The sequence below is a fragment of the Tenrec ecaudatus genome, chromosome 10, assembly GCF_050624435.1.
Source record: "Tenrec ecaudatus isolate mTenEca1 chromosome 10, mTenEca1.hap1, whole genome shotgun sequence".
In the NCBI taxonomy this organism is placed as follows: domain Eukaryota; kingdom Metazoa; phylum Chordata; class Mammalia; order Afrosoricida; family Tenrecidae; genus Tenrec; species Tenrec ecaudatus.
The window spans coordinates 126,917,076-126,978,023 of NC_134539.1; the positions used below are offsets into that span (position 1 = coordinate 126,917,076).

Consider the following 60,948-nt stretch of genomic DNA (forward strand, 5'->3'; position numbering starts at 1 on the left):
CCACTGGTCTAGTTGTGATGATTTTGGTTTACTTTGCATTGAGTTGTAATCTACACTGAAGGCTGCAAGCCTTGATCTTTGTCAGCAAGTGCTTCAAGTCCTCCGCACTTTCAGCATGCTCGCCCAATTTCATATTTCACCAAACAGTAGAAAATACCCAATACATTACTACCTACCAACCAAGAATAGTCTGATTGGTAGGTGGCAATCTAATATACCATTTAGCCAGCCTCAGAAATCACGGCAAGTTTACTGAGAGGAATTAAGTAAGCATCTCTGAGTGCCTAGAGGAGACATAGATGCTAATCTTCCAACAGGGTCTGTCTGTGACTTCCATTTCCCAGCAGCCCCGTGGTTATCCTGTTTTTCAGCCTCAGCCCTGCGACAAATGGTGAGGACAGACCTACCTGGGAAGAAAGATCGGCTGAGCTACCTCCACGGAGTCCACCAGGGCAAACCCTGGGCAATTCGGTTGAACTTTGACACTCATGGGTTCACTGAGTCAGAGCAGCCTCAGTGACAGCTGGTTGGGTTTGATTGTTGACTCGTCCAACATGAGTTGGTGTCTTCATAAAAAAGAAGAGACACAGAAGAGCAGCTGATGGCCTCCCCTTGGAGACCCCGTTCATTGGCAGGCCTGAGGGGGGATGAGCAAGGTCTCTTTGCTCCAGTTGGACAGGAAGAGCCAAAGGCTGACTCCTTCTGCCCAGGACCGCCTCCCCCGGCATTTCAAAACCAGGGCCAAAGGCAACAAGAGAGCCTGTAAGAGAGGCCTGGGGAGGAAGGCGTGCTTTAAAGGGCTAATATCTCCTTACCTTTCCTGGGAAGGACTCTTACTGCAGGAGGAAAGGAACATTTGACACACCCAGTAGACAGAAGTCTATTCTCAAGTCTGAAAGGACACCAAAAGAGAAACAAGAGAACTCCGGGGTCTACGGCTGCTCTGCTCACAACCAAAGCTGCCAAGGGATGGAAGGTGGGCTTTTGTGGAACACATGTTGTGCTTGTGGCTGACCCTTGGGCATCGGGGGACTCCACTGCTGTCATTCAGGGGTTCCAGCTCCATCCAAAGAGCAGGCTACAAGGTACCCATCCATAAAAGTGACCTGAACCTCTAAAAACATCCTGCTAAACCCAAACAATAGGGCCCTGCTGGCGTTATGAGTTACAGGGTGAGCAGCCAGCCTCAAATTCAGCAGTTCCAACCCACCACCCACTCCTCAGAAGCAAAAGGAGGTGGTCTGCTCCTATGGAGATTTACCACCTTGGAAACACACAGGCACAGTTCTACTGTCCTCTAGGGTCACTCTGAGTCAGAATCAGCGTGATGACTGTGAGTAAAGTCCAAGCAAAATTGCATTCGTAACTCGATTTTCCTTTATCTGGGTCCTATAAATACCCACAGTCATTCCGGTTTCCCTGCACTGAAAGGGAGCATGCTGGGACAAACGAAGGGGGGACAGGAGACAGCAGCCCTAAGCTGTTATCATGAAAATCACACTCATATTGCAAATGTTAGAAAACATGCAACTGTATGCTAGTACACCTTCTAGAGCCTTCTAGGGCCCAGGCAAATGAAAGGCGCTAAAGCTCATTTCATTGGCTTTATTGGGAACCTCCCTCCCCCCGAACACAGCTTGTAAAAAGAGAACACTATTGCCCTGGAAACTCAAAGCCACTGCCATTGAGTTGTTTCTGATTGACAGTAGCCCGAAAGGACCGAGTTGAACTGTTCATGGTTTCCCAAGACTAATCTTCTCTCTCCCTCACAGTGGCTGATGGGTTTCAAACTGCTGACCTTTGTAGTTAGCTGCCCAGCGAATAAACCACTAGACCACCAGGGCTCCTATTAGTCCCTTCAACTCTCTGCTATCGAGTCAAGTCTGACTTGTAGTGACCTTAGTGGACAACTTAGAACTGCCCCTTTGGGTTTCCAAGACTTCAAATATGAGCAGGAGCAGACAACCTCATCTTTGTCCTGTGGAGGGCCTGATGGGTTCGAATCACTGACGTTGTAGTTCGCAGCTCAGTGCTCGGCTCATGGCAACATAGAGGGAAAAGTTCTTCAGAGCCTGCCCTCACCTTAAAGAAAGGAATTCTTGAAATGTTTCAAAGCTTTGCGTTGCAACTTGGCTGAGAGTCTGCGGAGCAAGTTGCTTTACATCCAATGATTCATAGGCATTTTGTTTCCTGCCACTGACTGATCCTCATAACATCACTCATCCCACTTCCTCCTGAGTTTCCTGTTTCTATGCCTCCTTCCTTCCTGGCCCTTCCTGCCTTCTGACTTTGAGCAAATATTTAAGCCTTGAATATGAAATCTATAGCTGAACTAGAAATAATCCCTTAGGGAGACTCTCTGCCTATGATTTTACAAAAATAAAACCATAGAAAGAGCGAGATGATTTTGGCTGAGGGAGTGTTTTTCCTGATGAGCAGCTGTCCCTCAGTGCGTGCTCTCTTCTGCGCACCGGACTTGGGGTCAGAAGGTCTGGACTGACAGCACAGCAACATCATCCCCCCTCCCCCCACCTTCCTGCGTCAGCGAGGATGTGCGGGCTAAATCGAGTTTCCCCCACACCTCCTGCTTGCCTCCCTCAGGTCTTAGGTCTCCGTTGGAGGTTTGTCTTGGACCAGATTGTCTTGGATTTTAGAAACTCTAAGAATCTCAGTGAATTCTAAGTTCCAGATGGTGTTAGAGCCAGAGTCACTTCCTCTTTCTGAGGAACGGAAAAAGCAGAAAGTGTGCATGGGATCCAGAGGTGGCCATTTAGAAGTTGAGGTCCCTGTGAAGAAAGGGGAGGGTTGGGAGAGCAGAGGGGCAGCAGGCCCCCTTTTCTTGTCTGTAGAATGGAGGTGGTGTTTTCAGTTGCCAATCCAGTCAGGTCAGACTCGTGTCAACCCCATAGGTGCACAGGGGAACTACCCCACAGGGTGTCCAAGGCTGTGACCTTCCCTAGCAGATCCGTAGGGGTGTCTACTGAGGTGCCTCCAAGTAGGTACACACCACAAACCTTTTGGTTATTCGTCAAATGCTCAATCGTTTCCACTATATTGTTGTTATTCTTTCATGCCACTGAGTCCATTACGACTCGTGGCACTTGTTAGGTTGACCCATAGCAACCCGATGCACTACAGAATGGAACACTGCATGATCTGAAACCATCACAATTGTTCCTGTGCTTGAGCTCAATGGTGCAGCCGCCATGTCAGTCCATCTTATTGAGGGCCTTCCCCGTCTTCACTGCCCCTCCACTTGATCAAACACGATGTCCTTCTCCAGGGACTGGTGTCTCCTGACAACAGGTCCAAAGTATGTAAAATGAAATCTCACCATCCTTGCCTCTAAGGAGCACTCTGGCTGCACTTCTTCCAAAACAGATAAGTGTGTCCTTTTAGCAGTCCATGGTCCTTTGAATATTCTTCTCCAGCACCACAATTCACATTTATTGTTTCTTCTATGATCTCTCTGATCCAACGTCCAACTTTCACATGGATGTGATAGAACGGAGAATACCATGGCTTAGGTCAGGTGCACCTTAGTCCTCAAAGTAACAACCTTGCTCTTCACTACGATAACGAGGTCTTATGTAACAGATTTACCTAATGCAATATGCCTTCTGATCTCTTGACTGCTGCTTCCATGATCGCTGATTGTGGGTCCACGAAAGCCAAAATCCTTGACAACCTCAACCTATTCCCCATTTCCCACTCACAGTGACCCCATTTAAAAGAAGAGAAATGTCCTATAAGGGTTCCCAGTGATCCAGTCTTTAGGAGAAGGAGCTCGGGTGGTCTAGTGGTTATGCGTTGGGTTGCTAACTTCTAGGTCAGCAAGAAAACACCAGAAACTCAGTCGGAGAAACACGGTGCTTTCTACTCCCATGATGAGTTACCGTCTCGGAAACCCACAGGCACATGTAGCCTTGCCTGATAGTCTTGATGAGTCAGCATCAACTCCATAGCAGTGAGTGAGTGAGAGAATGAGTGAGTGAACGAGTGAGAGACTGAGTGAATGAGTGAGTGGATGATTGAGTGAGTGAGAGAGTGAGTGAGTGGATGATTGAGAGTGAGTGAGTGAAAGAGTGAGAGAGTGAATGAGTTAGATGATTGAGTGAGTGTGTGAGTGAGAGAGAGTGAGAGAGAGAGAGAGAGAGAGGATGACTGACTGAGAGAGTGAGCGAGTGAGAGTCTTTATGGGAGCAGATTGCCAGGGCCTATCTCCCTTAGAGTGGCTGGTGGGTTCAAAGTGGCGATATTTTGGTTAGCAGCCGAGTGATTAACCATTGTGCCACCAGGGTGCCTAGGATGGCATCACCAGAAACAAACCCATTGCCACCGAGTCCATTTCAACGTCTAGTGACTCGGTGGAAAACACAGAACGCTCTGGGGTTTCCAAGCTGCGATCTTCACGGAGGCAGCCTGCCATCCCTTCCCCTGAACCGCTGGTGGCTTCAAACGCCTTTCAGTTCAGAGCAGAGTGCTTAACCACTGCACCACCAGGGCTCCAAGGATGGAGACAGGGGCTCCCAAGTCACAGGATTATTGTGAGGACTTAAAAAAAATAAACAGTAAATGTTTATTTTTAACATTAACTTAAAATTAACATGAATTTTAACCTTAACAGACCTCCAAGTTACAAGTGTCCTAGTGGCAGCCTCTGTTCTTCCCACTGTCCCTCCAGCGCCTGAGGCAAAGCACCACTAAGGCAGAAGAAAGCCTCTCTCCCTCCTCATTTTGCCTGAACCCAAGAAGAACCTCCTCATGGGGATGTGCTGGGCTCAGTGGAGAAGACCCTGTATGGCACACCTGTGTGATGACATCCTGAAAAGCAAAAGAAGATGCTCCCAAAGCCGCACCCGCCGTCACGGAGTCGGTTCTGCCTAGCGGCCACTCTACCTCTTCTGCTCCCGCTGCCAAGACAGAAGTCAGCTCACACAGGAACCAGTGGAAATGAGATGCACTTGTGCTGGAGCAAGGGGTTTGCCAACTCATCTGCGAAGGCTGAAAGCCTGGTGTGAAATGCCAGAAGGAAGGAAAGCGCAAGGGGTCAAGGTACACCCCCAAATGGGACCCACGTACTTTCTACAAAACCACTCATTCCATCATAGCAAAGCTGGGAATAAAGGCTCACGGGCACTCCCTCGGACACTCTCCTTGTCTGTTGGCATGGTAGGGCCTTTGAAAAGCCCACGGTGAAGAAGCCTGTTGAAGTTTCATGTAGATGTTCTCCAAGGTGTTTGATGGGGGTACCATCTTTTCTTGTTCTCCTTGATGAACGAGCTGCTAACATCTGTCCTGAGCGACACAAGGGTACTGCTCTTACAAGGAACACTGTGAGTGCGGTGCCAGGAAACCAAATTGGCCTCTGATTACCATCTACTCACTCACTTGCTGTGGGGCCCTGGGGAATGTACTTAACCACTCTGGTCCTCCACATTCTCATCCTGAACATGACCCCGATAGCCCTGCCTGCATAGAGGCTCTATGAGGACCCAAGAAGCCAGCACAGTGCTCGGCCTCTGGTGGAACGGACATGTGGCGTCATTATCATGGCAAGGACTTGCCATTCGCACAAACAACACCTCGTGCAGTCGAGGTCACGAGGCACATTCCAGGTCTCTAAAAATAAAGGAGGGATTTGTCTCTCCCCACCCCCACCCCGCCATTTCGGGGCAGGATCACAAGCTGCCGCACAGGATGAGGCCCGAGCCCCTCACCGCATTTGGAGACCAGACTGAGGAGATCTCTCAGCCTCAGAGCCTTCCCGTGGGCGTGACTCATACCTCTTATGAGACCCTTATAACTTGTCGTCTTCTTACCCCAATCCTCTTTCCCTTCGCTCCCCTCCCGCCCCCTCCCCCGCTGTAGTAGCTGAGTTCACTCTCTAATAAAATACCTGCAATAAATGTCCAGCTCAGAGCCAGCTTTCCTGGGGGAACCAAGCTGCCATCACGTTCATTGTGATAGCACATCCCGATGAAGATGCCGCTGTGCCATTCCGCGGTGCTTGCCGCTCTGGCCGAGGTCCTGGGCCTTTGGTGAGGGAGAAGGAAACACGCATCTCTAAGGGCACCGCAAAGGCTGCCCTCAGACATCTACATCCGTATGGGCACCTTCAGAAATGCATTTCATGCCAGGAAAATATCACTCCAATCCAAGGATGATGGCCCATTCCCTCAGAAGGACGAGGCGGGGCATTGCCTTGTTTCTGGAACTTCGGCCATCAACATCACCTGAGAATGCTTTTAAACCTCTGAGCTGGCCAGGCTCACTCCCTGATTGCTTTATGGAGAAAATCTGGGATGATTGCAGAAGGCGAAATTTGTGATCAACTCTCTAACCTAGTGGTTCTCCATGACCCTTTCATGCCGTGACCCTTTCATACAGTTCCTCGTGTGCTGGTGAGCCCCCAACCATTGAATTATTTTGTTGCTACTTCATCACTGTCATTTTGCTACTGTGATGAATCAGGTGACCCCGTGAAAGGGTCGTTCAACCCCCGAAGGGCTTGCAACCCACAGGTTGAGAACCGCTGTTCTAAATGGTGCAGCTGCAGGCTGTCCTTGGACCAACCTCCGGGGCATCTGTGCCTCAACCTTTCTCAGCAAAGCACAGTTGGGGAGTTAGGAGATATTTTAGACAGTCTCTGTCGGAACGACTTGACTCAGCCACTGCAGTGCAAAAGCAGCCACGGAGAACATGTTTAAAGCAAAAAAGGGATGTGACCATGTTTCCATAAAACTTTATTTACAAAACCAGGTGGTGGGCCGAATTTGGCTGTGCAACATTATTCGCCAACCCTGTCCTTGATCCTTGGCAACTCAGGGCCTGACCCTGGATCGTCCACATCGCCTAGGAGTCTATTAGAAATGCAGAGTCCCAGGCCCTGCCCCAGACCTACTGATCAAGAGCTGCAATTGAATGAGCTCCTCGGTAGACTTGTATGAGCACATGGCTGTGAGAAACGCTGCATCGGAATCTTCACGAGTTGGTTAGCCTGTCTACGTGCCTCCCTCCCTTCACAGGTGAAAACCTCCTCCACATACCCTCTCCCTGGATAAACCAGGCTATGTTCGGACCTGCTAGCCAGGGGCCAGGTCATATGAAAGACACAGCATTTGAAAAGCAATCTAATCGGATGGATACATAAACGACTTTAGGAAGAAGGAGGAGCAGGAGAGAAAGAAGGCTAATCTTTGAAGGTAGCAGGGCGGAAGAGATCCCCTTAGCTCCCGGTCCCAGTCGCTCCCCTCTCTGAACTCACACCATCCTGTTTTTCTCGCCATGGCTTCGCAATAGGGCATGAGCCAAAGGATTCAGTGACGTCTCTAAGTGACAGAAGGCGTGTGCGTTTGTGTCGGAGCATGAGTCTGTGGGCGGACTTGTGCCAGCCCATCTGCTCCTCTGGAGAAGACACCCAGAATTAATTCTATCAGAAGCTCAAAAACAACGGGCTCGCTTCGGCAGGATGGCTCTGCAATGTGGGCAAAGACGGCCTGTGTGCCAGGGATGCCATCTCCACCAGGGCAGGCACGTCTTCGCCTTCTTCCCACCCGCATCCTGAAAAAAAGCTTCCCTGGCTGGATCGAGGCATTCCATCCTCCAGAGCCATGCTCTGTACTTTTCCTGTAAAGAGCCCATTAGCAACTGGGGCCGACTTTGTCAGCTGTAAGGTCTCTGTTGCCATCATGCTGCTTTGCCAGGATACGGGAAACCCGCCACAGGCATTACGTAACTGAACGGGTGTAGGCGTGTGCCTGTAAAACTTTATTTCAAAAATAAGCAGGTGGTGAGCTGTGTTTGTTCTCTGGGTTTTGGTGTGCTGATGCTTGCTCTGCTCTAGAGTCTGGCCTATACCCCTGCGTCTCAACCATCAATGGGCCGGGGGTTCTCCAGGGGCTCCAGGTAAAAAGTAGGTGCAGATTCAGGGGTGGGTGCCTGCTGCTCTATGTTTTTATCAAGCTCCCACATTCTGCTGCTGCTGAACACACCTTGAGAAGCAAGGGCTTTGAGTCTAGAACAGTTCTCTCTGTCAGGAGCAGGCTCTCTGCTGAATGGGGAAAGGGTAAGGGTCTGCTTCCTTCTATCAAGTTCAAGGATCTGGAGACACAGCCAGGGGAGCCCCCAAGCCCACACTTTCCTACCCAGACTAAGGCTTCTTCCACTGTTGTGAGTTCTAAATGTGGAATCTAGAGAGCTTTGAAAATGCCAGTGCCTGGGCCCACCCTTCACAGAATCTGGTGGGTTCATCTTGGCTGTGGCCTGAGCATGATGACATCCCCAAGCTCCCAGGTGGCTCTGCTGTGTCGCTGGAGTGGAGAACACTGGACAGTCGCTGCATGAGAGAGCCAGGAGGCTGAGAAGGATTGTGTTCACTGCTCAAATTTCTACCATGGAACATTTGCGCAGGGTGAATTTACTCTCTGAGGATCAGAGAACATCTTTCTACCCAAGAGAAATGGCACTATTTCGTATGTGTAAAGTAACCAGGTCTCTGAATTAGCCAAAGAGGATTCGATTTAAAGGAACAGCGAAGGAATAAGCCTCGGAGAAGACATGAACCCCTTCCTCTGAGATCAGGGCAATGACATCCTATTACGGAAGCGTCTGGAAGCTGGGGCATTCGGGTCAGTTGTTCTGTAGGGAAAGCATCAACTAGCATATACTTCTGAAGCGCTAGGCGTGTGCCAAAGGTCTGCTGAGGGAGGGAAGAGGGCGTGACACGAAAGGCTTGAAGACTACTGCAAAAATGTAGACTATGTGTGAAGTGAGGGCATTCCGGGATGGAGTGTTGACTGGAGATAGACGGGACGAAAGCGACCGTTATCTAGATCTGAAGACTGGGTCCCGGAAAGTTCTCTGGAGCACCCTTGTGTCCGATGAGTGCAGTGTGTGGGGCGGTGGTGCTTGTTAAGGAGCACGTGGAGAGGAAGCTGAATGGGGCATGGGGATTTTCCAGAGCTGTTGTAGGCTAGCTGTCACTAGAGACAATTCTTAAAGGAAGAATTTGCCTACCATTAAAAAAATAAATATATAGACTAGAAAGTCCCCAGTGTGACGGGTGCATGGTGGACTCAGCTGTTTGGAGTCAGGGTCAAATGGAGATGGGTTCAACCCCCAGGTGAGGTCAGTGCTTTCCATCTGCATTCCTAGAGATCAAGGGCAGCATGTGCGGCAGGACCTGTAATCGGGGCTCGTGAGAATGAAACTACCGAAAGGTGGGTTACGGACATGTTGACCACAAATTTTAGAATGTAATATACAAAGAGTAAAAGTACAATTGTTCAAAAAGCGCCAAGCCACCAACTTCTGAAAATGAATGGCTTCTTATTTAGTCTTTGTTTTGGTTTTTAAAAGTTAGGATCTGACTGGCCACTGAGATACTTTCTGGACCGCTTGCTGGGCGTGGGTCCCAGAGGCTGCTTGGAGGGACCATTTCCCTTGGGAGGCAGTTTGAGGTGAAAGTCGGGTTCTCGGGCCCCAAGCAAAGGAAAAGGGTTTCTCTGTGTTGGGAACTCCCTTCCCCAGCAGGTGGACCTCATCCTCAGGCTGAAGGAAGTTCAGGAAAAGGCTCTAGGAGTGGTTCTACTGGTGATTTCGTGCTTGTTTGGGAGATTTCAACTCCTGACCACCGTGTGTGCAGCAGACACGACACTGCCCAGGCCTGCGCCGTCCTGACAGTGATTCTGATGTTTGAGCCCCTGATCGCAGCCACCATGTCCTTCCATCTCAACAAGGGCCCTCTCGCTGCCCTTCCATTTTACCAAGCTGAATGCCTTTCTTCCAGGACTGGTCTCTCCTAATAACACTTCAAAAAATATGAGACAAAGTATCAATATCCTCGCTTCTAAGGTGCATTCCGGCTGTATTTCTTCCAGGACAGATTTGTTTGTTCTTTTGGCTGTCCATGATACTTTCAATATTCTTTGCCAACATCATAGCTCGAATGCATTTATTTATCTTTAGTCTTCCTCACCCCGTGCCTGACTTGCACATGCAGATGCAGTGACTGAAAATGCCCTGGCTTGGATTTAGCACAGTGGATGAGCTGAAACAAAGCGAGGGCTCATTGTTGAGTAACAAACTGTGATCTGTTCAGTAAAGCTTCACCTAGTTCCTAATGGAAAGTTTTAAAGAACAGTTCACGGAAAGAGGTCCCTGTCTTCTCATTCCATTTTCCCACAAACCTTTCGAAGCCCTCCTTTCTGGCATGGGAGCCCTGGGGGCTCAGTGGGTCACGCTTGGACTGCTCACAGAAAGGCGAGCAGTGTGAAACCACCCCCCAGCTCTGCAGGAGGAAACGAGGCATTCTGCGCCCGGAAAGTTGTGCAGCCTCAGAAACCCCACAAGGGGCGGTGCTATTCTGCCCTACAGGTTGCACTGAGTTGGAATCGAGTGGATGGTAGCGAAGGTTCCTTTTTCTTTCTTGCCTTCTGACAGAGAAGGAGCCCTGGTGGCGCAGTGGGGTGTGCATTTAACTGCTAACCACAAAGTCAGAGGTTCAAACCCACCAGTTTGTCCTCCGGGAAAAGATGAGGCTCTCGGCAACTTTCAAGATTTACAGCCTGCCTCCAAAACCTTCCACCAGGTGACTGTGAGTCAGCATCAGCTCAGTGGCATGGGGTGGGCTCTGACACGGGCTTGGGTTTGTCCTTTCGAGGGCTGCGTAGTCAAGGGCCAGGAGGCTAGCACACTTCTGGCTTCACTCCGAGCTTCGGTCTCCTTATCTGCGTAGAGTGATGTTCATACCCAGCTCTGGGGCTGCGTTGAGGATCCCAGGAAGTCAGGCAATTCGAAGTCCTCCATTTTTGCAAGGCAACAATGACAAGCTTTCATTTGACTAAGTAGAGGCTTCTCATAGGTGTGAATTCATAAGAATTGAGGTGTGGCTCACATAGGTATGTTCCTCCAGCTTTTTGCGTCTCTCTTATGGCCAAGTACTGGAAATCCCAAGCACGGCATCTTCTGCTTGAATAAGGATGCGTGACTCTAGGGGATTCATCCGCTCCCTTCCTTCACCCACATCCCAGTTGTTCGTCCCCCTGGGGGGCAGAGGGCATCATTCTCCATAAAGCAGAGTCAGTAAAAAAGAGGAAGACCCTCCGTGAGCTGGATTGGCACAGTGGCTGTAACAGCGAGTACAAGGTCCACAGCAGTCCCAGGGACAGTCATGATTGGCTTCTTAAATAGACTTTCACTAGTGCCTCAAGGTGGCACAAGCCATTAAGTGCTGGCCTCATAGCCCAAAAGTTGGTGGTTCACACCTGCCCAGGGCTCCTTGGATGCCGGAGCACACACACGGGCTCACGCACACCACCCCCACCACTTGCTAAAGACATACTGGAGAACCTAGCCAAGCTTCTCCGTACAAACATCCCTCTTGATGACTCCGTCACTGACTCACTGCAGGGGGAGGGAAAAGGAGGGATGCACAGTGTGTGTGTGTGTGTGTGTGTGTGTGTGTGTGTGTGTGTGTGTGTCAGGAATTGAACACCCCCTGCAAGCTATCTTATCTCATCAGCACAGGTCATGCATGTGAACACAGGGGAGGGTGAGTACCACTGCAATAGGTGCAGTGTGGGAGGAGGGAACCCAGATCCGATTGCTGGAGGCAGAGAGAGGAGGTGGAACTGAACCACGCGGAAACAATTCCAGCCCTGACACGATCCTAAGGGAACACCCATGCTTGTAGACACACTTAGGTCTGAAAGGAAAAAGCTTCGTGAAAGAGTCAGTTGTGTACATTGTTCAGGGCTCCGGGTCCTTGGTGGAGGCCAATGAGGTCTGACTTTCTTATTCTGAGTCTGGGGCAAGGCAGTACTTTTGCTCTTCACATCCGGGTGGCACCCCCACCCCTGGCCAGGCTGCATAATTGTCAGTACTCAAAGCACCGTTGCTTGCAGGTGGGATCTTTGAGTTACATTAGGTGATGTTGCAAAAGAATTTCATAGCTAGCATCAGATTTAATCCTCAGAGTTCGCAGTATGAAACCACCAGCAGCTATGAGAGTGAGAGACTGGGCTTTCTACTCCCATAAACAGCTACAGTCCCAGAAACCCACGGGGGATGGCTGTGCATCACCATGGGCTCGATGGCAGTGAGTGAGATGAGTGGGCTGGCAGGGAGCCCTGGTGGCTCATTGGTATGAGCAGGGCTGTTAACTGCCAGGCCAGCAGTCCAAAACGATGACCAGCGGCTCCGCGCAAGAAAGACAGGGCTTGCCAGTTTTGTAAAGAGCTACAGTCTCAGAAACCCACAAGGACAATTCTCCCCTGTCCCATAGGGTCGCTATGACTCGGCATGGACCTGATGACTGTGCATTTGTCTATTTTTGTTTGGCCAGCAGTATGCCTGGATACAAGGTACCAGCTTTTCTACTGGGTACGTGGTGACTTTACACAGGTGGCTTTGCAAGCAGGGCCAGCCTCATCAAGGGGAAAATGAGGATACTGGTGTCTGCTTCATAAAGTCTCTGAGTCAAGGTCAAATGGTCGGTAATAGGGCTAGTTTTGTTTTGGTACTATAGAAGGTTATCGTGAGGAGGTAATACATGCCAGGTAGTTGGGACAGCACCTGGCAGGTACAAAGGTGAGGCCTCTGTTCACGTTAATGATTGCGTAATCGCTGCCTCCTAAGAGTTTGGAGAAGACAGCCTCAGCTGCGCATACCTTTACCACCCAGGCAGCCAGACAGACAGGAACATGGAATAAGACAAAATGAGACCGTGGGCATTCTATTCTCATTTTTAATAGGGTGTACTCGCACATAAAATTAAGTACCAAACTCTTTGCACAGCTTGGCATCAAAGTCCAATACGATCGGATGCCGACGTTTCTGTGTTCATAGCACCTTTCCCCACATCAGGTAAGTAACCCACGCTCAAGCCAAACCAAGCTTAAACAAACAAAACGATGACCCAAAAGGGCTCTGTGCCTTCCCATGTTGAGAGCTTGTCATATGTACTCACACCGTATCACATGCATTTTGCAAGTCAAATGCCCTCTCCTGAACGCCTTTCATTAGAACCCGGCAGTCCTATTTCCCTCAATTTCCTTATCCCCTCTCTGAGCCCCCAAAGCCTTGTTCCATGCCTCCATCGCCATGCGTATCTGGTCCCTGGGTTTACAATGATCTTGTGAAACTTTCTCCAGATTCTAAGTGGCTGGCAAGAGAGAAGGTATCATGGCTCACATTTTTCATTTTGGGATTTGGATTTGCTGACCCCACTCCAGGGTCAGCATTCCCCCAATATTTACATGGCCTGCCATAGTGCCTGATGTAGGAAGTAAGCTTAAAAATATTGTTACCAGGGCATGCGCTCATACGTGCACAGATTTTTTTCCAAACGAAGCATGTCTCGAGGTGAGTGGATGGCTGCGGACCAGTTCTCTCAGGGATACACCTGTCTTAGTTAGAGTACCTTCCCCAAAAGGGAGATTGATACCAAGGGCTCAAGTAGAAAGCAAATGTTTTGAGAATAATGATGGCAACAAATGTACAAATGTGCTTGACACAGTGGATGGATGTATGGATTGTGATAAGAATTGTACGAGCCCCAATAAAATGATTTTTTTTAAAGGGAGATGGACTAGACCAGATACATTCCAAGCAGAGAGGTCAGCTTGGAAGGTTATGGCAACATGTTGTTTTTAATTCCAGAGGGGTAATCCTGATAGATTTACAGAATTTTCTCGAAGGACACAGAATAATTATGGGCGGGTGGGGGGGGAGATGCTTACTAGGAAGAAATTATTGAAAAGAGAGTTGTGCCAACTTTTTTTTTCTATCACAAGCATATACTTACTCATTCTTTAAGAGGAACTAAAGGCTGTCTTATGAGAATTAAAATAAAAATCTTATCCCATCCCCCCCACATCCCTGTTCTTGCCCCCTTCAAATTTATTCTTACCACCACCCCCCACACACACACACACAAATAGAAAGCACATTGGAAAATAGAACACCATTTGAAATCGCTGGATGCCAACGTTACAGTTTGCGTGAGCACACATCAACGAGCCCAGCATCCTTTGCAGACCAAGCTAGAGAGATGGACACATGGCCTTTGGGAGTATATAAACCTAGATCGGTGGCTCTCAACCTGTGGGTCATGACCCTTTGGGGGTCAAAAGACCCTTTCACAGGGGTTGCCTGATTCATAACAGTAGCAAAATTATAGTTATGAAGTAGGAATGAAAATAATTTTATGGCTGGAGGGTCACCACAACCTGAGGAACTGTATTATAGGGGCGCGACAACAGGTGGTAGCCACACCTAGGCCTCTTCAAGAAGGATTAGCCCTACCTGCAGCTTCTGCAGAGGTGGCGGACGAACCCGCCATGCTTGGTCCACCGCAGGCCACGCTCCAGCTTGGGTTGATTGTAACGCAACCACAGAAAGTCTACTGAGGGAAAGGGTGGTGAGCTCATCGCCGCCTGACCTAAGGTTTTTCCACGGAGAGTCTGAAACAGGGACCACGCTCAATCCAGGATCTGGGAGTGCCAGCGCCACTCTTAACAGTACCAACAGCTATGACCACGGCTATCTTTGGAGCAATTCCCATGTGCCAGGAGCCCTGGTGGCATCATGGTTACCAGTGGGGCTGCTAACTGCAAAGTCAGCAGTTCGAAACCACCAGCCACTCCAGGGGAGAAAGACAGGGCTTTCTAGTCCCATGAAGAGTTACAGCCTCGGAATCTCACAGGAGCAGTTCTGCCCTGTCCTACTATGTGCCATTCATTGTTTAAGGACATTGTTTCCCTGACTCCTCCCAGCAGCCTCTGAGTCAGGGCTGTAATTGGCCCATTTTATGGATGAGGATATTGGAACAAGAGTCCACTTCAAGAAATTTTTCTCCGGCGCCTAGGCTCCGAACCACAGTGGTTAGGTGTTTATTTCTCCAGGGCAGTTCAGGTCAAGGTAAACTGTCCTGAAGATCCAAAGGTGGGGCACTTGGAGGATGGCCTTGGGCAAGCTAATGAGTAAGCAGACAAAGCCAAGTTAGGGAGGAAAAATAACAGGAGGAGGAGCAAAGAGAGAGCAAAAAAGATTGGGCAGCCACCGAAAGGCAGACAAAACAGGCTTATTCCCTATCAGTTACGCAATTCCCCAGGGCTTGGCAACAATGTGTTTCCTGTCAGAGAACTTGGAGTCCCCCTACTCTTGTGATAAACGGGCCTTTGCATGAGGCAAATCTAATGGGCTTCCTTGTCAAGAAGAAAGCCCACTTCGTCGTCACAGTAAGTGTCCGGCACGCGGACACAGATGTCACCCCTATGGCGTGGTTCAGTCAGATCACTTCTCACCAAAGACCATCATTGCACTCTGGACAGACTCCCTTCCCCCGAGCCAGAAAATCTTGCTGGAGTTCCAGCTCGGCCATGTTGTTTAGTGTGTAAACCTGAACTCATTCCTGAGATATTTGAACCTCACAGCTTTACAGAATGGGTGCGGGGTGAAGGCACAGTCAATATCAAGATACTTCATTGCCATCTGCTTCCAGCAAGGGGCTGTGGCAAAGGCTCCGTTAACACAGGATATGTGGGAAAGGTTCCACAAGGATGGCACAATTTTTAAAGCATTAAAAAAAGGGCATTCTCAAACCATGCAAGACATGGGCCAATCTAAAGAACACTATCCTTAACAAACTCGTCAAAGATACATATTTTAGTACACCGTCGTTATAAGGAAAAACAAAAAGAAATAGGGTTGATACCCCAATAGACAAGACTTTGATGGCTATGAGGAGGCCGGGGATGAGGGTGGGAACAAAGAGAGGGGGGACAGGTTGTTGAGGGGAGGGGGGTTAGGATGGAAGGGAGAGAACCACATACATGGAGAGTTTAAAGGATATTTTTGTTGATTTCATTTCTTGAGATGGACTGTAGAAACATATATAATATATTGCTTTTAAAAAATCCCTCCAGATCCCTTATCCTTCAAGGCTAAATAGGGGTCTGAATGGCTAAAAAGAAGAAGAAAGGCTTTAGCAACAAACAAGTTCATCTCAAACATTAAAAAAAAAAGAGGGGGAGGATGGGTAATGTCATCACCAGATTTCCCTCAGGCCCTTCTCTGTTTACAGTCAGACATATTGTCAGAAAATACCCATATTCCTTTGTTCCCACCAAAGAGTCATCTCTGGAAGTATCATCTCCTTATCAATAAGATGGCTCCACTTTCCACAGCTCCATTTACTCAGTAGCAAAACACTCGCCTGGGTTGGTTCTCCATAGGTAGGTTTGGCCCTGGGCTTTCTGGTGTTTGCTTCTTCCCCCAACCTAACCTTCTCAAAGTAGTTGGACACAATACGGATGACCCTAACCTCTGTCGTAGGAATGCTTAACCAATGGTTTCTAACAAACAACAAGCAAACAAAAATGTGTTGGTGAGAATGAGGGGGGTTGGAGCAGAGACCCAAAGCCCATCTGTAGACAATGGAACATCCCCCACAGAGGGGTCGCAGGGAAGACATGAGTCAATTAGGGTGCAGTAGAGCACCGATGGATTACACAGCATACCTCTGGTTCCTTGACCTTGAGGCTTCTTCACCCCCCACTATCATGACCCCAGTGCTGACTCCCACTCTGGACTGGACTGGAACATGTATAGGCCAGAGATAAAGCTCACGACACACGGAACCCAGGGATAGGAATGGAGAGGAGGGGAGGGGAAGAAGGGGCTACTGATCACAATGGATGTCACAGAACCACACCTCCCCCTCCAGGGGGAAGAACAACAAAACCAGAAGAAAAGGGACACAGTGATTGGTGTGAGATATGAAAATAATAACAATCTATAATCTATCAAGGGGCCATGGCCAGGGGGAGGGAGGGAAGGCAAAAAGAGCTGATCCCAAGGGTCCAACAGAAAGTAAATGTCTAGAAAAGAATGATGGCGATATATGTACTAATGTGTCTGATACAATTGATGTATGGATTGTACCAAGAATTGTAAGATTCCCCAATAAAATGATCTTAAAAGAAAATAAAATAGATGGTTTGGAGATAAATTCACCTGACAACAAAAACACCAATATGATAGGTAATAGTTCAAAAGTCTATCTAATTATGAGGTTCCCTGATGCAGTTAAACCTACCACAGAGGGTGTTTTAATTTATTATTATTATTATTATTTCTCATTTTATTGGGAGCTCTTACAGATATCCTAACATTCCACGGTTCAGACACATCAAGCTGTATTGTACACTTGTTACCACCAACAGTTTCAAACCATTGTCCTTCTTCAGGAAGCCTTGATATCCACTCCCCTTGACCCTACTTCCTCCCTGAACCCTTATTATATATATATATATATATATATATATATATATATATATATATATATATATATATATATATATATATTATTTTTTTAATGGATCTTACACTAGCTATATATCCATTCACCTAAAATTCTGTTGCTCGCTCCCCTCGAGAGGGGTTATACAGTTGTCATTGCCATCAGCTCTCCTCCACCCTACCCCCTTCGTCCCCTCTCTTTTCTACCCTCAGAACAGAGGGCTTGTTAAATTTAAGTTAGGGGTGGGTTTCTTTTAATAGATGGACCATGATACTCATCAATAGTACTTATGGTATGAATTTCTCCAACTTTTAAAGTTTATTGTCTCCTCAAAACCACGAAATTCACAAAATCATAGTTTTCCTACCTCATGAAAATACAACCCAAATTCCCAACAAACAAATTCCCAGTTGCCTGTGTGTTGGCTTTATGAAGTTATGGAGGAGGGAGGGTTCTGGGAGGTAGAAACCTTTGCCAAATGCCAAATGCCATACAAGAGGGACCGATGGCAATGATGACTGTAGAACCCCACTCGAGGGGAACGAACAACAGAATCGGAGAGGAATGGATACAGTGCATGCTGTAAGATGTGGCAATAATAAATAATAATAATACATAGCATATTAAGGGTCCAGGGGTGTTAGAATGGAGGAGAGAGGGGATAAAGAGGAGCTAATACCAAAGCATTCAAGAAGAAAGGAAATGTGTTGAAAAGGATGATGACAGCAATTGTACAATTAGGCTTGAGCTAATGGAACTCTGGGTTGTAATGATATCTGTAAGAGCTCCTAATGAAATGTTTAAAAAAATGCAGGTGTTCATTTAAATTTACATTTCAGATAAATAATATATGAGGATCATCAGTTGGTACACAGCCAGGTCTGACACGGTGATAGCATGTGTGTCAGGGAAGAACTTCATTCTATGCACTTTTCAATAGTTCCTTTTTTGGAAGCAGATCACCTGGTCTCTCTTCCAAGGTGCCTCTGCGTAGACATGAACCTCCGGCTAGTCTGTTAGCAACCAAGTCACTTGTGTCACTCAAGAGCTCCAAGTAAGGAAAAAAAAGCAAGTCTTACAAGGGACATAGTTAACCGAGAGATGGTTTCTCGGACACTCAGATCAGCTGGGTATTCTGCACTGCTGGTAACTCTCACTGGGTATCCGTTCTGATTCTATACAACGAGATGCTGAACAAAGTGCACCCTAAACTTCCCAACCTGATAATTATGAATTATGTAATTCTGTGACTCAAATACTAGTGTGCTACAAATGTGATGTTAGGCAAGGTAGGTCATTATCTCTTAGAGGATCCATTTCCTCCTCTTCAAAATAAGGATGAGAAAGCCAACGTCATGGAATTTTTAGGTGAATGCACTTGGCTTCTGTCGTCAAAAGTGCTTGGTGTCGTGCCTTGTGCTTAATAATCATTAATTCATACATTGAACATATGACAAGCTGCCTCATAGTCAAACGATATCCAATCCGAATTTGGTACAACTTAATTGTATGTAAAGACAAGGCCTTTGAAGCAAATTTTTAAAAGGTATGGGAAACTTGCTTAACTTGCTTTAAATATTACAGAGTCTTAGCAAATTGTTGGCAACCAAGACATGCAAAACAATGCACCTTGTCTTTTCATTCAGACAGCTCATAGAAGATTTGTCTTTATCGGTGTTGCTACCATGGAGTTGGTGGTCCACAGACAAAAACACATGCCGTATATTTAATTTATGCTAGGATATGTATGTTAGCTCTGAACTTACCGCCTTCCCCCTTTATTTCCATAAAGAGATTTCATAGAATTCAGAGATTTCTGAATAGGTTAAGGCACCCCATTTCTTTACATTTACCTATGTTATGTTATAGTAGTTGCATGTCAGGCTGTGATCTGAGTGGGCAGCAGTTCAAAACCACCAGCAGCTCCAAAGACTTCTGTAAATAGTTACCATCTCAGAAACCTACAGGGGTCAATATGAGTCAGTACTGACTCAGTGGCAGTGGAGAGGACACTTGAATTAAGCTGTTGGCAAAGAATATTGAACACGCCGTGGGCTGCCAGTGGAACAACCCAACCTTGGAAGAAGTACAGCCAGAATGTTCTGTGGAAGTGAGAATGGTGAGCCTTCAGCTCACTTCCCTTGGACGGATTATCCAAAGGGACCTGGAGAAGGATATCCTGCTTGGTAAAGTGAGGGTCAGCAAAACAGAGGTAGGTCCTCTACACGATGGAAGATGGGTTGACAAAATGGCGTCAAAAATGGGCTCAAGCAGAGGAACAGCTGTGAGGATGGTGCAGGACTGGGTAGGGAGTTGAAATTGCTGTCTGTAGGGCCGCTATGGGTTGGAACCAACTCAACTCAACACCTATCAACAACATGTTGCACCAGCTCTAAGATAGGTCTAAGTGGGAGCCATGTATCCTGTTACTTGTTGCTCTTCAGTCACTTGTTTCTATTTTTAAAATGATACTGAATCGTAAAGTAAATGTCATGCTCAGGGAAGCAGACACGGATGGAAATAAAGTCCCCTATGCCTCTACATCTACTGATGCAGGTGTAGGTGTGTACTTGAATAAAGGACATCATCGTCTTTCTCAGACTCATCCTTCTTCTCTGTGCCCATTGGCCCGGTCTTCATCCCGCCTGGCTGGATTATTGCAGTCATGGTTCACTTGGACACTCTTCTTCCAGCTTCATTCACAATGTTTGTTAGGGCAAAGGGCACGTGAGGGAAGCCCAAAAGAAGAGGAGGATGAATGGGAGAAATGTATCTTACTCTTTCTTAAAATTCTAAGTGAACTTGGTATCTCTGGACCATAGAGTAATCAAGGGCCCAAACCAAGGAGATGCCCTTCCATTCATTGCAACTGCCTCTTCTCTATGTTCACTTTTCACTTTGCGGAGAAGCGGACACGTGTATGAGTGTGATACCTCTTTATCTTTAACGACGTGACCTAGAAACCGCACTTCTACTCATTACCTATTACCTAAAACTGAGTCAATGGCCACACCCCGTTAGAAAGACAGCTAGAAAAACAAGAACCCGTCCCACGCAGATGTGCCTCGCTGAAGCAACTGGGATTTTTCTTTTTCTTTTTTTTTTGCTGTGTATCAGTTTGTATTTTTATTTTCAGGCGTGCAAATATCCCTTTACTATAGATCGTATGTAGTCTTGTGTCTGTGTGTTATTGTTTGAAGTGAATTTGTTTGTCACAAGACTCCAAGTCCACTTCAGTCTCACTTTCCTCCTTTTTTCTTTAAGCCCCTCAGACCACTGTTTAGGTTTGAGGGCTAAGGAATCTGGAGGAAGGGATGTCTATTAATACATGAAAAGGGGAGGTGGGTATCAAGCCACCATGTCTAATATGGTAGCCACTAGCCATCTGCTTCTTAGGCCTGAGGATGGCAAGGTTTCATCTCAAGAACGACCAGTCCCTAGAAAAGGACATCGTTCTTGGTTATGTAGAGGACCAACAAAAGAGAGGAAGGGCCTCAACAAGCTGGCTTGACAAAGTAACTATGACAACAGTGGGCTCAAACATTAAGATTGGGAGGCTGGGGCAGTACTGGGCAGTGTTTCTTTCTGTTGTACTTTTCAAAGGGTCACTATGAATCAGACCTGACTCAACGGCACCTAACAACAAACAGCAACAAAATATCAACAAGTAACCACAGGTGGCTATTGTAACGTTTAGATCATTAAATCCCATTAAATGTTAAGTTCAGTCGCCATAAGCAGCCCTAAGCAACACAGAGATAGACCCTTTTGAACATCAGTGAAAGTTCTACTGGGCAGAGCTGATATAGTTAAGCAATGGTTTCATCCACACCCCTCCAATTCATTCTCCATACAACTGCCAAAGAGATTTCTCTTCCATTGTCTGGTTAAAATTTCTCCAATGGGTCTCCACAACTTTCAGTATAAACTCTAAATCTTCTTAGCCTAGCACATCCATCCTTTCTTTATTCTGACCCCTTCTGAAGCCTCCATCCTCATCTTTTACAGTCTTCACACACATCCTACAGGACCATTGGCCCTCAAACACACCAGGCCTGTACATATGCTGAGTTCTACCCGCCAAGAGCCTTAATCCCCTTAGCTCTCTTGCGACTTACTTAACCCCCTCACCTGAGCACTGCATATGAAGTGCTAGCATCATCTCTCACAAGGCTTTCTCCCAGCCTCGTGTCCTTTAGATTCTCCTGTTAAGTGCCATCGAACACGCCCCAGCAACATTCCAACACTGCACTCAACGTACTGCATTTCTGGTCATTTGGTTTTCTCTCCTGCTACCTGGCAGTTCCATGAAGACAGACTATTCCATGACACCTCAATGTCATTTAGGCTTTCTGTAAATGATCATTGAGCAAGTGTGTGATAGGGAAAATAAATGAATTAATGTTTCCAAACATTTCCTTGATAGCTTCTATAGACAGATCCAGATGGAGACCCTTTGTGATTGCTGGGGATTAAAATAGAAGTCAAAAGAGAAAGTCCTTATTTCTTTGCATGAGAGTTTGGGGGGCAAAAAGATATGGAAGGCACCACAGAAAGTAGAACTTTAGAGAAATAGAGATATTGGAGAATGATGTGCGATGTATCCAAAAGAAAGATAGTAGTCAATGACATGGGTCTTCCTACTGCTCCTTGCTTTGAAAGACTCAGATATATTTTTGTTTTCTTCCAGGGATAACTGCAGGGTGGCTACAAGGGCTTGGCCCTGGAGGACCAGTTGTACTTGGATTACAAATGAGCAAGAGCCTGCACGGGGCCTCTCAGCGTAAGAGGTTTCCGAGCAGCATCATTCAGCATGTGCCAAGTTAAAGACATTTTCCGGGACATTCACACCAGCAGACTCTGATTTTCTCCTTCAGGAGCAGTTATAGCCACCACAACTTATTAATGGTGAACTAAGTCCTCATCAGAGGAGCCTGGTGGCATAGTGGTTATGAGTGGGGCAAGGTCAGCAGCTTGAAACCACCAGCCACTCCAAGGGAGAAAGATGAGACTTTCTACTCTTGTAAAGAGTTACAATCTTGGAAACCCACAGGGGCAGTTCTACCCTGTTCTATAGGGTTGTTATGGGTCCTAATGACAGTGAGGGGCTTTTGGGGCTTTGCTTTGTCTTTTAAGTCTGAGTGTGGAGGGGCTCTGGTGGGACATACACTCGGCTACTACATTGGTGGCTCAAACTCACCAATTACTCTGAGGGAGACAGATGAGGTCTTCTGATTCCCAGAAACCTAAAGGGTCCATTCTACTGCCCACAGGGGAATGAGGAGGTGGGATTGACTCAATAACAGTGAGTTTGCTTCTCTCTGTTGTTGTTTGTTGATTGTGAGTTTGCAGCTTCTAAATCACATCTTGAGAAACAACACCATTGACTTTTTTTAAAAAAAAATTAATAGGCTTTATTTTATATAGCTGATTTTGGTTTGCAGGGGAAAAAATGAAGCAGAAAGTACAGAGAGTTCCAATTTATTTCTTCTCCTCCAGGACATAATGTGTCTTATTAGCATCTTACATTCTTGTGCTACATTTGTTACAGTTGGTGAACCACCAACAAGTTTTTCTGGTCTATACTTTTGTTGTTTATCTTATTTTGTTCCAATTTTTTATTTGTCTTTCAGGTTCCTCTTTGCATCCATTGGCATTCTCATCTTTATTTCCAACCTTTATTCTAGTGGCATAGTGGGTTTTATACTGGGCTGCTACCCACAGGTCATTTGCTTGAACTGGACAGCTGCTCTATCATAGAAAGAGGAGGCTTTCTGCTCCCAGCACGGGAGAAAGACTGGGCTTTCTACTCCCATAGACAGTTACAGTCTCAGAAACCCACAACAGGTCGAGATGAGTCAGCGCTGACTCAATGGCAGCGAGTTTGGATGTTGGCTTCTGTTTCCAACTGGGACAGTTCTACTCTGTCCTACACGGTGGCAATGAGTCAGAATGAACTCAGTGACACTAAGCTTGGTCCTAGTTTGAGAGGAGATAAAAAGACCTCAAATTCAAATGCAATTTCTAGAGACATGCTTATTAAGCCCTAACCAGGACAAGGACAGAACAAAGGCAAGTCACCCGGATGTGGGAGACCACCCACACAAGGCCATAATCTGTCTAACGATTCACAGAAACTCTGTCACTTAAATAAGATCAAAGGAAACTCACAACATCATGACTGGCAGCAGATCAATCCAGCACAGGTGCAGACAGATTTAGAAATGTGGGTAAAGAGACCATGATTTGGGACATGTCAAATTGCTGCAGACAGAAAACTTACAAGACTTTGGTCCAAGGCTCTGACCAAGACAGTCAGGGTCTAACTCAGTGGTTCTCAACCTTCCTAATGCCGTGAACTTTAATACAATTCCTCATGTTGTGGTGACCTCCAACCATAACATTATTTTGTTGCTACTTCATAACTGTTATTTTGCTACTGTTATGAATTGTAATGTAAACATCTGTTATACTGGATGTATTTTCATTGTTACAAATTGAACATAACCACAGCTGAATATAAAATCCGATCAGCATCCAGATTACGTTCCCATGGTACTGATATATTTCTTTTTTGCAGTTGTTGATGATTTTACAGTACATGGTTTTACATTTACCCAGTAATTATCATTCATGAAGTGTTGTTTTACCTCCAGTACTGCTGCTTTCAACACAGTAACTGCTTTTAACAGAGTAGCTGCTTTCAACATAGCCGCTGCTTTCTACACAGTAGCTGCTCTCTACACATGTGTGACTGGTCCACATAAGTACATAATGGAGCCAACCTTGTCACTTACACCTGTATTTGTACGGGGTGTGTGTGTGATGGGGTTGGCACGGTGATGTCAGCATGCCAGGTACTCGTATGTGGGCAAATCTGCATGTGGGCGGACCCGCCTGGAGACATAGAGGAGCGGTGTCTTGGTTCCTAAGACCATCAGAAATATGTGTTTCCCTATGGCCTTAGACGACCCCGGTGAAAGGGTCGTTCGACCCCCAAGGGGGTTGCAACCCACAGGTTGAGAACCCCTGGTCTGAGTCATGACTATTCACCCTTTTTGTTTCTGTTGTTAAATGCCCTCAAGTTGATTCTGACTCACAACGGCTTGTGTGTCTAACAGAAGGAAACACCGACTGACCCTGCAGCCACTGTGTCTATCTTATTAAGGGTCTTTCATATTTCCCCCACTAGATCCAAGATTCTGCTTCTTGGTCTGGCTGGTATCTGCCCTTCTCCCACAGCAACTTGCCTACTGAACCAAAGCCTCTGTTTGATTATATAACCCATGACCAGAGGAGAGCTCCCCTGCAGCAAGATAAGCACAGGTTACTTGAGCTAATTTACTAATCTGTAGTGCATGGCTTCATGGTTGGTTGGTTTGAATCATGTGATGAAAGACATGTGACATTGTTCATTACAGATTAGCGAGGAAGCACCAACAAGCCCGTGCTTACCTTGTTTATTGGCTACTGAGCCCCTGGAATACTCCACCACACATTTTCTCTATTAGGCAGAAGCAGTGCTCAGGCAAATACACTTCTGCAATTTTACCGCAAGAAGAACTCTATCTTGGTGCACAACAAAACGGGACATCCTGCCAATGCGGAACATGTTCCATTTTCTTCCCTCTCACACTACTAAGTAGACCCTCGTACCTTTTTTCTGCAAACGTTCTCGAAATTCCTCCCCACAAATAGATTCAACCCGATTCCTCACTGGAAAATATGACGAGTGTTTACTGAGCGTCACTGAGAGTGGTTTCTTGTGTTCTGTGTTTTCAGGCTTGATTTCGCTTTGGGTGGTTCACCCTGAGTCCGATTTAAATTGGTGGCTATTATTGTTTCAACAATCTGCTTTCAGTTTAACTTCTCTACTTTCCTGTAGGTCTTGGAGCAGCCTTAGTGGTAGAGTGGTTAAGGACTGGGCTGTTAACTACAAGGTCAGCAGTTCTATACCAACCCCCACTCCTTGGGAGAAAGCTGGAGCTGGGGTTTTTCTACTCCCATAACAGATGTGCTTTATACAATTGGTGTATGTATGGATTGTGATAAGAGTTGTATGAGTCCCTAATAAAATGTTTAAAAAAAAAGAGTTATGGGAACGCACAGAGGCGGTTCTACTCAGTCCTGCAGGGTTGTTATGTGTTGGCCTTGACTCCAGGGCAGTGGTTTGGGAGGTCATGTTTTTTCCTAGCCCATCTAATCTGACTTTATCTCACACATCTTGAGGGTTTTGTTGAATGTTTAGAAACATGTGTGTTTCTAAACCAGAGGCTCTGAGCCTCTCTAACTGTCCTCTATCAACCAACCATATCTTAAGGGTCTGAGGGCAGTTTGTGCTTGTCAAAAGGTTGCTGGTTCCAATCCACCCAGGGGAGCCACAGAAGAAAGGCCTGATGAACTACTGGAAGATTTCAGCCTCTGAAAACATGATGCATGGCATTGTCCCGCTATGGAAATCCTTGCCAAGTTATGTCCATTGTTTCTTTCAAAATCAATCTCCAGACTTCCTTCTCTCCAGCAACCCCTTCCCTCATGAGACCACCCCACTCTGATCACTTCTTTACTCAGACTATTCTTTAGTCACTGGTAGGATGTGACTTGGCAGCTGTTGGCTCATTGTTTATCTCTTCTTCTGTTATTTCACGTGTGTGGAGCCGCTAAGCACGAGGTCAGTCGTGCAAAATCACCAGCAGCTCCCAGTGAGAAAGGTGAGGCTTTCTAATCCCGCTGAGTGACAGTCTTGGGAAACTCACGCTGGGGGACCTACCCTGCCCTGTGGGTCACCAAGTGTCAGAATTTTGTTCCTTTGATGTAGCCTTAGTAACCGCCCCCTCCTCCACAGCCCCGGTAGCCCATAACTGGGCTTCCCATCTGTGCTTACTTTTCTGATGGAGGGTGTGCAAGGGGTGGGGAGAGGGAAAGGGGGTGTGCTTCTTTTCTAATTCAGGAAGGCAGTCCTGTTGTATTGATATGAGCTTTAAAGAAACAAAGACACACCTCATCGCCTATTACAACTCATAGTGAATTTATAGGACCAAGTAGAACAGCTCTTATGGGTTTCTGAGACTGCACATCTCTGGGGAGCAGGAAGCCTCATCTTTCTCCTACAGAGTAGCTGATGAGAATCTTGGGGAAATTAATGCAATAACCCCAGATGCCTTCTTGGCTCCTGGGAAAAGAAATGGGAGTATGGGTCATACTTAGTCAAAGCAGAGCAAACACTTCTCAAGTGTTTGAGGTGGACGCAGTGGGTGGTGTGTGAGCAGCTTTTCTGGACTGAGCACACTAAGTTCCAGGACGGGGACAGAAAGGCTTCCGAAATCACCTACTCATTTACTTTCTTTCGAACCGCTCTTCCAGTAAGCCCTCTGACATTAAGAAGTTCAGCAACAGGATCCTGTTTCAAGTTTATCTTTTGGTTAATTGGAAGGTTTCTAGGTGATTAAATTATTTTTTTAATTAAGAGATTAAAGGAGAACATAAAAGTTCCCTCGGTGTGATGCTCATCAAATTACATTCAATCCCTTTCTGTAACAGACAAAATAAAAGCCCCAAACAAACCAATCGCGTCGATTCGATATCAACGCAAGGGGAAGGTTTTAAAATCTGTCCTGGCGCTTGGCCATCATGCCCCAGCCAGAGCTGGCCCTCCAAAGATGAAGGAATGAACGAATGAGGGATGGAGAAAGAAGTGAAGATGAATGACACAGAGCCAGGACTAGAACGCAAACAGGGGTCCCGGTATGCTACTTCCTCCACTTCGCAGTGCTTTTAAAAACCACAGCCTTCAGTCTGTCCTCCCCACCTCTTGATCTCTTTTCACACCCCAACGCCTCCCGTATTGACGTGCACCACCCATCCTCCCTCGCTCCGCCCACCCCTTGCTCCGCCCCCTCTGCCGCGAGGCTCCGCCCCCGCCCGAGCCCTGCGGGAATGAATGGCAGCGTTACCGCCGCGCCGCTCGGCGCGCTGATTGGCCGCCCGGCGCCGTGACGCGCACGCGGCTGAGGAGGCACGCAGGCGAGCGGAGCGGGCGGGGGTGGAGCCGGGCTCCGGGGCGGGGCGCGGGCGCCCGGGGGCGGAGGAGCCGGGGAGGCGGGAGGCGCCGGGCCGTTTAAGCGGCCTCCCTCCCGCCCCCAGTCTCCCGGTCTGGCCCCCGCCCGGTCCCGACCCCCCGCCTGGCCCGGCCGGCCCCTCTCCGCTGAGCAGCTCCGCCGGGCACGCGGGCGGCCTCTGGAGCTGCTGAAGCCCATGAGGGCCGCGCGCCCGGCCGCCGGTGCTGACGAGACGGAGCTCCCCGGCCCCCGAGGAGGAGCGGAGGATCAATGCGGTTCAAGACTCGATTCCAGCGGTGAGAGGGATGGAGTCCCCTCCTCGCCCACAGTCCGTGTCGGCAGCGGGTCTCCATGCCCGGGTCCTCCCGCGCGGCTCCCCGCTTCTCACCTGGGTCCATCTCCCCGTGGGTCGCAAGCCTTGGCCGGGGATCCGCTCCGGGGGGATTCCCCGTCCTGGCCCCGGCCCCCGGCTGGGCGAGCCCCTCGCCCCGAGGACGGAAATCTCGTGCTGACCCGGGCCTGCCCTCGCCATCTGCGGACTCGGATGTATTTCCAGCCCCCTGATCCCAGACCCCAGCCCGCAGGGGTCCCTCTCCTCGCCGGCTCCCCCCTCCCACGCTCCCTAGGTGGTTCCCTGCCCGCTGTGGCCGCTGGCGCCGCCTTCCGGCGTCCGACTCCGCTGTGGCCTCCAGCCACCCGCCCCCCCCCCGGGGTAGGGGGTCCCGGGACAGGGGGCTTGGGGGGAGGCAGGCGCGCGCGGACCTGGGACAGGCAGCTTCCGAGCCTGGAAGCATGATTAGTGGTAAAGCGACGGTGCTGACCTTCTGTGAACCGACCTGGCAAAAGGGGAAACTGAGGCACGCTGCCTTTGGTTTTGCATTGCCTGGCCTGATCGGGGCCCTTGCGTCCCTTGGCGGTGCTATTTTGGGCTTTGCGAAGGGACCAGGGACAAGTTAGCATCGGGCTGGTGAAACCTGCTGTTGGTGAAGGGGAGGAACCGAGGAGGCGCCACCACCGGAAGACTGGCCGGGTGGCTGCTCACCCGCTGGGGAGCTGGTGGCGACGCCAGCCTGGGGGCGCGCGGCGGCCTGTCCCAGCCCCCAATGCTCCGCCGTCTAGTTATGGATGGCCGCTGGTCTGTGCTTCTGAGAGGGAGCCCAGGGCTGTTCTTCGAATTCTTTGTCGCTTAAGTGGGTGAAAGTTCACCGCCTCTGTTTGTGGTTAACTCTCCATCCTGTCATCTGAATGTTGGGTGAATCCAGCCGCAGCGACAGGCCCCATCCCCAGACCTTCCTCACCAGCAGTGACAGGGGGGCCTTGAAAGAAAGAAAGGAATGCATGAAATCTTCCAAGATTTACTGTTGCTTTGCTGTCAGCCCTGCCTTTTATTTCAAAGATATAAGTGCACTTATTTTTCTACTCCCCGGTGTGTATGTGTGGGTGCCTTAACTGTCCACTGATCCAGAATACTTATTTTATCCTCACCTCATTTCAAAGGCTGATGGAGCTAAAACATGTCCAATAAGTAGTGTGGGCTGTGCCATCAGCAATGGGGATGGCCTCAAAGACTTGGGTCCACCTCCGGGGATTGTTGGCCACGCTGGTGTTGGATGCCCACCAGGTTTCCCCAGTGAGAACTTATCAGTGTGTGCAGGGGCCGGAAGGAACTGTGGTATTCTAGCCCAGAGGGGACTGGGCGCACTTAAAGGGAACGTGGTGTGTACAGGCGCACTGGCTCATCCTGTGCTTGTGGTCTGTTTGTGTTCTATCCTCTGCAACTCTGTGCTCTTCCTGTTTTCAGAGAAAAGGGGGCGATCGTTTCTGACATTACCCCCTTTTTGGATGTGTATTGCTTTCCTAGCCCATCGAATTCTTCTCTAAAGGAAAAAAAATGAAAAAGCATGTTTTACTTGTTGGATGCATATTAAAGCAGGGTCAAGACAAATGAAAACAATAGCATTAAAATGAAAATGCCAGCCTATAGGGAGGTGCCCACCATCCCCACAGATTGAACTGTATTCGCTTTGCTTGACATGAAACCGAATCTGCCGGCCCTTCTTAGCAAGCGGTATCATTTTGCACCTTGGTTTATTCACTTCAGATTTAAAATAGAGGCATTTCCTTAGGTGTGGCTCAGGCGGTTGGCTGTACAATAGTCCACCCAGTGTAGGTGTAGCACTTTTCTGCGTGACCTACCCTTGCTCTGAGACGGAACAATTCCTATAATTTCCAGTTACTCTCTGATAGGTTAGTTTGGAAAGCTATTTGCCAAGAGTCGACGTGAACCTGAACGTCAAGGCAGCAAAAGTATGTTAATACGGTTCCGATTTTTGTGGCCCACACCTTAAAACACTGACAGCACTCCTGCATCTCTTCAAGCCATGTCAAATATCTCTCATAACGTTCAGGGTTGCCACAGGTAGGCCGGCTGCAAAGGAAGTGGAGGCAGGGACAAGTGTCTTAAAATAGATGTGCTCCATCTCTTGGTAGGTTTATCAGAATTCAGACTGAGGAGTCTTGGATGGTGGTAAAGATGTCACTGGGGCCAGTTTGTAGCTATGTCAAAACTGCAAGAACACTCTGAATGCCTGGTTGGTTCTTCCCTCGTGGAGACTGGCTTATTGTGGCCTTTGGGTTCCCATCCAGAGTTCTGCCACTTCTGCCGAGGACAGGCGATGAGGAAACTTAGCCAGCTGCCTGCTGTCGTAAGTGGAGATCTGCACACATGCACAGCTCCTCAGAAAGGCCTGGGGTGTGAGCAATTCTCCTGGAATGAAGAGAGAACACTTCCACCTTCCTCCCTTTATTCCTTTTATTGCCCTGCAGTAGGACAGACACACTCATTCTCTCCCTTTCACATTCTCTCTGGCTGATGATAACCGCTGATACTCCTTAGTGCCTCTCTGTCCCTGGTACTGTCCCCTGCTTGTCTGCTACTCAGGTCCTGCTCAGCTGTAGCATAGGAGAAGGAGTTGAGACCCACCCAGTCCATGTAAACAAACAGGCTTAGAGAATAAAGAGAGCATGCCCCCTGAGCCTCACGTCTATCCCCCCCCCCCAACCCCATGCTGTGGGCTCACCTTTCCCATTACCTCCCTGCCCACAACACACCAGCATCTTCAGCTTCTGCCTGCTGGTATGCATTTGTTTTCCCAGCTTTGCAACCCCAATTCCAAGGAAAGCCACCACCACCCCCTCGCCCCCCAAGCCCCTGCCTTGTGATCAGATAGAAAACGGCTGTGCAAAGACGTCTTAAGCTACTGAGTTAGGAACCTTCGTCTCGTTTGCATGTTCTCAGGGCACTGAATCCTTGCAGGGGGATGAAACTCAAACCCGTGCCATCCATGGGTGGTAAATTGTGACTCATAGCGACCCTGTAGGACAAAGTAGCACTGCCCCTGTGGGTTTTCCGAGCTGTAACTGTTCACAGGGGTAGAAGGCCTCATCCTTCTCCTGAAGTGGTTTCAAAGTGCTGACCTTGCAGATGGCAGCCCAGTGCACAACCCACTACTCCACCAGGGCTCCTCTTGACATGAGTTTGTCACGTTACATGTGCATTCTTCTGTATTTAGTAATTACGTCCAGAACAACCCCCCATCCCCCTCCTCTGGCGAGGGACATTTTCCTTGGTAAGTGTCATTCCAAGGATTCCCCTCCATCAGAGCAGGACAAACTCACTGCCCATCGAGTCAGTCCTTCACATAGTCCGCCGTGTAGGACAGGAGAACTGCTCTTGAGGGTTTTCAAGGGGATGAATCTTGTACGCTCCACACCATTCTCATGGGGACGGCCTGGTGGGTTTGAACTGTCAGCCTCCCGGTTAGCAGTGTACCTCCAGGGCCCCTTCCTTCAGCACAACCAACTCACAGTGACCTTAGAAGACAGAGGAGACCTGCTCCTGAGAGTTGTCAAAGCTGTCAATCTTTATTAAAGGAAATTGCCTCAGCTTTCTCCCTTAAGCAACTGATGGGTTTTAACTGCTGCCCTTGCGGTTAGCTGAGCTAACGCCTAACCCACTCTACCTGAGCCAATGCCTAACCCACTCTACCGCCAAGCTCCCACCTAAAGGGGGGCTAGTTGGTTGACTATAAAGGGACTGTGGATAGGGATCCTTTGATTACGAATGGACCCTTGGTTTGCCCATGGTCTGGGCCATTAAAGTTTTTACCCAGCAGGGTTCTTTTGGCTTCCAGAAGGCTTCTTTCTCTCTGTCCCATGGTCAACCTCTTGATTCCTACAGACCGAAATCTCTTTTGTTGAGGTTTTTGAAGCATTGGGAAGCCCATCTGTCTTGTCATTCACTCAACACTTATTAAGCACCAGCAGTAAACAAGGCATTATGCTTGGGTAGCAAACCAGCCCTGGTGGAATTCTCATACAGTTGGAGTTGAGATCAAATTTTTAAAACGAAGTTGAGTTATTAAGAGCGGGAACAGAGGGCAGTGGGGGGAAGGCTGAAATGCACTTGTGGTCGGGTGGTCCGGAAGCCCTTCTTGGCAAGGCAACGTTTGAGCTTGAAGGATGAGAAGAGCCAGGCATTGGGGAGGAGAAAGTTCCAGGCTGAAACATACAGCGAGTGCCGACACTCCAGGCTGACCGGACTAGACTGGGCTACGTTTGAGGCATAGAACCTTGGTTAGGTGATTGGAGGGTAGAGTGTGAGAGAAGTGGGACCTACGGGAGAAGCAGCAGTGAAGGCCGCGTGCAGGCCACAAAGAGCTTGTGGACCACGGAGGAGTTCTTGCTTGAAGTGCCTTGGGAAGCTAAAGGCCAGTTTTGGAGCTGGGGCTGGGTGTGCGATTTGATGCAGTTCTTATGGACAATTGTGGCTCCTCACCGTCAGACCTGCGCCGTCGTGGCCTGGATTTTGTCGTTGCTGTAGAAATGTACAGAGGCGGGCTGCTCAGAAACCTATTTCGAGGGGCAGTGTGGTTGCAGGATGAGCAACGGGTTACACATTGAGCGGCTAACCCCACGCTCAGCTTTGACTCCACCAGCTGCTCTCCAGAAGAAAGGTGAGGCTGTCTGCCCCGGTAAAGATGTTAAAGTCCCAGAAACCCGTAGGTCACGATGAGTTGGAACCAACTTGACGGCAGTGAGTTTGTTGGCATGTCTCTTGGGTTGTTGCATTTGGAGAGTGAGGAAGGCAGATCGTGGTCCTCCCGCAGGGTGGGTCACAGATGCCATTTCAGAGGGCCCAGTGCTTGGAGCCAGGTTGAGCTGTCGACCCCCAGATTAGCAGTTGGAAGCCATCAGCTGATCCTCACGAGACTTTCTGCTCTGCTAAAGATTGACAGCCTGGGAATCCCACAGGGGCAGAATTGACGCAAGGGCAGTGCATTTGGTTTTGTTTTTCTTTTTATAGTGAGCTAATTCAGCATTGAAAACGGCAGGGAGCACCAGTCAACCCTGACACCTGGGGTCACTATGAGTCAGTTAGCTTGGAGGCAGCTGGCTTTAAGGAGCTGAGGTGTATCCCCAGGACCTGAACCTACCCCCCACCCAAAAGTTTTGAAGTTCCATTTGGGGTTAGGGAAGGAGAGAAAGGGCTCAGGGTAAGTGTTAACTAATGGCCTTCCGAAGTATTATCTTTGCGTCTAGGACTGAATCGCCTGTGCACCCCATGAAGCTTGCTGGAGTGCTCTATTGGAGCTCTGGGTAACTAGGGTTCCCGGTTGCTTCCACTCACCGGGACCCCCCGGGTGTCAGAGTGGAGCCGGGCTCTACAGAATTTCAACAGTTGGATTTTTGGAAGTAGATCACCAGGCCTTTCATCCAAGGGGCTCATGGATCCTAACTGCCCGCCTTCGGGTCATTTCCTTAACTGCTGGCCACCCAGCAAATCCGTCTCGGGATGACTGTGCGTAACATGTGGGTGCCTTCCATAAATGGGTGCTGCTTTCCATAATGCTTGACAACCCTTCTCCGTCCTTTGTTTTTGCGAGGAAGCACGCAGGCTCCGTGTGGGAGTGTTCGTTTGCATTTATGCATCTGCTTTTCCTGACTGACTGCTCTTGGAGGCTTTGGAGGAGGCGTGCACCCGGGCAGGGCGGAGAGAATTGGGGAAATCGCAATGGGAATGTTCCTGCAGAACAGTTGTGCTGTCTGTCCCACCCAACCCCAGACACTTACTCAGAGGGACCTTCCCCTTGTCCCCAAATCTTGCCCTGAGCATCAGGGGAAAGCACCACTGATGGGATACAGCATCTGCCTCATTCTCCACCTGAGTTATTCTGTCTGGGCTGGGGCTGTCACAGACTCAGCCACCTCGAGTCTCTGCTTTGGGGAGAAAATGTGAAAGTCTATCCCAGTTGCTGTGTAATGGCTTGACTATTTTTAGGTTGGGCTGCCAGAGAGATAAATTGCTATTTTTGGTCTGCAGCCTGGTGGTGGGTAGGCTCACCCTACGGACTGTCCCCTCCAGGGAGCTCCTTCCGTTTAGTCTAACCTCAACCATCTTGGAGCTCTGCGCGTCACCCCTTTCGCGCTCCTAGTAGGCTGTGTGCTACGTATAGCTCTGTTCTTCTGCCTCAGTGTCCTGATGTGGTAGGGCCTTAAATACTTGGGGTGCTTTTAAAAGCATTCTTCCCAAGAGTGTAATTATTTTTCTTTTGACTGGTAAGAGCTGATGGCAATACTCGCCTCCCTTAGGAAATTAGTAAAATTATTTACCGGGTTATCAGGGGAGAACGCTCCTTTTTTTTTTTTTAAGCAACACGAGTGATTCTGAAGCTAACTGTACCTTTTTGCCCCCAAAACCATCTAGCGGCTTCCACTCACGGAATAGAGATGCGGCACACTGCTTAGGGAGCTAACCCCCTGTTGATCCATGTGGAGAGCCATCCCTGTCCCAGATTCACCCCCTAGGGGCTCCTCTCCCTGAGCTTTACGTGTGGGGTGAGCAGACACCGCTATTTCACTTTTACTCACATATCTAAAGTCACCAGGCCTTTCCCTCTTCGTTCTTGCAGAATATGCTGCCTTGGCATTGGTTGGCTCACTGGCATTGCTTAGAACGGCCTCACTGTGCATTTTAGCCAGTTGTTGGCCACTTGGCTCATCCTGGGACCCTTTTTATATTTGTCTGAATTAATAAGGTGTGACTCACCAAAACTGATTAGTGACCAATAACAGACACCTGTCTCCCTGCAGTCCGAACAGTGGACCCTTGCAGGCTCCAAGTGCAGGAATGCCGCGGGCCTCTGAGATTTGAATGCTGCCAGGGGGCTCTTCCCCCTTCGTTCGTCTGCTTTCCTCTTTTCTTCAGACAGCTGCACCTCTCCTCCTGCGTTTGTGTCTCCCTTCTTCCAGAGAACCGCCTCCTGCCCCTTGGCTGGAAGAGGTTGGGTCTTGGGGGTGGGCACATCGGCGTGCACATGCGCGACACACACACACACACACACACAAACACACACACACCCCACCCCGCCCCCTGAAGATGCTGCCAGCCTCATTAGGCTGTGTGCTATCCAAGATTTTCATTGCAATATCCATTGTCATGAAGCCAGCCCACAGGGAAGTGTGGAACCAAGATGTGTGCCTTAAGTGTAGGAGATAGTTTGATTCATAGATACATGCATGCTTTTGTGAGTGGATGTGAATTTTATAGCCAGAGTTTGGGGTGTGAGTCAGGTGTCTGGTTTTTGGGGTGAATTCTCTTAACTGAGGAAAAGCACAGGGGAAATGTACTGCCTGTTTCCAGAGGCCTCGAGGGAGCCAGGCGCCATCTGTTTAAGTTGACTGAGGCGGGGACAGGCACCTTGGTGGGGCAGGCCTGCTTGTCAGGTAGAGGTCCGAGCTTTGTGGATTTTGAGAGAAAGTACGGTGAACTCTGGGAAAACGAGAGCTTATGTAGGTGAGAAACTGTCTGAAGGAAACCACCAGTCCTTCCCACTAAAATGGACAACAGAGCGCTTGCTCGCCATCAAAGGGGAGGGCCTTCCTCCCACCGAGCGAGCGCAGGCTCTGTAGAAACCTGTCCACCCACGCCGCATCCCTTTTCATTTAAGGACAGTGAGGAGCCATTTTAAACTTTAGAACAATTCTTTGGATTACTGTTAATAGCTGTTGTGGAGCCTGCCTGTGCCACCCCAGAATTTAGGGGTCCCTGTTGAAAGAAGCCATTTCGGTTTCTGTTTTTTTTTTGCTTGGTGGAGACTTTTCTTTAGAACGTGCTGAAAGAATAGCTAATCCCATAAACTAGGGCATGTACTTGAGGACCATAGCTCACATTGCACCTTTTTAGTAGCTTTTATTTATTTATTTAAAAACAGTGCTTGTGGGCCTGCCTGACCTGCCCCCTCTCCCCCCCTAATCAGGTATTTCCAGCAGTTACCGCTTGGTTTAGAATAGGCCAAGCCACCACTGGCAGCCTTCCCCATTGTCCTCCACACGCTTTGAGCTGCTCCCACATGATAGCTCTTTGTTTCCTACAGGTTCATGAACCATCGGGCGCCAGCCAATGGCCGCTACAAACCGACTTGCTACGAACATGCTGCTAACTGTTACACACACGCAGTGAGTACGCAGTCCCCGAGGGCCGTGGGAGGAAGGGGCGATGGTCTGTAGAGACTTGGGGGCCATGAGTGGGATTGACTCTTCCCCGAGACCTGGCCTCCCACCGCATCGGCCCTGAGTCTTGGCTCCAGAGATGGTGGGAGGGTGTAGACTGCTCCGAGTGCTCCTGGAATGTGTTTTCTCCAGCAGCATCCTTCCGAGAATTGCCTCAGTTAAGTACCCCATGTGACAGGAATAACCCAAGGACCCTGCAGCCCTGTGAGTAATAAACACCTTTTCAAGACCACGGCATTTCTTTCGTGGGCAAGGAAAATTCACACTCAGTTTAAAGAGCTTCTTGTGTTGACTAAGTGAGTCCCCTGAAACAGGCAGCCACTTCCTCCCCATACCCACGGGGGCTCTTCTCAGAGCAGTGATTGTTCCAGAGTGTTCCAAAAGAAGAACCCATTTGGTCCTTCAATTGTTACTTTCTTTCTTTATTTTCTGGCCTAGAAAAGCAACACATGCTCATAAGAAGATACTAAAATACATTTTCAGCCAAATATAAGCCCTAGCTAAATTACTTTAAATAGAAGGCAAGTTTGGGGAGTTACTTTGTCAGCTCATAAAACAGTGCCATCCGGTTATTACTTGACATCCATCAGACTTTATAAAGCACCTGTTCTGGGTCTGATGATAGCAAATTCAGATTTGCTGGGTAATAACATCGTAATTTATCACCGAATCCCTTTTGTCCTCGGGTGTAGAAAAGGTTTTTATTTAAATAGTTGCTATGCTAGAACCCTTGTTAAAACTTGTATTTCTTTGGGAGGGAAAAACAAATTAGTACCTGACATGCTTGCCCTAGATTCCATAAAAGGGCTTAAATAATGAAATTCCGAGTAACCTCTTTTAATGGACAGCCTCTCTGGAACCCCGGGTTTAGATTCCAGGGACAGAAAAGACTTCATGGAATGTTCTAGAATTGAGCTGACTTCTGCCCTGGTTTTATTAGCATTCTCACGTGCAGTGCATTTTGCAGCAGAAAGATCCGAATGCTCCGAACCCAAATTTGGCCTTAAAAACTGTGTGGCCTAACTCCCAAACTGGGCTTTTAGAACTGCTTGGCCTAACTTGACTTGCCACTGTCCTTGCACGGGGATCCATCTTTTATTCTTGACCACATTGTCAAGGAATTTAACAGAGCTCAAAGTAAAATGAATGCTGAAGCTGATTACTGGTCCCTAAATAAATAAGTTCTTAAAAAAACAAACAAACAACAAACAGTGCTTAAGTCAAGGGCAGGATTAGGATAGAAAGATGATAAAAGTTTGAACAACAGTTACTTCACGTGACCTTTTCCCTTTCCCATGGCTTCAATATGCAGCTATTACTTTCTTCCTTTACTAACTGCAGAAGGCGAGTCTAGTGAACGTTATCAGGAATGGTGCCTGATAGTTTCCATACTACTGACTAGTAACCCATGATGTTGTCCGTTACGGAACAGAATGGTGAGCTTTTGAGTGTCATGGTTGTGGCTATTGGTGGCCAGCTTAGCTGCAGGGATTCTCTTGCTCAGCATGGCCCTGAATCAGCGTCATGGGTCCCTCCTGGACATGACACAGTGAAGGAACGGTTAGCTCACAAACCCAAATGAAGGAAAGCCAGATGAAACCTCCGCATTTATGCTCGTGGAGGGAGACTATTAATCTTGCTAAGCTGTGTCCCAGCTCTTTTGGATTCCAGAGAGACCGGCAAACTTTCTAAAACGTGCAAACAAAAAAAGGTTTCCATCGTCTACATTTCATGAAAGAGAGGCTGCTTTAACACGAAAAAATGCAGGAAGGGCATAATCTCTTAATGACACCTCTGTAAGTCAACTAAATATTACAGTGCAAAAAAATGATCATCAGTAGTTTTCTCCTTTCGGCCCGGACCATGGAAAACCTCCTCCACCCTTGAAAATACATGCTGCTCTTTTCTGGGGCTCTCATTCTCTTAAGAGGGCAAGAGTGAGTTTTGAGGGAAGAGTGAAAGAAAAGACTGTCGCTACAGCTTGTATTCTTTACCAAAAATCAAGGAAAGCAATTCTGTTATTACAAAATATGTTATGCAAGTCCAGGCATCCTCAAACGACGGCCCACGGGCCACATGCAGCCCACCGAGGACATTTATCCGGCCTGCCGGGTGTTTTTGCCCCGTTTGCTTTTTTACTTCAAAATAAGATATGTGCAGTGTGCATAGGAATTTGTTCATAGTTTTTTTTTTTTTAAACTCTAGTCCGGCCCGCCAACGGATCTGAGGGACAGTGAACTGGCCCCATTTTAAAAGTTTGAGGACCCTTGGACTAGACCTTTGAATTTATGTTTGTGTGAATGTCGAATATAGTCTAATAGTCTCTCTCTAAGACTACACTTTTAAAATGTTTCAAGTAAGTAGACCTAGGAGTGGATTAGGATTACCCTTGCTTACGTGAGAGGCAGTATTAAAAATTAAATAACCCCCAAACTCTCTTGACTCCCAGTGGCCTCCAAATCAATAGAATGCATATATATTTAAACTGAAAGCCAGAGCAAGTGACGTGTGTGTGTGATGTACTACTGATTTGATTCATTCATTGACCTTTTGCTGAAAACACTGGGATTTCAATGGTTCTGAAGGGCAACGGGAAAGGTTCTACTTTAAAAAGTAGGACCACCCTGGGAAATCTGAATATCTTCTTTCCATTTGAATATTTAAGTCGTTAATCTGCATCAGGTGAGCGAATAGGATGAACTATACCCCTGTTTAATTAAATTAGGATAAAGAACATCTGTTGTGCCACAGCTGAATAATGTTGCATCCCCACTGCTTACTCGTGTCCCCACTGACTGGCACAGTTCCTGGGCCCCGAATAGCAGTCCCTGCTTCCAGGGCAGCCTCGGACAACTCCGCTTGCTTCTTGTGATTACGCGGGAGAGGCAAACGTTTGCTTTAAGATCATCACTTTTTCTGAAATCGCCCCTGGCAAACTTGTTTGTTTTCACCAAAGGTCGTGATCCAAGCAGGCTGTTTCCCCCTCTTTCCCCCAGTTCCTCATTGTCCCAGCCATCGTGGGCAGCGCCCTCCTCCACCGGCTGTCGGACGACTGCTGGGAAAAGATCACGGCCTGGATTTACGGCATGGGCCTCTGTGCCCTCTTCATCGTGTCTACAGTATTTCACGTCGTATCATGGAAGAAGAGCCACTTAAGGTAGAGCGGACGGCCTGCTCCTGTTGCACACCAACCTCCTGGGTGCTTTCCCCCAGGTGATGGGAAGAGGAGACACTTCTGCCCTTGTACACTGTAACCCTACGCCCCATTGCTCAGGACCCGGGCTTTTGATTGGCCAGCACTTAAGCATTCCCTTCTCCCGCCTCCCACCCCCCAATGTGTAGCTCTGTAAGAAGGCCTGTCCCATGGGGTCAGCAACACAAGATACCTAACCTCAGCAAGCACAGACAAGACCTCCCTGGTCCCCAACACTTGCAGCTTAATGGCCTGAGCGTGATATTCTAATGTTGTCAGGGAAACTAAGGAGAGGCAATAGCTCAGACGTTGCTGACTTAGCTGTGACCTTGAGTCAGTCACTTGGCCTCAGTTCCTTCATTAGTAAAATAAGACTTGCCATGCTTGACTCACGGGATTGTTCTAACAGGTGAATGAGATAACGTGGGTGAGAGCGTTTGAGTCAGAGAGACTGAGGGGACCGCAGTGTAGGGAGCTCTGTCACAGCTTCCCTTTGCTGTTTGGGAGGCTCAGCTTTCAGGATTGGTCCTGTATAGTCAGACCAGGCCCATATTTGCTGCTTCGAGCTCGCAGGTACTCTCCAAACACTACAGTGGCCCCAGGCCTCCCCACCCAAAGAGCCATAAGGACCTAGCGGTGTTCCTCCTCCCTGCAGGTGAAGCATGAATTTGGGAGACGACAAAGAGAGCCACCCACCAGCTAAGTGGTAATGATTGCTTATGAACTAGGCCAAGAGTGATTGAAAAGCGCAAGAGAAGAATAGACCTTTTGATTTTACAGAATGTCACAAAAAAAAAAAACCAACCTCAACCGGTTCAAACAATCAAACAACGTGTATTAAAAAGATCCGCTTCCTTCGCGAGCAGAAGCTGGGATGCAGGAAATGATGGTGGGGTACTCCTCACAGGCACAATCACAGGATGTTAGAGCGGGACCGAGCCTAAGAGATCATCTAATCCCGCCCCCTTCGGTCTCACGTGGGCACACTCGGGCCGACTGAAGTGGCCTGACATGCCTGCGTCTGTGACCACAGCAGAGCTAGAGCGCAGCGGGACGTCGGGCTCCCAGAGCGGGGCTGTTTTCCACCACGGCCTCCCAAGTATTGCATGAAGTTCACAGTCTGCAGCCCTTTCCTCTGAGGTGACAGCTCCCGGAGCTCAAAATAAAACCGTAGCCTGGAATCATGAGGATGCTCGGGGCCTCAGAGAGAGTACCTGCCTGTGCTGGCTCCTCGGGACACACTGTGGCAAAGCCCAGGGGCCGGTCCAGGAGCAGAGCGCTTCATTATCTTCTTGGCACGACCCACGCTTGTGGTTGCCCTGGCTGACTTGGCTTTGCTGCCTAGATTTCTGAATCAATAAAGAGTTGTAGAGGCCAGCTCTGCTTCTCAGGGCCTCCCTGCCACGGGCTGCGAAGGGAGGTGTCATAGAAGCCAGACTCTTGAACCCTGAAGTTGAATCACAAGCCCTGGGTTGATTTTTTGCTTTGCGTTACTTTTTCCTTTTTAAATGTCCAAGACCAGCCCTGACGCAAATAAAGGAAAGAGTTAGCGTTTGTTGAGTAGGTAGGTGCTGTGCCGAACAGTGAACCGCCGCCACCATTGTGTTTAACGCTCACACGCACTCCGGCTTCGAGGGAGTCCTTGCATTCTCCCCGTGAGCAAGGTGACCTCAGAGATGGGTAGCAGATAAGATGCCCAAGCAGACTGCCCGCTGTCATGCTGGGCTTCACAGTTGAGAGAGCTGTGTTAAAAAGTCCCTAAACCCGGCTGGAAATCCCAATCACCCAAAGAGTGAAAGAATATATGCTCCATCTGTCTAGCCCTTCAGAAAGAAAACTTTCTGGACTATAGTCCCTCGCTGTATTTTATAAACTCCCCATGTGACTGCAATGCTCAGACAAATTTGAGCAGCTTGGGTCGAGTGGATGAGCTGGACCTTAGCTGAGATTAAACGAGCATCACACTACTAGATGGGAAATGACTCCAGCGCACAGATGTGTTTCCCTGTCTGTACCCACAAGTCCATGCTGTGTACACAGCGAGGCCTGATGCTTTTTTGCATCTTGGATGTTAGTCCTTGGGTGCTGGGGAGGGAGACCGGGCTCTGTCCGATCCATCTCCTGCCCAGACCTCCGTGAGCCAAGGTCTCTGTACACTTCCTGGATTTTCCATATGGAAGAGGAACCTGATGGGAAAGCCAGGTGGCAGCTCTTGCAGCAAATCTGCCTTTCCTGGTCTTTGTTAGAGCGGTTCCGGATTAGGTTGTTCGTTTCCCTGGTTACAGCCTGCGGTCTGCGCTCGGGCATTTAAAGTCCCAGCTGCTCTGTAGACATGCTAAGTGCTTTGGGGGTAAAGAACTTGGTGTGACTTCGGCGCGCTGAGGGCCACACCGAGACCGTAGGATTGTGTCTTAATTTCATGTTATGTTACGCTGAGAGGACTCAAAAGAAACACAGCACGTATTTTTAGAGATTCTGGTCCTGGTAAGGTGCACTGCTGTGTCCCTTCCGGCGTGAGAATACCCAATGTACATCAGGTTACTGTTTGTGGCCTCTTCTTTGCTTTGTACTTAAAAAGCTGTGTGCCTTCAAGACAGGTTTAGACACCCCATGGGAAAGAAAACCACTCCAGAAATTGCCTCATAAAGAGTGATAACCCGAGCTCACTATCTCACCTCTTGTTAAAAATTGACCCATGTTGTTTCTCCCCATTAGGACAGTCGAGCATTGTTTTCACATGGGTGACAGGATGGTGATCTATTTCTTCATTGCTGCTTCTTATGCTCCGTGGTAAGATAGACTTTCTATTTTGAAGGGAGTACGTTGATAAGCGGGCTGTAGGGTGGTGATGGCTCAGTTACACTTTGCTCCCTTCTTCCTTTGCCCTTGCCCCCGGTTCCTGTCACTCACACAGACAGACACAGCGTTTCTCCCCCCAATGTCATGCCCTTGGGTCAGATTGTCGAGTTGAAGAGAGATTATTGCTCCTGTTCAGAATGCGTATCTGGATGTGTGTGTAGGGAGCGTGCTGTAGATATTTTGCTCTCCTTAAATGGTGCTGTGGCATCAGCAGGGGCTTCTAGCCTCACGGTCCACGGTTCAAAACCACCAGCTGTCCCCCGGAAGAAAAATGAGGTTGTCTGCTCCCATGAAGATTTACCATCTTAGGGACCCTTTCTGGGTTGCTCTGAGTCAGCATGGACTCAGTGCCAGTGGTTAGAGTTTCGAAACACCCTTGCTGCGAGGGAAGGCAGGCGGCTTTTGAAATGTATTCTGTTTATCTTCAGCCGACTCCAGAGAGCAGCAACTGCTATAAATAGAGACTCCGTGCATTTCTCATTTCTTCAATCAGGAGTTAGCCCGAGGATTCAGCTCTTTAAAGTACCTTCATCCTGCTGCCCTGTTGGTGTCGATCAGTTAGACAGTTTTGTTGCTTTGAGACCCGGAATTAAAGACACCTTAGCTTTTGCTCCCTGAAGACCCCGTCCCGTTTTCTACACTCCAGAGTTCGTTTTATGCCCTCGACCATCGCAGTCACAAGGAACAGACCTGGATTTCAGTAAGCAGAGGTTTCTCCCTGCCCAACATGGCTACTAAATCACAGGCTGGCTTCCTATTGTGAAGTAGACCTGAGTTTAAAGTGAGAAACTAAACACTTTTTAAAAATGCAGCTGAGGAATTGAATTTCAAAGTGGGGAATGTGTGCCTGTGTAGTCCTGCCTGTACTCGGACTACCTTTTCCACTTGGTAACAAGATTTGAGTTGTCATAGCCAATCAGAACTACCTTTCTCACCCCACCCTCATATATTTATCTGCGTTACAAAATTAGAAGAGTTGGCAGCATCGTAAAACCCAGACATCCTACCAGTGCACAGTTAGATGCTAACTCGCCCTCTTCCAGTATGCACGGTTGGGGTTTTCCTCCTCAGGTTCTCTCTTGGCAGAGAGCTGGGTGACGCTGACACTGGCCTGTGTATTAGGTGTCTGCTGAGGCTATGTGATCCCTGGTCAGGACATCGTTCCGGCTTCTCTTTCAACTTTGTCAGCAACCTGTCCCCAAACATGTTGTCAGAAATTAGAAGACAGGCGTGCTTTGCCACAGTCTACTGAATAAGGAAGGTTGGGCAGCACAGGTGTGCTGGGACCCACTTCTCCATGCCTGCTTTTAGCTGATTCTATATTTAAACCTCCTTGGAACTAATTCTGAGTTATTGAAGGTTGACTGACAGTGTGTCTTTGAGTTATTAACTTTGCCCACATTGCCCCCTTGGCCCACTTTTCAAACACTCGAGGAAAACCCAAGGTCTGTGAACTCCCTTCATTTATCACTCTGTTCTTGTTGTCACATTTCCATTTTTAGGTTAAACCTCCGTGAACTTGGACCCCTGGCATCTCATATGCGTTGGTTTATCTGGCTCATGGCAGCTGGAGGAACCATTTATGTATTTCTCTACCATGAAAAGTAAGAAAAAAAATAATTACACTTGTGGTAGATTTAAAATGTACTGCCTAAATTGTATCTATATTAAAACCTTGTTTACTTGTTTAATTTGTGCTTCAAAATAGCAGAAATACATAAATAGAATATATACTGTTTTTAATGACTGCTTGGAGCCATTTGGCATTCATTATTGGTGGACTGATTGTTTTTGGAGGAAATGAATGAGCTAATGTAATTAAAAGAGGCCACATGACCAGTCACTCTGGGGTTGCCTGGGCCTGGTTTCACATCCCAAGACACATTAAGTAGCCTTATGGACAAACTAGCCATGACCTCTTAACCATGAAGATTAACGGCCTTAGAGAAGATGTGTCCGGCACACTTGCTGAGATAGAATTCCCTGAGAAGGGGGATGCTCGGCAGGACATTTAACTTCTGAGTAGTCCAGCCATGGGCATAGTTGTTAAACTGATGATTCATAGTTCACAGTTATAAGCTCTGAGCAATATGTAAAGGAAAACTTACCGTGGCTTCACATCTCAGCTTTAGAGGAGCCCCTCAAGGTCATCTACTCTAAATTCAGGCTTGAAGAATCAAGACATCTAGGACATGCGTCTAATCAGTGCCTCATCTGGAGTTGGCACTCACACATCCCAGTTGCTAGTCTGTGATGCCCTCCTTGACCTCGTAGGCCTGCGCTTGAGAACCTTGCAGGCCTGGAATCATTGTCTTCGGATACCATTGGCGGATTTCTGTATGTACTGTGGCTGGCAGAATGACTCCCAGAATGGAACAGAATCTGTGTTATCACATCGCATTAAATTACTTTTGCTTTTTAGAAGAAAATGGTAGACTAGTTTCTCTCTAGCTGTCACAGTCAACTGAAAGACTTTTTAAAATCATAATTGGCCTTTCTAAGTTGACATGCAATATACAAAGTTTTGGGGAAATGGAATTTTCCCATGAACTTTTGTAGCCTCCTGCAAGTAACTGTTTCCTTCCTTGGGCTCAAGACCCGAATGTATATCCTTGGATAAAATAGGAGGTGAAGTCAAGAAACTGTCTTTTCTAGGCCTTCTGGTATAAACTAAGCACTTAAACCCATTCTTTCCAAACCTGTAGTATGGTCGTCACATGGTAGGCTTTGGTTATAAACACCAAGAATGAGCTGTGTATAGGTACAAACAAGCAAAGCCTGGTTCCTAACTGAGAAATTTATAGTCCATTTTGATGAGCCGGAAATGCACATTTAATTTTAATTGGTTCCTAGTGTTATCAAACATGCTGTAGCCTAGTGGGGTGAACTTTACAAGTTGGGAGTGTGTGCAGCCGCAGCTGGGAGACAATGAAAGCACATGCCTTTCTTTCCTGAGGGCGGTGTCTCCTTGGCGGCTGGTGGACTGGGCCTCAAGTGGCATCCCGTCCCTCCGCACATTCTCAGTTTCTGCAGTCTCTGGATTGGAATAAAACTGTAGGCAAGCACTCAAGGATCAAAAGGGGGAAAATGCCAGACAGATGGGATCCAGCGGTGGCTACTTGTGGCAGAGCACACTTTCCAGGTAGTCTACCAGAGTGACGTTTGGTTTCAAGTCTTGAGAGAAATGCTGATTCGCTGTTAGTGCAATTATGGTATTTTCATTGGCACCCTAAGGCTCTCCTCTTGGTAAAATGTATTTCATTGGACTCATTAAGAGCGTGCATATCTTTTTCAAAAGGACAAACTGGTAGGGTGGTCTCCGTGCTGAGGAATTAGATAAATGGGCTGCATATCTGTTCTTGCAGGTATAAGGTGATCGAGCTCTTTTTCTATCTCACAATGGGATTTTCTCCAGCATTGGTGGTGACGTCAATGGTAAGAAGTGGCTTCCGACCTTAGCTCTTTCCCTTCGCTCCTCTTTCTATGTAGGGCTCGACTGCAGTGATAATACATTATACCTGACATCCCTTATCCAAGTAGAAGCATTTCCATTATTAAAGTACTCAGAAGAAATAGACCAATAAAGTGGCTAGTGACTTTATTAAATGCCTTCTAGTTTGATAAATCCATAAATTTAGACTTTTTCCCCTTATGGCAAATCCATAAATTGAGACTTTCCCCTTCTGTTGTTTTTTATGATCCTTTCTTTTTTTCCTACTCTCAAGTCTTCCCTTTTCCTCCAAAAGAAGCATTTGATTGTATTAAGGCTAGTGTTTCTGATTGAATCACTAGTTGTCTTAACCCTCATTGTGTAGAAGAGGGTAAGCTTGAGGTGTCTTACTATGACGACTGTGAATTGTGGGATTCTGAAACCCAGAATGAGGACGATGGGAACGTGTCATTTAGCCCACTCTCCTCTCTGATATGTTTGAAATCCCTGCACGTCTTTCGGTCGCCTTACTGTCATACTGGTCCCCCCCCCCCCGAAAGTATTTGCTTTGTTTTTAGACATTGCTTGAAAATTGCTTTGGGGGACCCCACTCTCGGCTACTGCATGCATTATTTTGAACTCCCTTTCATGTTGAATTATACTTGAGAAGTCAGTGTCGATCTCTCCATTAGAAACAAAAACATATCATTACAACCTCAGGATCTGCTCCAATGGGTTACTTGTGCCTTTTGCTTGTGTGCACAGTGTCAAATACGCTGCATTTTGCGACATTAAAAACCCAAAACCCGTGGCACCTACTGCCACTGAATCCCACCTGACTGGGCATGACTCTCTGTAGGGTCTCTGACAGCAGCTCCTGTGAAAGGAACCTGATGGCTGGCTGGACAGCGCAGGGCTCGGCTGCCAACCCAAAGGTGGACGTTTCAGACTCACTCGGCAGCCCTGGGGAGAAAGACCAGACAGACTGCTTCCAGAAAACCCTTTTGGGGTAGCTCTACTCTGTCCACTTCTAAGAACAACACTACTAAAAAGATCACAACATGCTTAGTTTAAGCTTGCTTCTCAGCCTGCAGTGGTACCTGGAATTTCATTCCTGGGCTCACAGGCACATTTTAAGGATGAAACTACACAGTTTGGGGCTTGGCCATGGGAAGGCCCGTACGAGGCTTGAGTGGGGCTGGGGTGAGGTGGGAGTGTACACTGATTTTGATTTTTTCAGAAGATGCTTTGTGAGACGCTCACAAAACACTTTTCTTTGAAGTACGGAGTTGATGATGGTATTAATGGAAAGCATATAGTTTAGTTGGTGATGTCAGCAGGGAATAGTCACAGATCCAAGAAACTGCCGTGAAGGACGTAGAGTGTTAGGGTGATTCAGGACACCAAAAAGGTGATGTAGACGGGCTGCAGTCCTTCCTCGGGGTAGAACTCCCAAAGTAAACGCCCTCTGGGAATCGTAAAAACAGGTTTATCCAGAATTTTTACTAGTCTGATTCTTTAATTGGTATTTTCATAAGTGGGGCAGTAGTCAGTAGCTGATATTTATGTAATCAAGCAAGGCCATCCCCACGCTTCCCTTCATAGAATGGGAATAAAGCAGGAAGATGCAGTTCCTGTTAAAGAAACGATAAGGCGCTTTGGAAAAGTACAGGTTGGGATGGGCGCACATGGCAGATGTTGCTACCGCAGGAAGTGGGAACCAGGAGAATATAGCATGCCTGCACCCCCAGTAGGACTGAAGTCGAAGAATTGAAACCAGACCATTGTTTCCACTTGTGTGAGTGCATGTGCGTGTAACAGGGCCATTGTGCAGTTCGCACAGATCTCTTGGGACCAAGCTGGGGAGCTAATGAACATAAGAGACTGTTCCTCATTCCGTAGTTTCCTCCAAACAGCCAGTGGGTCTGTTACAGGTAGGAGGAGAATACAGACAACCAAGCGACAGGGTGGGAAAGTGAAAGTGTATTGTAAGAGTCATGTGGGGGGTGGGGGGTGGGTCTAATAAAGAGCATTGTGAGGAAAGTGTGCTTATACTAACCCTGAGGCAAGCTCAGTGGCTATAATAATCTACAAAGTAGACGCCAATACAAGAATGAAGATGCACCTTTCATAATGAGAGCAGGATTAGCGCATCACGACGATGCAAGAGTCCCACATGTCTGTGCACCTAGTGATAGAGCTCCAAAATACGTGGAGCAAACCCCAATGGGCTAAGGAGACAGCTTTACCGTGTGGGTAGAGATTTTGACGCTTCTCTCGACGGAGTAAATAATGATACACGTGCACCACAAACACAGTAGGAATCTCAGATTTGAGCAATATTATCACTGATTTTACCTACCGTGATTACATTTCAGAACCCTGTACCCAACCACTGAAGAACCCTGGTGCACTGGGAGGTCAGCAGTTTTAGACCACCAGCCGCTCCGCAGGAGAAAGACAAAGTCTTCTACTCCTGTAAAGAGTTACAGTTTTGGAAATCCATAAGGGCAGTTCTACTCTGTCCTGCAGAGTCACCAAGATCCATCAAAGGCTAGGCCTTACAATAATCCCCAGTAAATGTAATATAATGGAAATCATACAGCAAAGATGTAGAAAGTCTGACTCTGAAAACTCCACAGCACGTTTCTAAATGTCATGCCTCAAGGGACACATCAGAAAGAAATTAGAAAATAGTTTGAACAGAATAATCACGGGAATACAACCCAACAAGATCTGTGTGCTGCCACTGCCACAGTGCTTACATTAGAAAAGAACGGCTTTCAGTTAGGGATCTGCTGCCCCTAAGCTAGGAAAAACGAACACGTTCACCTCAAAACAGCTGCAAGTAAAGAACAGAAATGAAGAAATCAATGTGTAAAAGATTGAGCAAGCTAACAAAATCAAAAGTTGGCTCTTTGGAAAGATTGATACAATTACTGAAACTTAGGTATTACTTAATAAGAAATAGAGGAAACAAAGTGTTGTTAGTGGAAATAGGAACAACTTTTTTAAAGTACAAATGTAAAAGGATAAAGGAATATTAAGAGTGACATACAGCAAATCACATAAAATGGACGAGGTTCTTAAAACATGCCGTCTACCAGAAGACTTAAAAAAAAAGAAGCTGGGTAGCCATCTGCATCTGTCAATTTGTAATTTATATTCCGTGCTCCCCTTTTCATATCCCCAGTTTATGTTCAAGGGGATTCACTGGAGGCTTCATCCACGCCTATTTCACTTTTTAAAAAACTCATAGAACATCTAACTACTCTATATACTAGAGTATAAGCCAACTTCATTACCAGTTGGGGCACCTAATTTTACCACAAAAACTGCATTAAAAATGTGCTGAAAAACTTGGCTTGTACATGAGCATATACGGTAAGTCAAAATGAGGCATCAAATCGGATGCTGTATTTTGACCTAACTATATCTACTATAATGCTCTCTACAATATTATGTCAGGTAACAAGATTGGCTATTCACATCCCTTGACTATGGTCACGGTATTCACCAGAGGCTTAATTTGTGTGCAGACCCTTAGGGGTTTCCACCGTCATCCAAATCCTCCTACAAACCGAGTGTTCACAATTTAAACTCTGATACCACTTCTTCCTTCAGATTTGGATTATACTACTTTCAATCCTGGATCACTCTGACTAGTGTGCTTCTCCATGTGGACTTAGTTGACACTTCGATGGCTGCTTTTTGAAGACAGTCTTTTAAGATCCCAGATGCTATTCTCTATGATAGCCTGGCACCATCTAGTTTCTTCACCACACTTGCCTATAGCACTCATATCGTCAGTGATCTCTTCATTAGGGCAAGTATAAAGCAGGGCCATGTCATAAGAACCAATTGTTCTTAGGTTGGGGTTAGAATTAAGTGCAAGCAGAAGATCCATTCATATATCCATTGTCTCTATCTGTCTCTGGTTCACCCTAGTGACATCATTGCCATGTTAAATTAGAGAACATTATCAATTATTTCCCTGGAGTATAAGGTAATTCCATTGATTGTGTCATTAATTTAGCCAAGGGTATAGCATTTAAAGCATGGTTGAGTGATGGAGATTATACAAATATAAACAGGCTACAAACTGCAATATATGAATTATTGTGCCGATTAAATTCTTAAGTGAGTGGACACTATTTACACAATGGGGGTTGGCAATGAGGCAACACTTTCAGTGATACTCATTTGACAGTAGCAGAAGCAGGCCTCTGAGATCAATATCGCAGCACAGCAAAGAAGGCATTAACATAGCAGGTATATGATAGTCCCAGGCCACCATTCATTGGGCTCCCTGGAAGCAAGAGATGCGAACCAGAGTCTTGTCAGTTCTGTACCCTTGGTATAGCAGCTATTTGCCTCTCGCACTATAAAGTTTGGTCTTGCTTTTCAGAGAGAATAGGTCATATATGGAGAAAATCTTAAGGATTCTACAAAAAGTTACCAAAAGGAAAAGGATGAGCAAGATCGAAGGTCGAAGTACAACAACCAAATATATTTACACATATGAAGGGCATCAAAGAGTTTGTGGAAAAATGCCCTTGGTTTTAATTCCACTCTTCCAAGTACTTCTTCAAGCCCATTGTACTTGGAATCAGCAGCTGGAAAGCAGCAATAACATAGAAAAGAAAGATACAGTGATACATTTAATGAAAGCCACAAAAGGTCTACATGGAAAACTATAAAATACTGAGAAATTAAAGAACTAATAATTAGACAATAGAGCATGTCTGTGAATTGTAATATCCAATGTCATTAAGATGTTAAGCCTCCCCAAATTGATCCATAAAGTTAACACAGTCCCTATCCTAGAAATTGACGAATTGATTTGGAAATAGCAAGGACCTAGAATAGCCAAAGCTGTGTCCAAAAAGTACCGAGTTGAATGACTGATGTGCTGGCTTGTTTCAAGACTTACCATGAAGCTGTAGTACTCCAGGCAGTACAGTGTTAGAGATAGACAACAGATCGATGGGACAAGACGAAGAGTACAAACATAGACTCACATTTATATGGAGAATTGATTTTCAACCACACACCAAAGAAATGGAATGGGAGATGGGAAGCCTTGTCAACAAATTGCGTGAAACATCAGGATCTCTATGTGCAAAACCATGAACCTCAACTTCATTTCCTGCACAGAAGTTCACTTGAAATAAGTGTTAGAGCTAAATAGAAGCTGACAATAAGATAAAAAGGGGGTTATCACAGCAATCTCAGACAAAAGTGGAAAATAATAGCGCACTACTGTGGCAGACTGCACTGCGACAAGCTTGCTAGCCTAGCAGAAATGGATGAATGCCTAGAGCAGTGGTTCTCAACCTGTGGGGCGTGACCCCTCTCTGGGGGTAGGAGTGGGGTGGGGGTGGCGTCAAGTGACACTTTCACAGGGGTCACCTGATTTGTAACAGTAGCAAAATTCCAGTGATGAAGTAGCAATGAAAATAATTTTATGGTTGGGGGGGTCACTACAACATGAACTGTATTAAAGGGTCGAGGCATTAGGAAGGTTGAGAACCACTGACCCGGCGATTCACTGCCTACCCTAATTAACACAGATGGAAGCAGAAAAAACCTCAACAGATCTGTAACAAAGCAAGAAATAGAGAAGATAAAAAACTCCCAACCAAGAAAAGCCCACGACCCAGATGGCTTGATAGCAAGCTTTTAACAAAGAATTGTCACCAATTCTGCATAAACTATTTTAGAATATAGAAAGTTGTAACAAACTCCCAAACACTCTCCAAAGCAAGCATATTCCTAATCCCCAAACAGGCAAACACCACATAAAGACAAAACCACAGACCACTATCCCTCACATGCTAAAATTCTCAAATTCTGTCTAATAGAATCCAACACCATATCAGATAATGCACTACCTACCACCAAGTAGCATTTATACCAATGATGCAAAGATGGATCAAAGTTAGAAAGATAATTAGCACACTCCACCACATAAGACAAGGACGGAGAACTACATGATCATATCAATAGATTTAGAAAGGCATTTGACAATATCCAGCCCCCATTTCTAATAAAAACACCCAATAAAATAGGAATCCCTTAACAAGTAAAGGCCATAAATGAAAAGCCAATAATTAACATCACACTCCATAGGGAGAAACAAAACATTTCCCCTGAGAATGGGAACTAAACAAGGATGCCCCCTATGACCACTCTCATCAGCATTGTACTAGAAATGTTAACCAGGAACAATGGATAAAAGCCAAGGGAATATAGACACGAAATAAAAGTCATTATAGATAACATGATTTTAAATAGAGTCCCAAGGACTCCGCAAAAAAAAAAAATGGTTGGAAACAAACGGATTTGGTACAGTAGCAGGATACGAGATTAACAGAGAAATTCATCAGACATGTATATACCAACAAAAGGCTACAGGGAGACACCAAGAAATAATAACCATTTACAATAGCCTCACACAAGATGAAATACCTAGGAATAAAACTAACCAAAAGATCACAAAACTAAAGAATGCTATTACAAGACACCAAAAGACGGTCATAAATGGAAGAATATATCATGTTCATAGATAGGAAGACAATATAGTGAAAATACTACCTAAAGCGATCCATAAATACAATGCAATTCTAATCCAGATTCCAGCCCAACTTCTTTCTTTGGAAAGCTATTTACCAAATTCATGAGAAGAAGGAAGAGACCCAGAATAAGCAAAGAACTCCTCTAAAAGAATGAAGTAGGAGTCCTTGCATCTTTTCTAAATCTTGGGAAAGGGTCATGTCTTGGAGATTTTCCCAGTTTTTGTCCAACTAGTAAACCTAATTTCTTATAATGTTGAGTACTCTTCTCTGTTTTCCCCTTCTACCCAGGACCTTCTAATGTGATCCTTTTGGAGCAAGTAGTCATGGTAGTGGGCACCATCCAGTTCTTTTGGTCTCAGAAATGTGGAGACTGATGCTTGCATTGTCTATGAGTGCATTGGGTTAATTGTTTCATGTGTCTTTTCTAACTTCCTTGCACCTTAGTTAGCTACTCATCAGCTTTTAAGGCCCCAGGCCCTGATCACCAAACTAGGTTATAAAACAGTACCTTTGTGAATAACTGTATACCAGTTAACCTTTTGTGTCCCTCTGGAAGAATTGCTTTTAAAGACTACAACTCAGGAATAAAAAGACTATCTTACAAAACAGGATAAAACACTTGAACAAAACTTTATCAATAAAGATATATGTGTCCTGGAAGTAGTAGAAAATGTGCTCATTATCAGTCATCAGTGAAATTAATTAAGTGAGAATTACAAAGACAAGGAGCTACCATTATATAGCCAGTATGTCAAAAAATGTCAAAGGCTGACTGACAACCTCCAAATACTGTCCAGGAGATGCAGTAACTGGAACTGTACTGCACTGTTGGTGTGCGTATGAAATGAGAGACTGTCGCAAGGGCACAGATTTTCCATATTCCCCAGATCAAGTTCCTCTGATTGTTGTTGAGTACCATCAGGTTCATCCCGAGTCATAACCCCGGAGAAGAGAGAATTACTTTTTATGAGAGCAGATCACCAAACACCTGTGGAGCTACTGTTGAAATTCAAAACACTGACTTTGGAGTTAGCAGCTGGATGCTGAACTACTGTGACACCAAGTCTCCATGTAAAATGTTGTAACCACTTCACAAAGTTGTTGATCAATTTCTTTAAAAACAAAAAATCAAGTCATTGTAAATGAGGGTGAATGCAGAGTGGAGACCCAAAGCTCATCTGTAGGCAATTAGCCCCTCACAGAAGGGTTGTGGGGAGGAGACAAGCCAGTCAGGGTTCAAGGTAGCAACGATGAAACATACAACTTTCCTCTAGTTCTTAAAATTCTCCCTCCCCACACTGTCATGATCCCAATTCAACCTTACAAATCTGGCTAGACCAGAGGATGTGCATTGGTACAGATAGGAACTGCAGACAGGGAATCTAGGACAGATGACTCCTTCAGGACCAGTGCTGACAGTGGCGATAGCTGGAGGGTAGAAGGAGGGTGGGATAGAATGGGGGAACCGATTACAAGGACCTATATAAAACCTCCTCCTTGGGGATGGATAGCAGAAAGTGGGGGAAGTGAGATGTTGGGCAGTGTAAGATATGACAAAATAATGATAAATTATCAAGGGTTCATGAGGGAGGGGGGAGCAGGGAGGGAAGGGGAAAATGAGCTTATATTAAGGGCTCAAGTAGAAAGCAAATGTTTAGAGAATGATGATGGCAACAAATGTACAAATGTACTTGACACGATAGATGTATGAATTGTGATAAGAATTGTATGGGCCCCCCAATAAAATGCTTTTTTAAAAAAAAGAAAGAAAAATAAAAGAAATTGTTCCTCTGGAGATCAAGAAAAGACAGAACAGTGACAAATATGAAGGACAAAAAGAAAAGAAACCAAAAAAAATTAAATTTAGCCCATAAGCTAACGGTTTCCCATTCAGCTATTACTTGAAAATACTTATCTGCAAAACAACTTGTAAAAGAATGTAAATGTTAACTTTATCATAGTCATAAGATGGAAAGAATTGATAAATTACATTAAGTGAATCAACACCAAAAAAATATACACAGTCTGTATACTAATTCCATTCTGTGAAGTTGTAGAGCAGATAAAACCCCATCTATGGTGGTAGCCATAGGACCAATGATTGCTTTGGTGGCAGGGATGTCTGAGATTGGGACGGGAACTTTCTAGAATGTTGAGATAGTTGTGTATCTCAATGGGTGTTGGTTAAATTTATCAGAACATGTACAGTTCACTTAAGATAGGTGTTATACTTTATATAAATTGGCCATAATTGAACACATAAACTTTCAGTGTTCGAATACTTCCCAGTTGTCAGAAGAGTTGCAACAGTGGTACAGAGTTCTCATATACCCCCACTCAGTTGCTCCCACTGATGAGTATGGTACATTATTATAATTAACAAAGTATTTTTCTTTAGCTTTTTAGATCTAGTTTCTTTTTTAAAAAATCATTTTATTGGGGGCTCGTATAGCTCTTACCACAATCCATCCATTATGTCAAGCATATTTGTACATATGTTGCCATCATTCTCAAAACATTTGCTTTCCACTTGAGCCCTTGGTATCAGCTCCTCATTTCCCCCTCCCTCCCTAACAAAGTCTTAGTCATTAACATGTATACTTTATTCAGATTCCCCTAGTTTTGTTCTTATGCCCTTTTTCTGTTCCAGGATCCTATCCGGGATACCACATGGCATTCAGTTGTCGTATCTCCCAAGGCTCTTAGGCTTCCCACCTTCCTCTGTTCTCTGCTCCTTCATTCCTACAGGCCTTATAGACGGGCCTGGGCCTTTAAAAACTTAAGAGGCAGCCAAAAAATGTCTGGCTTCCCCCATAAAACACACACACACACACACCACACCACACACACACACATCTGTTAATTGCCCTCTCAGCTAAGAAGAGCCCAGATTGCAGACTGGAGGGTGGGCAGTGCTCTGCACCCAGTCGCTTGTGATCTGGGAGGTAGTTGGAGCTACGGTTTTCCTGTGGCCGGCGGGCGGGCGGGGGAAGTCTCCGGGCAGAACAGGGTTAGCGGAGAGCAGAGGGAAGTGAAAACCAAGGGTGAGGTGGACGCTCTTGCTGGAAGGCTAGTCAGTAAGGCAGCTGTCAAAGGGAGGGACCATCCTTTATTACAGTTACGGCCCTGTCCAGCCACACTTGTAGCTGCTGTCCAGTTGGTGACCTCACACATGAGAGGAAGAAACCTTTGGGGGGATGCGAGTCCCTTGTTAGAACTGATCCGTCCATCTCCCTGAGGACTTTCCACAGTCCTGCTGCCCTGTCCCAAGCACGACGGCCTGTGTTAGTGGCTGGCCTGTGCTGGTGATGTGGCCATCATTTCCGTCTGCTTGAACACACCCCGAAGAAAACCCACTGCCCCACCAGGTTTCCAAGGTGGTCGGCTTTACAGAAGGGCAACGCCCGCGTGACCACAGTGCCAGTGGGGTGTTTCCACGCAGGAATGTGCTGCGCTGTCGAATGGCCTGTAAAGGGGGCGCACTGGGTCAAATCGCGGTTTCCGTTGAGCAGAGTGCCAAAGGGCCAGGTGTCCCAGTTTACGGACTCTGGCAAAGCAGGCAGCTCGGGGGGTTGGCAGTTACCTCGGTAGCCTTGCACGTCGTCGTAACAGCCCGCCTTTTTGTTTTTGTCCGCCCCCTGCTATTGACAGAATAACACCGACGGACTCCACGAACTGGCCTGCGGGGGCTTGATTTACTGCTTGGGAGTCGTCTTCTTCAAGAGCGACGGCATCATCCCGTTCGCCCACGCCATCTGGCACCTGTTTGTGGCCACGGCAGCTGCGGTGCATTACTACGCCATTTGGAAGTACCTTTACCGAAGCCCCACAGACTTTCGGCGGCACTTATGACCCATCTGTGCTAGGTCTCCACACCAGTATTATGTCAGTCCTGGCACATGGGAGGGGTGGGCTGAGCGCTGAGATTGCCCAGGAAAGACCAGACAGGAAGGGCTGGGTGGGCGGGGGAACACAAAAGACCACGGCACTGATTTTGTATCTTTTGAATATGACTGTGAACGTGTGGAAGCTGTGTTCTGGCTTTCCCCTCACGGCAAACACACGGATCTAGGGAATTCTTCACTCATTCCATTCCACACTCATGAAGGACACTGGGTAGACTTGGCCAACTGATGTTTACAAACCAGAATTTTGTATTTTCATTTTACAGATTTTACTACATGGTTTTTTCTACACTCCTAGGTCAGCTCGTTCAAAGGCCAGTGTGATTAGCAAAGCTTCCTTTGTGAGAATGCAAAACAAAAACCGATTTCTGTCACTTCCCCACGCTGTGCAAAGAATCATGGACAGGACTGAAACATGACTTGTTTTTACCATGCTTCATCCTGGCGCACAACACGGTTATTTTTTAAAGAGAAATTTTAGTTTTTTGGTAACACTTTTTAAAAAAACAACTATTTTGTTGAAGTGCGCCTCTGCGGTTCTTCACGCTTGGTGTGAATTCCTGCAGCAAACAGTCAACATTCCACAGAGGAGAAAGCCTCATACCTCTTCTGACAGTTTTGTGACGCGTGGAGAAATTGCCAATTTGTAAAAACTCACCCTTCTCCAAACTTTTCTGCCAGCCGCCTCCCTCTGAACTCTGCTGCTCTGGGCCGCCTCCACAGCCCAGTGTGGTTGACCGTGACGGAGAAGTATGTGCATACCGTTCACTTTTCCCCCAGGCGCCCACACCTCCACTCTCTCTGCCTTGGCCCTGTTTTCTTCAGGGTCGCCCTCCGGAGCGGACGAGTGGTCACACCTGTACCGTGATGGTGCTGCTGAGGAGCGTTGTAGGAAGACGCTGACCGCGTGTGTTCCCTCCCTGCTCAGAACCCGATGGCTTTGTCACTGTCACTCTGCTTCACACCGTCCACTGGGCGTTTGTTTCAGGGTGTGGGCTTAGACACAGACATTCACACGTGTGTGTACCTTTCCTCGGTCTCTCCCCAAACACCCTGATTGTTTTCCTTTTTAAATACAAAGAGTATTTAAGCCTTGTGTGCCCAGATGGAAACTCATGCAGCTCGAATCCATGACTTGAATCCGGGCTCAGTGGAGTGGTGGTTAGCGTGTTATTTTTGACTTTCTCCGTGTCTTATATTAAGATTGGTGTAGTAGTTAGCTCTCCTCATGGTGTTTCAGTAGGTGAAACCGCTTTCCCTGTACATGGGATGTCAGAGGCCTGTGTTTTAGTAGCGGGTTTGATAAAATGGTTAAACCTAGCCATGCGTGTAAGCATGCTCGTTCCGTTTTTGTACTGATGTGACTCAAAAGAGGGTTTACTCAGTGTGTGCATGTGGAGAATGCTCTGATTGTGAATCATATGGGAGGGAGGAAGAATGGGCACCTGCCGGTGTCTTCTGAAATGGGCCGGGAACCCAGTGATTGAATCCACCAGACCCCCTTCTGCATGCCTGATCCTGAGCAGCTGGTTGCCTGCTGTTTTACTGTGTACCTTATGTCTAATAGATTTACTTTTTTGTGAATTCATTTAAAGTCTGCTCAAAAGTAACACTGTCAAAAACCACTAAAATGTATGTAAAAAAATCTTGTGCTGTAGATTAAAATAAAATTGTTATTTAGACTTGTTCCACTGTCCGTCAATTAGAAGACTGGGGGAAGGATGCTGCATTTTATTTTGTAGTGTGTTAAAATTGTTGTCGTCGAGATGTGTGCACAGCAAGCATACGCCCATTCGCCAGTTAGACACGTACAATTCAACAATGTACATGCTAACGATGTGCAGCCCTCGCCCCTCCTCCTCTGTCAGCACAAACACACTGCCCCCAGAAGCCTGTCTGATCCATCAGCTGCTGTTACTCATTCCATCCCATGGAGCTCGAGCTTGAGAGAGCGCACCCTGCTGGTGGAGACACCGCAACTAGTCAAGCTCAGCTGTGGTTGGGGGTTTTGACTTCAGGGGCGCCTGCATTTTGGAGAGCTTGTCCGTCTCTGGCCTGTCCAGTTTTGTCCTATACTAGTCCTTTCTTTGTTGAGTTCTTATTAGCAGCAGGATGAGAACAACAAATGGGCCCTGCCCTTTAGAGCTTTGTCTATCTAGTCTTGGTCCTCTCTTTAATTATTGAAATTACTCTTAGAAAATGAAACTCTAGCTCAGACATCAACTAGCACACGTTTTTGGCTAAAAATAAAGCGAGTTGGGACCTAGCGAGTCTAAGTTCTGTGGGTATGCACCTCCACCAGGAAGAGGCTTTTGATGGAGCTTAGGTGAGAAAGGACCAGTGTCCTACAGGTCTTCATATTTTCACACAAGCGGGAAACCAGCCCCACACCATGTTTTAACTCTGCCGTCACGGGCAGCCGGAAACGGGGGGTTAGAGATGTTTAATGGATGGACTCCAAGGCTGGGAGCGGGGGCAGGAACCCAGCCGGTTTGTCACTTCTGAAGGCCCCTTCTCCAAACTACTGCTTTCCCAGGATCAGCAAAACTGACACCACAAAAGAGCTGATCTGTAAGTCGTACAGGAGTGGCCGTGGAAACAGAAACACTATTCACAGCGTCCGGGCCTCGGTAAACCCTCGGTTGAATCTAGCTCTGAGGATGGTCTGGGAGCTTCGCTCATCCCTCGAATTCTGTCCTGCAGGCCGCCTGACTGATCTTACCTATTTCATGTTCCCCCCGGGGCACGACTGTGTAGTCATCTCCCTCGTGGGGATCTCCAGCCACTTACTACACGCTTACCCATGAGGCCAGACAGCTCTAATCACCTGCCCAGACGACCCCGGGCTTTCCTCAGCCTATTCCAAAGGGTTCATTAACTTTGCTCCTTCCCCACCATACCTACTTCACCTGGCTTTCCTATTTGAGTTCACGCGGTGGCTTTGGCTATCCAAAATGTCTTGCCTCACCCTCGGTGTCCCATTAGTCCACCACGCGGTCCTCCGCCTCAGGTAAACTTCCCTGATTGGGTTCCTTCCGTCCGTTCCTAGTGCAAGACCCTAGTTCAGAGGTTCTCAACCTTCCTAATGCCACGACCCTTTAATACAGTTCCTCGTGTTGTGGTGACCCCCCTCCCCCCAACTATCACTTTGTTTTCGTTGCTACTTCACTGTAATTTTGCTTGGGTGATGAATCAGGCGGCCCCTGTGAAAGGGTCCTTTGACACCCCCCCCCCAAAGAGGTCGAGACCCACAGGTTGAGAACCGCTGCCCTAGTGACAGCCCTCCTTGGTGGGCTTCAGAAACTGGGGAGATGCTACCATCTTTTAATTCCTTTCTCCATCAACTTTCTGAAGCCCCCTGGGATACCCTTGCCACTGGTTGCTTTAACCTCCGCTTTGCACCAGCCGCAGGTTCCTACTTCAGACCTTCCACTGGCAGTCCACTGGTAAGGCTCGGGCCAGATGCCTTCGTTCTGATTCTTCCCATGCTGACGCCTGACCCACTGTCCACCGGAACTCCATGAAACAACTAGCCCCACTGGGTCTCGGAACCTTCTCCCATCATGTCAGGCCCTCTCTTAGCTCTTCTTTGAAGCCTGCTGTTCTCAGCTTGGAATAGCCTCATCCCCAGTCCATCTGCCCAGCGAAGCGTTTGCTCATTCCAAACGTGCAGATGACACCTTCACTGTGCGGTTGACCCTGGTCCCCTTGACAGTTAGCAACTCCAGCACCGGTCCTGATTCCCTCCTGGTCCTTGTCGCATTGCACTGCGACCCTGCTCGTCTGCACTCCGTGGGACTGAAAGCCCATTGGAGGCAAGAACCGAGTCTCACCCAACCCTCTCTCTCGCTCCTAGCACAGCGCTGGGCTCCCAGCATGAGGCAAAGGCAGAGACAGTCATTTTGAGTTCAAGAGCACTCGGGAGGGAGGTGTGGGCAGAGGGTGGTGGCGGTGAGGAGACACGCCTTCATCTGGTTCGTCATCACACCATGGCAACACCACAGCAGGTTTTTACTGGAGCCTGCCTTTTTCTCATCTTTCTTTTTTGTTTTTTAAAGCCTTTTTATTCGGGGTGAGGATCCGGAACCTGCCTTTCAGTTTCCTTGGCCTCAGCGGCTCCCTTCCGGAGGACCAGCTGGAGTGTTCATAGCTGCCACAGGAATGCTAACAAGGTTTAATTGTCGGACAGAAGGAAACATCCTGAGCCTGACTCATGGAGGCCTCCCGTGTGTCCAGTAGGACTGTGTTCCCTGGGGTTTGCAAGGTTGGGTTTTTGAGAAAGAGATCGCCAGCCCTTTCTTCTGAGGGGCCTCTGGTAAGCCCAAACCTCCCACCTTTGGGTTAGCAGTCAAGTGTGGCACCACCTGCCCGTCCTAAATGGAGAAGAGGCTAAGCTCATTTCTTGGGCCTTCCACAGAACCAAGCATCACCACTTTACAGGCCCGGGAAAATTATAGCTTTCTATTTCCCTCTGGCCCTCTTCCCTGACGATAATAATAAAACAGATGGAAAACTCCTCGCTGCGCCCCTTGGGCCGTGAGGCAGACTACTCAGAAAGCGAATTTTGACATAATTGTAAATGTAAGGCTTTATCCATTTTCACTTTTAAAGCCACGCAACTCTAAAGCTTTGGAAAGCAGAGAACTTAGACTAAACACTACTGGAGTCCACGCTTCCTAATGGCATGTCAGCATTTTCATGTCGTTAAAAATAAATTTTTCCGATGTATAGAATTGGTTTAACCCAGCTGTTACTTGTAACATATAAGTAGTTTCATATACTGCCTTTCCCCACATAGCATAAAGGTTTTCAACCTTACATCTTTTTCCTATCCAACTTGTGCAGTGGTCGCACCATCCGTCGGTGGGCGGATCTGCGGCCTGTGTCCCATAATGGGTCACCTAAGGGTTACACATCTTACGCAGTGGCCATCTGTGCATCTAAGCCGTAGTCTGTAGAGATGAGGGTGTGTAGGAAAACAGCAAGCCACTGAGTGCTCCCATGGACCAGGTACTGTGTTGGCTTTGTAATAATAAAAAAACCTTACAG

The 60,948-nt window shown here is 47.2% G+C and overlaps 1 protein-coding gene across 1 annotated transcript; it reads left to right on the forward strand.

The window, feature by feature from the left end:
- Positions 1-27,409: 27,409 nt before the first annotated feature.
- On the forward strand, positions 27,410-57,576 carry MMD (monocyte to macrophage differentiation associated). Its single transcript, XM_075561569.1, has 7 exons — positions 27,410-27,659; positions 35,799-35,880; positions 38,931-39,091; positions 41,843-41,917; positions 43,489-43,590; positions 45,352-45,421; positions 55,646-57,576. The coding sequence occupies exons 1-7, from the start codon at positions 27,634-27,636 to the stop codon at positions 55,844-55,846; spliced, it is 717 nt and encodes a 238-aa protein (XP_075417684.1). The 5' UTR covers positions 27,410-27,633; the 3' UTR covers positions 55,847-57,576.
- The last annotated feature ends 3,372 nt before the right edge of the window (positions 57,577-60,948 follow it).

What these genes read in the sequence shown, in the direction of transcription:
- MMD (XM_075561569.1), top strand. Translation starts at nt 27,634, where the DNA reads ATGCGGTTCAAGACTCGATTCCAGCG. An exon ending in TGGAAGAAGAGCCACTTAAG is followed by an intron (nt 39,092 to 41,842) that starts GTAGAGCGGACG and finishes TCTCCCCATTAG; the next exon opens with GACAGTCGAGCATTGTTTTC. An exon ending in CATTGGTGGTGACGTCAATG is followed by an intron (nt 45,422 to 55,645) that starts GTAAGAAGTGGC and finishes TGCTATTGACAG; the next exon opens with AATAACACCGACGGACTCCA.